Below are 72,089 nucleotides of genomic sequence, written 5' to 3' on the forward strand. Positions count from 1 at the left end.
AACAAGACAGGAACCCTGTTGTTTTCTCCTGCATGATAAGGAAAATATCTGATTTAAAATATAACCACTGACTGACCTGTAAAAAAACTATATACGTACACACACATGCACACATACACACAGACATATACTGTATATATGCAAGATAGATATTACCTTTAAACATATTAGGAAGAGAATAATTGTCATATTAATTTTTCTAACAATCAGGACGTTAAACAAAATAGCAAGCATGTCCATTTTTCTATTTCCAAAATTCCTCAAATAGCCACAAAAACATAAATCGAGTTACTCTAAAACAAATAAGGGAGTATCTACCAAAATGTTAGTCCTAATTTGTTAAGAAATTACCCTTAGGCCGGGCGCGGTGGCTCAAGCCTGTAATCCCAGCACTTTGGGAGGCCGAGACGGGCAGATCACGAGGTCAGGAGATCGAGACCATCCTGGCTAATACGGTGAAACCCCGTCTCTACTAAAAAAATACAAAAAACTAGCCGGGCGACGAGGCGGGCGCCTGTAGTCCCAGCTACTGGGGAGGCTGAGACAGGAGAATGGCGTGAACCCGGGAGGCGGAGCTTGCAGTGAGCTGAGAGCTGGCCACTGCACTCCAGCCTGGGCGGCAGAGCAAAACTCCGTCTCAAAAAAAAAAAAAAAAAAAAGAAATTACCCTTAAAACAGATACTCATAAAGGACATAACATAAAGTGGGAAATAGAGACACAAAAGTCCTTTGATTTGTAATTACTCACAGGCTTGGGATAACGTTTCCAGCATACTGTACAAGTTCACAGAGATCTGCCACTTTCCTTCCTTTAGCAAACTCATCTGTCAGGCAGACCTCCAAGTAGTGCAGTTCATCAGAAATGGTCATATCTTTTAATTATGATTAAGGACTAAAAATAAAGATAAGTCAACCTAAGCAAAACTTTGAAACTTGTTGAAGTCATTATTAACTACTGGGCAGGTATCTTAAGTTTTAGTCCTTTAAGAGAGTGTTCAAGTGAAGACAGAATTTTAGCTAGACTTTTCTTACTTTAAGTATTTTAAAGCATGTGTGGTGAAACAAAGCAGTAAATACAATGGTTACCTGTCAGACTGTGAATGGGTTTTGAAATGGCAAATGGTTAAATTCCTGTCCATTTGAGGCTGCTGCGTAACAACATCTAAGCATTAAAGAACCAACTGCGTCATAGCCTGAATATCCTCACGAAGGGTCTGAAAATTGACATGCACCGACAACACACTTAAAGACATTGAAACATAGGAAAGGAGTACTCTCAAAGTGTTTTTCTCACTTAGCACATCTGCGTGGAGAAGGAGTGCCATGTGACTCAGATAACGAAGAATAAGATAACTCCAGACAAACTTCATAAAGAACAAACAAAATCAGCCTTATCAAGAAAAAGGTATGGTCCAAATGTTTGGTCCTCAACATTCAAAAGATACAAAGTTGATAGTAGCTCTTTGGTGATAACAGAGAAGTCCAGAGTTCACCAAGCACATTAGAAGCATGTTTCAGAGCATCCCTAAGCTTGTTTTTGTCCTACAGAAATACCAAGAGAAGAGATGAGAATGCTCAATTTAAATAAACATTTATCTTGGTTATACAAACTCTTTACATCAAGGACTTGTTACACAGTTTTAAAAGTATACAGCACTTACATGATTTTAACCACATAAAAAAAATCAACTTTAGATCATTTCACCTTGCCGTATCTACTAAAAAGAAAAAGATGCATGACTCTTAGTAAGATTTACATAGCTAGGACTGCAAGCTTCTTAATACAAGGCTCATCTTTTCAACCTATAGAGACTAGTAAACTAGCTCCTTTCATCACATTTTACCTGCAATCAAGAGAACTGGCATACTGATTCAGGTGAAGCAAGATACTATCCTGACATGGCTTTGTCATGGGTTAAAGACTCTTCTGAGCTGTCTGAAATGACTATCCATGTAAATTTGCTTTCCTCTTGCATTTTTCAAACCTTCACAATGCCCGTATGTTCCACTTACCTCTGAAGTACAAGCAATTCAGTGAGACAGAGGAAACACTATCCATACATAGGAAGAGAAAGAAGCAAGCAATAGCAAACCCATCTTCTCCATTCCAAGACATTTATTTTTCATTCCCAATTTGTTGGGAATGAAACCAATAAAAGACACCAGAGCATACTTTTATGCTTTAGAAAACATAGTAAGACATTTTACAAAGGTAAGACAGCATCATCTTCATCACAGTAATTTATAGCTTAAAGTACCAACAAATTTGGCTCAATTCCTTACATTTTAATCCACAGAATCTACAGTATCTACACAGATTATCACTTACTTTATCCTTTAGAATATGAAAATATGTAAATAAGTTTTAAGTATAATTTTTAAGCTAGCTTATCTATTCAGGAAAGAAAGTTTTGAAGATATTTAGAAAAAAGCTGAATAATTCAATTGCAAAGCATTTAAATCCATTCATTCAACAAATATTTACAGAGTACCTATTATATGCTAAGTACTCCTCAGGTCTGAGGTATAGAACCAAGGAGGCTAGTAATTCTGGTCAGACACTGGTGTGGTAATATTACAGTAATGCGTAAATAAAAGGAAGGGTCTCTTGTATTTATGAGCATGTATTCTAGTAGGGAAGACAGACAATCCCAAATCATAAATATACATGTGAGTAAAAAAAAAATAAATATACAGGGCTCTTTGTTGAAATTGCTCCACACAGTGCTTGAGGGACGTGAGACTGAAGATACACGCTGGTGGGCAGTGAAGATTAGATTTACCAGAAACAGTGGTACCACCTAACTCTAGAAAACACTGCACATGCTTCCTAAGAACACACAAACTGCAACTATGCTTCCCACATTTCCATTCTTACCAGGCATCTCTTCATTTGGAGTGACTGGACCTTCACAGCCTGTATGGCTTCATCCAAGAGCTTCTGCTCATCCTGAGGGGACTGCTGCATTGTAGGCTGAAAAAATAAAAAATGCCACTGACGTCTAAAGGACATTCTTGTAGCAAATATGTTATTTCTATAGTTCTAGCCATAGTCCTTCTCCAAGACTGTCACAAAAGGATCAATCCAGCTCTATACCTCAGACCCATTTACCAATTATTGACAGCTGCTGCACACAGAGTCATGCCCCATCACTGAAGTTAACAGAGTAAGACTGACAAAGGAGAACAGTATGTGTACAGAGAATTGCCTCTCCCTCAGAAACTGACTCAACATTCTTGTAGTAGGCTGGCATCAAAGAAACTTGCGGTGGTAGTTCATGGCTGTGTTCTGCTAACACACTCTGAATCCAGCCCAGACATAGCCATCTGACCAATCGAAATCTTGTGATAGGTATAGCCGAAACCAGTCTCTAAAGCCTCTCTTTTCCCCTAGACTACTTATCATCTGCATTTCAATCTATTCTTAGACAAACTAAGGAACTAGTTTATGAGATCACTGACCATTAATATGCACTATTTACTATGACATTTACATCCTCATTACTATAATTTATTCCCAAGTAAATGTCTTTTACTTTAGAGAGTCTTTGTGTGTTTGTTGTTTAGGTTTACACATGTGGTGTCGTAAATGGGACCTGAAAAGTTTGCTATGGGAAGGAACTGGTGATTCTCGGAGCACATAAGCAGTCCTCACTTTACACCGCTGAGTGCTCTGCTCCTGTAAGTCACCATTTCTGCCCTGGTGAATCTTCCCTCAGGTTAAGGATCTGTTACTTTGATACAGGATTTTTGACATTGTTGGGATCTGGTTTGAATAAGGCTACTTTAATAAAAGACCATCTATCCCTCCTAGGATAATAAAAGGGCTTTTGTCTATTCTGTTAAGTCTTTTCTGCTGTCAAGACAAATATCTTTCTGGATTGAGCACTCTTATTTTGTGCCAAACTTACCTTCTGTCTGTGAAGCATTTATTTTCTGGTTTGCACACCTAGTTTAATATTTTGCTTGATTTACATATTTTTGTGAACATTTTAATCCTGGTTTCCTGTGAATTGGTTTGACTTTTTCCCCTTGCTTGTTTCAAAAAGATGGCACTAGTAAAGTAGTTGCCACTATTGAAAACACTAGTCTAAACTCCTGGTATTTTCTTACAAGATTTATAGGATTTTCTTTGCTCTCTAGCTATGAATAAGAAACAGAATGTGATTCTCAATCATGAAGGCATGGTAGGTTTTCCTGAACTCCCGATGATTACATATTATGATGCATTCTTTGGCACTTTTTAAAATTAATAGGCAAAATTACATCAGAAAAAAATGTAGGTCTAAATGATTGTTATTTTTAAAACTCACAACTATAGAGTTAACATATGGAGTCCTCTAGGTTCTCTGTCTCTCTAATTTTTCCTGCCAGCTCTGTATCTGTTTACCTTTCTACTGGTGTTGAGATAAAACTCACTGCATATGGTATTCCAATCAAGATTTTTTTAAACTTTATTTCCATGTTTATTACATGTTTATAACTTGATGTTAAGTACATATTAGAATAGACTTAACATACAACTTGGGAGAAAAGCTGACATTCTCCACTGAGTGGGTTAAAAAGGAATGTAAAACTACAAAATACTTAAGTGTGAGTTTCAAATTAAGGCAAACAGAACAATGAATACCTTATCATTTTTCTAATGTTCCAAGATTAATTTCATTGTAAAAATTGTTTGATAACAATTTAAGAAGCGAAAATAAGGGATACTCACAAAAACCATTTTACTTTAATTATAGGGCACAAATAAGAGTCTTAACAGAGAAATCCTACCTCCAATTTAAAATATAAATACTTGATGATATAATGAATCAAGGAGGATTAATTAATGTGAATTGAAAATCTAATGACTTAAATCCATAAATGCTATTTGCTTTTGTCTGGAAGAGTTAGGCTGATTTAAGGGTGACACACAGCAGAGTTCTATTTGACATTCATGTTAACCATTTGGTGCTCAGAATGAAGATGGCCAAATACCAAGTGCTTAGTGACAGAAAGTCGGAATTAATCCGTTCCAAGTGACTAAGAGCCAATAGAATTAATCTCCATCTCCTGATTTATGGTCGTGAACAAATTGATAGCTTTTTTCACTGCACGTTTCAAAATGAAACTCTATTCTGCAGCTGGTGAAATTCACAGAACATAGAGAATACTGTCTGTAGTATAATTTCAATGTTTAAATGGTTTAAATACAAAATTATGGATGATTATCAAAACTATTATTGGTAATAGTTTATTCTGATTCCGTACACACCCCTTAGCACATTTTGTGAAGAAATGTGTGTTTTTTAAATTATTACCTATGTTTACTCAAATACATTAAAAATCATTTTAAAATTATTTTCTACCATGGATTGCAGAAGACTCTTACTAAAAGTGAATAATGCTTATTGTTCTCACTAAGTGTTTATAGAGAATCATCTGAAAAACATATTCTTTCTAATATCACTTAGAAAAAACATTTAATGAAGATAACTCACATCTAATTACATTATTCTAGTGATAAAACATTTCTTCATGTAGCTATTTGAAACAGATGATTTATGGGTTCTCAATTTTTAAATTTCTCATTTAATGTCATGTTAAAACGTTTCTAAATCAGTGTTCCAGTATCAGATGCTTAAATTAGAAAAAAAGGACAAAAGAGAAAATTCCGTATCAATTATTTAGCCTCCTCCCTTCCCTAGAAAACATTTCCCTTTAAATGCAAGGCACACTCCATTTCTTAGAACAGAGATCAGGAAAATTTTGTGTGATTGTTTGTAAAGGGCCAGATAATAAACATTTTGGTCTTTGTGAATCTCATTCGGTTTCTATTGCAGCTGTTTACCTTTGGCTGGTGTAGTGGGAAAGCAGCTGTAGACAGACTGCTCTTATAAAAAAAAAATCCAAATTTGACCTTCGGGCCAACTGCTGCCTCAGAAGAACAGATCTGCATATATAAAAGAATCATTTGAAAGAAACTGGTCTCTAGTCAGATGTGATGTCTGATCCAGATTCAGAATCTAGTAGCTAATCACTCTAGAACCTTTTGATGTCAAGCACTTTGAATTTAGCCAATTTTCTGCTTTTAGTTAAGATTCTTCTACTGAAACACATGTCATGCTTTTCATTGGAGATAATTTATCTTTATTTAAGAATGTGCTTAGGTATTATTTATTGAGGGGATTCTGTTTAAAATTAATAAATAGTGTCCATAGAATTTAATATCCAATTTAATTTTTAAAGACAATAAAAATATAATAGAATCAAAACATTTAAAGTAAGTACACTCAGTACCCACTCTGGTTATTCATTTAAGTCACACCAACTATAGAATATGAAATATAGGCCGGGCGTGGTGGCTCACGCCTGTAATCCCAGCACTTTGGGAGGCAGAGGTGGGCAGATCACGAGGTCAGGAGATTGAGACCATCCTGGCTAACACGGTGAAACCCCGTCTCTACTAAAAATACAAAAAATTAGCCAGGCGTGGTGGTGAGCGCCTGTAATCCCAGCTTCTCAGGAGGCAGAGGCAGGAGAATGGTGTGAACCCAGGAGGCAGAGCTTGCAGTGAGCCGAGATCACGCCACTGCACTCCTGCCTGGGTGAGAGCGAGACTCCATCTCAAAAAAAGAAATTTAAAAATGTAAAAAAGAATATGAAAAATAAATTTGGAAGTGTAATTACTTTAAAATACACTACTTCCACTTTTGTCAGTATTTTACATTTATGTATATATTCTAGAGTGGAAGCAGAAATTCTCTCTAAAAACATTATCTCCTAAAAATCTTGAGGTGCCTATTAGAGCCACAGGCAATCTCTGACATACAAAATTGCAGTACAGGCCTTTCAAATTTGGCATTTCACCGGTACAATACAATGGCCAAGATATATAATAACTGTAAAGTGCCTAGACATTCCAGTAAGAATCATTATTTTATTTAATGTGGAATGATTAATATATATTCTACAGGCACTGCTGTTACTAATTCTATAGGGTATGTCCTGATACAATTCAAATTGTACAATAACATAAACAACTTTGTTAAGGCCATGTTTTATTTGCTGATTAATGGACAAAAGGCAATGTAATTTATTTTCAACTATTTTCTTGAAAGTCGGTGCTCATAAAAATCATGAAATGTTGGAAGGACTGTTAGATTACTGAAACTTTAAATATATCTTACACAATCTTGTTTGTACAAAAATACAAGTTAAATATAAACATAAAGCAATCATGAAAATTTTATGCAAATCTGTTTTATGTGAAAGTTATATATAAAAGTTGTATATGTCAGTTATATATAAAAGTTTCTCAGTTCTGTTATTTGTGAAAAGATCAATACCAGATTTAATGACTGTCTACTGGCATAGGGCCCTAAAAAACTTACTTTAGCACTAATCTTTTAAATGGTTAAGGGCATTTCCTAATTTGAGATCACCTAAACAGTGGGAAAAAAAATGAAAGGGCAGTATGTCCATAAACCAACAAATAATTTGGCTGGAATATATCATAAAACACAAACCCCACACATCTGTACAATAAACATGTATTACACACACACACATGCAACACACACCCAGTCATAAAACAAAGCCCAATGAGATGCTGCTTCCAGTTCAGTATTCACCTGTGCATTTTTTTTACGTCATCAGTTGAGTAGCCTTTTGTCACCTTGCCATTCTTGAAGACAGTATGGAGATCATGACCATATTCCTCAAGGTCTCCTTTTCTTTCCTCCAGTGTAGCAAAATTCTCTGCTGGCATCCTATGTAAAGATAATTGTCCCTTTGGGACTTTTGTTGGAATTCCACTCGCAGGAGCCTCAGGCTGTATCTGTCTGGCCAAGTTCACCTAGATGGTGGAGACAACCAGGCCTGCCTTGGGAACCCAGGAACCTTAGCCTCAGTCTCTTCATATTTAGAAAAGGACTTTTCATATTTTGAAAAAACTGAACACAAGGAGATAGCAGCCCTTAGTGATGAATGAGGGCTGGAGCAGGTTTGGGGTGCAGCAGCTGTGTGCCAGGTGGGCTTGGGCAGGAACCTCTCAGACTTAGTTTCCTCATCCCTGAGTAACAACAAAAACAGTAACAATAAAAGTGTTGACATTTACGAGGTGTCCAAAAGATTATAGAATATTATGTGTAGAAATCAGCTGCACCATCCCTGATAAAGTCAGAACCCAAGAAATTCTAGCTCCTACTTCTTCCATCATCATCTCTAGGAAGTAAGGTTATGAGAGATTTACTGAGCAACACTTTTTCCTCATTTCTCTTAGCAACATCACTAGTAACTTTTAAACACCAGCAAGCCAAACGTCCGATGCAAATGAAATCCTGCCCTTAAAGAACCATGGCTGGGCAGCATGGGCCCAGGTGTGGGCCCCATGTTGGTCAGCGGAGGGCAGGAGGCTGAATGGCACTGGGCACTCTGCCCAGTGGGAAATTGAGCCCTCTCCTCCCAGAGACTCAGGCCAGAAGAAGGCACTGAGGTGGCCTTTCAGGAAGCAGAAGGCTAGAACACCTTGCAGAGGACCTTGACTTAGCCTTCAGGGCACCTGAGAGGGCTGGGCCAGTGCCAGCTTCCCTCACTTCCCCCTCTCCACAGGAGAACCCGGCAGCAGGTGACAGTTGGGTCTGAGGCTGCCAGTCACTCACCAGGGGCTGTGGGTACCTTCAATATGGCCTTTTTTGAAGAAGTGGCTCAAGCAGATCCTTGGAACATCTCACTCCAGGCCCAGGTGTGGAGGGGAGTCACGGGCTCGCCTGTGCTTGGGACCTCCTCTGTGATGTGCTTTCTTCCACCTCCCCATGGACAGGCCCAGATGCCCTAACGATCAGCCCAGTATGGAGCCTACAGGAGTGTGAACAGAACCATTTGGCACCCAGGAAGGAAGCGAGTGCCTGGTGAGCACAGGGCCAGGCCCTAGGCCCCTGTCCAGAAATGTGCTCCTTGCAGCCCAGTCTCGAGGTGGAGGTGTCCTGTGTGCACACGCAGTCCCTGGTGTGTTCTCCCTGGGGGTCATCCAGCTGCACATCTAGGACAAGGTGGCCATTACTCTGGACACTGTGGCAGGCAGGGGATGGGGAGATGGGGTAGCCCGCGAAGCTCAGTGCCCTGCCTTGGGCCCCTTCTGCTCCGAGGCCTCCCTACTCTGGGTTCTCTGCACCCTGAGACACTGCCCTGAAGTCAGACAGAAGCAAATGAGCTCCTCTGCCAAGGCTGCCCTCTCCCATGCTGACTGATGACTCCCTAGAGGGGGACTCAGGCACCCGGGGCTGGGGACAATTTCTTTGGGTGGATGCCCGGGAGTTCAGGCTGGCCGGTGCATCCCATTCCTCCATGTGCATGAGACAAGGCAGGGCAGAAATGACACAGGCACCACCTTTTCTTCTGCATTCCTGCAAAGTGGTTTCTGCAGGTCCCGCTGATACGGTTAAGTAGCTTCACTAGGGAAGGGCTTTGGAAGCGGCACTGGTAGGTTTGGGGTTGCAGTGAGAGGAACTACAAGGTGTCCAAAAGGTACAAGGTGTCCTACAAGGTTCCAGGGTACACCATGGAACTACAAGGAGAGGGTGGTCTCTTAGCAGATGGCTGGATGTCTGCCTACAGACCCAGAACCGATGACATATCAGGGGGTCATGGCTGGCTGGCAGGGACTCACTGATTCAGGTGAAAGCCCGGTGTGTATGCGGTGATGCAGCCTTGCAGGTCCTCAGCCATGATCACAAACAAGCAGGTGAGGTTTCCGTGCCTCCTGCAATCTTCAGAAGGTGGGTTTTGGCTGCTTATGGTGAGCACTTTCAAGCACTGCAAGGGATGCAGAAATGGCCCAGTGCGAATGCACCAGGAGTCCTGGAGTGTGGCCCTCCAACCCACCAAAGAGCCTCTTTCTTGCTCCCTCTGGCAGTCCTACGTTCCAGTCACAGTTCTGGGACTGCAGGGGACACCGTGGCTGCTCCTGGCTCTGTGGATGGATGGATGTACTTAGGTGGTGTGCCACCAAGGGGCTCCATCTTCAAGCCCTTCTGAGGGCCCCAAGGCACTGGTCAGCAGAAGGTAAAGACATCCAGGGCCAACTGTCCTTCTCCCCAAATGTGGTCCTGGACTTGGTACCTCCCCACACCACGCCAGTGGGAAGCCCTGGTCCTCAGCCCCTTCGTCAGTCCCTGGCCTCCATGCTCCCTGCTCTTCTGTCCAATTCCCAGCCCCAGTGCCTCGTTCACCTCCCACGTCACCCCCAGTGAAAATGCTCAGGAAGGACAAAAAGCTACCCTCAGCCCTGTTGGAGGCATCAGATGGATCCAGGTTTGTGGTCTTGTGCAGGTCTCCACCCTGGTCCACTTGGATGTGGGCCTCACACAGAGTACAGGGCTCTGTCGGGAAGTGGGGGGTTCCCAGAGCCCTGCACTCTGGAACAACCCACCTAGCACAGAGCAGAGTTTTCAGGTGTGTTATCATGTGTGCTTCAATTTTCAGCTTTAGGCTTTTATTTTCAAATTCTACCATTAACACTGAAGCCCTGCTTTACATACACACACACACACACACACACACACACACACACACACACACACACACATCTGCCTGCAGGTGAGCCGGGATGTTGTTTGCAAAGATCCTTTTCTCAAATGCCTTCGGAGGACACCCAGGCCTTGGGAAGCCCACAAGGCTACCTCCTCTGTGTGGGCCTGTGTCTCAGGTGGGCAGGGCCGTCAGAGCTTCAGGGCCTCCACACCCTCGCCCTGCTCTCCTGGGGCAGCCCCCCATGCAGCGGTGGCCTGAAGACTTCCCAGGGTCCCCAGCTTGAGCACTGCCCCTGCATGTGTTTTGTGGGAATTGGAATGGCAGTTATTTAGAGGGAGGAGAGAGGATCTGTGATCAATTGTGTGTGCCGTTGAACTACAGACCTTTTCCACAATTGCTCTTAACAAGCAGAGAGAACCTGGGATCCTGAGTGGCTTCTTCCTGAAAAACCTGACTCCGGTAAGGGCAGAGTTTACAACCAATCCAGTGTCACCAAACCCGCTGACGGTGCTGGATCAGGCTGACTTCTGCACTCAGGAGCTGCAGGGCTTTTTGGTTTTCTTAGGTGACTTGTCATGTGTCCTTACAGAATTCCATCGGGCTGATTTCCAGCCTGGCTTGGTACTCCCTGATATTTTTAGCATCAGGACTGTTTTTTAACCCATGGGCCATGAATTTGGAAGGTGCAGGTGTGATGGCCTGAGAGGCAGAGCTGTGCTCCAATCCTGCCCCCACATGCTCATCTGTGACACAGAGACCCCAGCAGGGCAGGGACCTCCAGGAGCCCTCCCCTGAGCAGGCCACCCAACTTCCAGACCAACCACCACCTTGCACAGCACTGAGCTCTCCTGCAGCTCCTGGACACTGTGCGGAACTGAGAAGTGCTCCAGTGTGTTGTCTTCTGGGTGCAGCAAGAAGCAGGTGTAATGACACGGGACTCTGTGGCCCATGAACGCCTGGTGGACCTCCTGCTTCATCTCCTGGGGGAAGACTTCTGCCAGTGATAAGGCCCCTAGTATCCTTGAGGAAGAGGCCATATGGCAGGGAGAAAGGACGTGCTCCCTTGTCCCCCACGCAGAATACCCAGATCCCAAGAATCAATGCCCAACATACTCAGTTTCCCACTTTTTGGCTTGTATTTCAGGTCCTGGAGGTTCACACCATGCCCACCTGCTCATGTGTGTGTGCTGGACGGAGCCTGGCCCAGCTGGCTATTCTTGAGGCCAAGTGTAACCCCTGAGCAGAGTAGGGGGACATGGAACAACGAAGGGAGGGAAAAGAACAGCCTTGTCTCTTCCCTAGCCCAGTACTCATGGCCCCAGGCAAAATGGCTTTCATCTTCCATTAGAGGAGCTCCAAGTCCCAACCCTGGAGACACAGAGGATATGAGAGGTCTTTGTCTGGTTCCCCTTTGAGTTAAAAGCATGCAAGACCTCTGGGCTGGCTCTGCCCTTGGAGACCACCCAACACCACCTCCCCTCTGGCAGATGGTGAAGTCATGGCCCAGAGGAAGGTGACGTCCCTGAAGGCAAAGAGCAAGAGTCTGGGGAGTCCTGGGACCCCTATCCCACCAGCCAGCCACTCCCACTCCTTTCCCCAAACAGGCTTGGCAGGTCCAGATGGTAGCTGTCCTCTAGCAGTGGGGCAGTGACCTAAGTCTGGACCCCATTCCCAGGTCCATCACACTGGCTGAATGATCCTGGGCAAGGCACAGGACTCTCGGTTTCCTGCCTTTGACATGGGGTCAGAAGGATCATGGGTAAGACTTGGTATTTTAGCCTCATTCTCCCCAGCAGACTCAGGCCTGGTCTCCAGCATTCCTTCCTCCACCTCACTTGTGAGAGAAGGGCTCTATCCTGAATGCCAGGGTCTTCACAGAAAAGCCCATGTTCCGAATGACAATGACTTCCTGTCCTGGGGTCTTATCTCCCAACTTGACCTCATCCAGTCTACCTTTTCTGAGTGACTTGGCTGCCCCAGCCTCCTTCTTTGAGTTCTCTGGGCAGTCCCTGTTCAAAAGCATGACTCACGGTGGCTCTGGGGGTGACAAGGATACAGCTGAGTCAGATGGGCTTAGTTGGTGAAGGAAGGCAGTCCACCTCTCTCCCCCTCGGGGGGCATGTGCTTTATGGAACAGTGTCTGCATGCCCTCCTGAGTCTCTGCCCCAGAGTCCCACCCCACCCTCGACACCCCTGCAGTCCACTGCCTCCTCCCTCCCACATCCTGAGCCCTCCCTTCCCATCTGCTTCTCCTCCGCGCACCACAGCATGGCTGCCACCTCAGCACACTGCCCAAAGCACTCTCCCCAGGGTCACCAATACCAGTGTTAGGGCACAGGCCAAGGATCTTCTCCAGCCCTGATGTATGTGCCTTCTCAGCAGCACCCCATGCCACTGCACACTCCCTCCTCCTGTTCCCTGACTAATGCAACACCCCTGTCCCTCCCTCTCTGGTTCCATCTCCTTACACCAGTCCTGAGCTGGGGATGTGCCTGGGCCCAGCCTCTGCTCGTTCTCATCTTATGCTCTCCATGGCTTCTAATATCCTCCTGCCTTGAAGCTCCCATGGCCAATCCTGACCCTGATCAGGCTTTTCAGATGAAGGAGACAGCTGCCTCCCAGGCATCACATGTGGCTGGCATTTACGCATCACTGAAGACTCATCTTGTGGGGATGGGATTTACCTTCCTCCATAAACTGGCCGCTGCTCTGTGTGGGTTCCCCTTCCCTGTTGAATCACTCACCCTAAATCTCCCAAACGACCCATGAGCCCCAACCTCTGTGGCCACAGCCCTGGGATGGGCATTTCTCCTGTTTTAAGAGTGCCAACTGGAACCCCTCTAATAAGCCCACTACTCTCTAGGTCAAGCTTATTAAGCCAGCACTCTCAGGCACCAACCTAAAGCCAGCCTTAGTTCCTACCTGCTTCCCACCTAGGTTTAGATGCACCAAAGCACAGAAACCTGAGGACCCTGCCCCTGCCCTCCCACCTCTGTACTTCTGTTCAGGTTTCCCCTTACGTCCCATTCTTTAAGGCACACACACTCATCCTTCTAGGCCTAGGGGAAATACTCCCTCTTCTCAAAAGTCCATCCGTATGACCACTGATGGCAGAATTACGCCTCATCCCCCAACTTACAGGCCGTGAGGGGAGCTGGGAGTAGGTGACAAAGCCTTCCAATCTTACCTAGGCACGAGGGGAAAAATGGCAGCCCCTCCATGCCCTTGGGACTGGGACCTCCTCTCAGAAACCCTCCAGCAAACACAGGCCTGCCTGAATGCCCACTGGGCTAATGGGGACCTGGGCCCCAGGCTGTGCCCGTCAGTCAGGCAGGCCTGCTTGGCTTGACTGGGAGCTTAAAGTTCCTAGCTCTGAGCAGGGTCTGGGCTTCCTTCCAGACAGAACAGCTCACCTAGCTCCACCCATCCCAGCCAGCCCCACCTCCTCTTCCCTACCCAGCTCTCAGCAGTGGGGTTAGGGTGCTCTTCCCAGAACTGTGTGGGCCCAAACCAGGCCCACTGGAAGCATGGAGCAGGAGCCTCGGACAAGGGATTCGCCAGTACAGAAAGGCACACCAGGGACTTGGAGAGAAGCCACTCTCCCTCCGCTGTATCCCATGACATAGAAGAACTAGGACCTCCAGGAGCTCAGATATGGTCCCCTCCCCTTCTCCTCACTCCTTAAAAGGGTATTTGAGGGCCAGAAAGGATCAGAGCCTGGCCCAAGGTCACCGGGCAGAAGAAACCCCAGATTCCCCTCCACAGCCACACCCTCTCACTGCTGCACTGCCTGAAACCCTGGCCACTGCGGACCTTCAATAACTGCATCTGCTGTCACCCCTCCATGAAACTCCCAAGAACCAGGAGGATGCACAAGAACTTCCTCTCCCTTCCGGCGACCCGACAGCCCCAGGCAGGGTAACCTCAAGCTCTTGGTAAGTGAGCAGCCCTGGCCAACAGTGAAAACCTGCCTGACTCTAATGACTGAGCAGACAGGAGGAGGAGCGGCAGCGACAGAGCAGACAGGAGGAGGAGGAGCAGCGACAGAGCAGACGGGAGGAAGGGGGCAGAGACAGAGCAGACGGGAGGAGGAGGGGCAGTGACAGGGCAGACGGGAGGAGGAGGGGCAGAGACAGGGCAGACACCAGGAGGGGCAGTGACAGAGCAGACACCAGGAGGAGGGGCAGAGATCGGTTGGCTTTCAAGAAGCAGCAAGAGGAAGGGCAGATAGGAGGAGGAACTTCCCCTACCGGGTCCCCGAGAAAGGCTGTGCTGACTGGCACACCCCAGGAACAAAGGGAGAAACAGGAAGGGCCCCTGCCCATTGTGCAGCAGCGGTTTTGAGCACTGAGATCCCGGAAGTAGGGAGGCAGAGACCTGGCCCTGGAGAAGCAGCCTGTGCTCCTTGGCCTGTCTAAAATGGGAGGCACAGAGGAGGGAAGGGAAGACAAGGCCAGGTGGCCACAGGCTCCATCCTCCCTCCCCAGCCCTGGGATCCCACCACCTGCAGAGGGCATCCATCCCCTGATCAGATTTCAGAGGCCTCCTTTTGCCCATGAGGGTCTGTCCCGCCTGTCCTCCTTCCTCTGGAGAACGCTGAAGGTCTCCTCATCTCTGGGTGAAGGCCTGGGGACCTCCTCAGTGAGAGAGTAGCCAGCTTGTTCAGGAGGCCTCCACTGCTCACCTGGTACGACGCTCTCCTGGGCCCTGGAGTCTCAGGATGGCCATAATAGCAAAGTAGCCAGCTCTGTGGCCCAGGACTGGTACCACCTGTGTTCCCCACTACTGTCGCTGCTGCTACCCTTGCCCTAATGCAGCTGGTGGGCCCTGGGCTGGAGCTCGAGCTGGCTTTGTGCTTCAGTGGGATCCCACCTGCCAGGACAGCCCCAGGAAGGGTGCACTCCCCTTGCCTTGCATCTGGCTCCAGGTTGGCTAGAAGGATGGCTGTGGGCCAGGAGGCCGCAGTGGCTCCAGGATACCAGGAAGGACAGCTATCTGCATTTGGGCCCACCTCCCTATACCCCCAGAAAGGGGCCACTGCTGGCAAGGCCACTGGGGGACAGGAGAACCCAGCATTTGTGGTACCTGGACCCCTCAAGATTGAGGCCTAGGAGACTGATTGACAGGGGCAGGTCCCAGTAGTGGGGTCCTCTGCTCAGCTTCCACTCTAGAGGGTCGGGCAGAACTGCTTTGGCAACAGTTGATGCAGACCTGGGCTCAGGCCCCGAGGGCCTGCCCCAGTCTGCCAGTCACAGGCACTGAGCATCTCCTCTGCCTTTTGGGCCTAGTGGCTGGCTGGGACCTCTGGTTCCTGCTGCCTCCTGCAGGTGCCCTGACAGTCACCTCTTTCCTGAGAGTCACTGGTGTTGGTGAGAGGGAGGGGGATGGAAACTTCCATCCCTGTCTCCCAGAGGACAACTGCACTGGTCCCCCAGGCCGCTGAGCTCCAACTGAGAAGCTGGTGGCTCCAAGTTCCCATCCTCGCAGCCCCTTCCCTGCCAGGAGGGAACCAAGTCTCTCCCGGGGGACCACAGCTGGCAGCAAGAGACCAAGGGCAGCTCAGCTGGGGAGAGGGAGCATGCCCAGCTTGCCAGGGTACCTCGCCTGTGCCTCTGCTGTGCTGCCAAGCCCCCATCAGGACAGCTCTGGCATGCATCCTAACCAGGTGAAGCGGGAGCCAGGCTCTCCCTCCATCCCTGCCCCTCCAGGCCCAGGGACCCAGGCAGACCCTGTGCCTCTCCATAGCCCCCACCAAGGGTTCTAGGCCTCATACAATGACCAGATGAGAAGAAGGGCCAGGCCTAGGCAGAACCCCTCTCCTACCCCTTCCCCAGACTGAAAAAGAAATAGGTCATTTCAAGTGTCATAATTTTGTATAAATATGTGTAAGAAATTAATTGAAAACCCATATGAATTAATAAGTTAATCAGATACAATCAGATACAACATCAACTTACAAAGTTAAATTGTACTATTACATAAAATCAGTTATTCTAAACATTAAATGAAGACAAAATTTCCATTGGTAAAAGCATCAGAAAGGAAGAAATACTCGGAAATAAATGCAACAAAATAAATGCAATGACTTTATGGTGAAAACTTATTCTAAAATGCTAAAAGTACTCAAAGAACTGAATATGTTGAGTGACATCAATATTCAAGAATAACAATACTTACTATTAACACCAAAATACTAAAAGCTGGTTCTATAGATTCAATGCAAATTTGCTAGTTTTGTCAATAAAAATTGTAAAGCTCTTCCTAAAATGCATGTGGATATGCAACCAAAATAAAATAAATGCAATTTTTTAAAAAAGAATAGCAAAATTTAATGACTTGCCCTGCCAATATCTTTTTGTTTTTGTTTTTCAGCGACAGGGTCTTGCTCTGTCACCTTGACTGGAGTTCAGTGGCACAGTCACAGCTCACTGCATCCTGGAACTCCTGGGCTCAAGCGATCTTCCCACCTCAGCCTCAGGAGTAGCTGGGACTACAAGTGCATGCCACTCATCCTGCTAACGTTTTTTCTTGTAGAGATGGCATCTTGGTGTGTTGCCGAGGCTAGTCTCAAACTCCTGGGATCAAGCAATTATCATGCTTCGGCCTGGCAAAATGCTTGGATTACAAGTGTGAGCCACCATGCCCACACAACCAATATCAATCTTTATTGCAGTGTTACAGTCTGGTACTAACATGAGTATAGATTCATGTAGGCGAATAGAACAGAAGGGCAACTAATAAACATTAATTTATGGTAAATTGATTGTGTCACCGATGCCAAGAAATTGTAATAGGAAAATAAATGTAATTTCAAAAAATTTTGCTGGGAAAACTAAATATTCACTTTGCAATAGGATAAGGTGGACCCCTAACTCAAACCGCAGCTGCCCAAAATTACTCAAAAAGGATAATATATCAAAATGTAAGAGGTAAAACGCAAAATTCTTTGGAGAAATCATACAGTTAATATTTGTATTCTTGGTTTACATAAATATGTCTAAGATATTACACCAAAGACACACTTTTTTAAAAATGATGAATTACACTTTATTGGAAACTTTTGTTCTTAGAACATCAAAAAGAGGATGAAAAGCTATGCTGCTTAATGGGAGAAAATATTTTAAATTGTATATGTGATTTGGGTATTTTAGAGTTTATAAAGAATATTTTTAATATATATATAATCTCATTTATATATGGAATCTTAAAAACTAAACTCAGAGAAGCTAGTGTGTAGAATATAAAAAAAAAACTCTTATCAGTCAACAATGAAACAACCATTGACCAACTAAAAATGGAGAAAATATTTGGATAGACGTTTTCCATAGAAGATACACAATTTGCCAATTTGCTCTATTTCATGAATTGCTGAAAAAATACAAATCATACCACAATTAATACTAATTGACACCCGCTAGACAGGCTATAGGAAAGATACAATGACAAATGTTAGAAAAGAAGTGGAGAATATGGAACTCACATGTGCTGGAAATAGGAATATAAAATATTGTGCCACTTTGAAAACAAAACAATACGAAATAAAAATGTGGCTATCCCGCAAAATGTTGCACATGAAATCATAGGACACAGAAATTCTAACCCAAAATTAGTATGCAAAACGAATGAGATTCCTATAATCATACGAAGACTCTTATATGAATGCTCATAACGTGGTAATGTCCATGCAATAGAATGCTACTTGCCATCCAAGAGGAATGATGTAATGATGCAAGCTACAACAGAAATGAAACCCAAAAACATTAGGCTAAGTGAAAGAAACCAGACCCAAAAGACCACATAATTCATGATCCTGGCTATTAGAAGCTCTGATAATAGGCTCATCTATAGAGACATAAAATTGATTGTTGTCTAGATCTGACATGGCAAAGGTGAATGCAAATAGGATGCATTTTCCTCTTAAAAGATACACATATTCTAAACTTAGGTGGTAATTAAGCTCGCATGGCTGTATAAGTATACTAAATAGCTTGGAGTTGTACTTAAAATATGTGATTATATTATATAAAATACACCTCAGTAAAGCGTTTTTAAAAATCAACACTAAGGTTGTTTTAGACTTTCAGAAACCCAAGTCACAGATTGTAAAAATGAAGTCTATTTCTTGTCCACTTCAAAGCATGATAAAGAAAAGGGAGGCAGCAAGCCAACACGCAAAGGTTTGGTCACCGATGCAGGGGTATTAATGGGCAGGAACCATGTGATTCGTTTAACCAGGTCAGAGAAGCAAAGGAAATGATAGTCATTTATTGAAGACCACTCTGACTCGCAGATTGTTAGCAATGTGAAAGCTGTACTCATAGGGTTGGGCATATTTCTTATCAAACACAGCTCAAAAGAGCCATCTCACAGAAAGGTTATCAAGGACCCTTCTCTCCGCAGGTGCCTGGAGTTTTACAGTTGTCTACCGCCAGTCCTAAAACTGCATCGTAGTCATTCATTCGAAACCCAATGTAACACTCAAATCCAACACCAAACCCCACATTTCATTACTATCACATTCAATAATTTGCCTTTTTTCTTTCTTCATTTTTTGGCCAGCCCTCTGCATTCCCTCTGTTTGTAGCCCTACCTGGCGCCGCTGATTCTGGAGCAAAATTGTCCACCTCAGGAGCTCGGGCTGCTGGTCCGTGTTCCGCACCGGGCGCCCTCCTTGTCCAGCGCAGGAACTGTGGGGCTGGCTTGGCCCTCGCAGGGCACAGAAGGCCCCTGACAGTCCCAGAAGCGCCCCAGGCGCTCGGATCTGCACGGAAACTGCGCCTGGCAGAAAAGGAGCAGGGGACGCCCATCCCATCCCTCCGCTCTGCACCGTGCGCCAAGAAAACCCAATTCCAATTCCGAAATAAAAGGATGTAGAGGTGTGCCACTAGCTCCCTCCCTTCCTGCTGCAGGCCCTAAAGGGGTGGCCCCGCTATCCCCAAGGCTCGAGGAGCTTCCCCGCCCAGGAGTCCCGAGACTCCCCCGAACTGCGTTTGCCAAGCGCCAGGTGAGGCAGGCAGGAGCCTGGAGCGGGCGAAGCCGGTTTCATTTCCTTCCTCAGGGACCGAGGAAGGTCTGGCGCCGGGAGAATACTCCGCCCCGGATAGGGGCGACCTCAGGAGCTCCAAGCATCTGTCTCCCAGAAGCCCTACAGAAGGGCCCTGCAAGACCTGACCTGCTGAGGCCCCTTCCTTCCACCCTTTATCCTTCGGGGTACCTGTTATTCCCCCGCGAGCCCCATTAGGGTATTTCTGGGCACCCTGCATTGGCCTCCGGCCTTAGAGCACCCTCGAGTTTTCCCAGCCCAGAACGTGGGGACTCCACAATTATTCCCCTCCAAAGATTCCTCCCATACCTGTCTCCTGGCATCAGCGACGCTGACACATCGCGGAGACCGCCCAGGATGCCCCCTTCCGGGCCTCAACCACCTCGGAGTCTCCACAATGACTTCCCCAGGTCGAGGGCTGTACTGAGACCCCGCATAGCGACCCCAACACACAGGATGACCCTCCAGCACTCCCTCAGACATCCCGCCCACCCTACAGGGGAGACCAGGCCCCACCCTCCACTCAGGCCATGGCTTCCCCCAACCAGCCCTACAAAGATGCTTTCCCAGAGACCCCGTACAGGGAGCCTATGTCACACAGGGGCAACCCTATGAATCCCTCCCCAGACATCCTCGGGCCTTCTCCACAGGGAGACCGCACAAGCGGAGAACTCCCCTGGAGAAGATCCTCAGACACCATCCTCACCGCCACCACCACAACCAGAAAGACCCAAGGGAGAATCGTGGCCACCAAACCCATGTCCACACACGCACTCCTCCAGGCCGCCATCTCCAGGACCCCCCACTCATGGCCACCTCACCCCATGGTGACCTCAAAATGCTCTCCCTGCATTGCAGGGAAAAGAAAGGGAGAGTCCAGCCAAACTTCCCGCAGGAGAATCCATTTTCCTTTTATTTGTTATGCATTGGAGCTCAAGCGCAGAGCAAGAAGGGTTTTATAGAAAATTTCAAGTTCTTATGTATAGGGTTGCATGGAAATTTAAACATTTAATGATAGGGATAGTAGATAATAAACCCATCCTAAATACATTATCACTAGGTTTCAGCAATTCTTATTTTGCCATTTATTTTCAACTATCAACTCCAAATATCCTAGTAGTATTTTAAATCATATGATTAATTTTGGAAGAATTAAAGTAAGTATATCTAACAGGTGAAGATAAGAAAGAAAATATCATTATCACATCTAATACAATTTCTAACAGATCAATTTGTGTATTCGCCAAAGAGTAGACTCTACAACTACTGAAGGCTTTGCATGAAGTGTTTTCACAAGTTTAGTCTAATATTTCATCTTTAAACACAAAATGTTAATACAAGAAAATATTAAATTACATATAAAGGGCCATAGATTATGGTTGGAAGAGGAAGTCGCAAATTAATAGTGGAATATTCCAAACCACTGCACTGTGAAAGTAAACGCAAGAAAGAAAATAGGGATTCCTATTGTTCCCGATAAAAGGAAAGGAAAGGTAACTCCCAGAGAGCCACTCCCTCACTTTGCCATATTCAAATGTCTAGAACAAAGCACAGGGCTGGCAGTACCTAAGGAACGATGGAGGATTCAGGGTGTAACAAAAGACAGCAGGGATCATGGGGCATCTTAGATTTCTGCCCCCAACATCTACCCTTGCGCTAAAACTTGATCTAACATCTAACATTGGTGGGGATCTGGTGTTCTCGTAAGAAAAAAAATTAGCCCCAGAAAGTGTTTCCCTTGTAGTCTCTGAGGCACTTGATCCTCAGCACTTTCTATTTTGGAAGCCAGAAAATTCTTTCTTGATTGAAAAGGGGGGCAGTCCTGTGCACCACAGGATTCCCATTGTGGACTGCATGTCAGTGGGTGCCACCAGTTATTACAACCAATGTCTGGGCAAGCTTCCTCAGGATGCAGAAGCTACTCCCATGAGAACCGCTGCTCCTCTCCATATGTGAACAGACTGACAGATGCAGGCAGCACCAGCAATCTCTTGAACCACTGCAGTGCACTGGAAAATGTGAGTCATGGTGTTTCCCTGTGTTAGAATTATTGAGGGGCTTTTGTTTTGTTGACAAGTGCTGAGACCATACAATGCACCAGGGAAAGATTAGCTGGGAAAATGGCCTTCTGATAACATTTGGAACCCAGATGTTCCTCCTTTGTTGTTTTCCTGGAACTGGGTAAATTCAGTTTTCACTTCTGTAGCTCCCCTAACAATCCCAAGGCCTGGTCTTCTGCTGCTTCCCTAGGTGGTGTGACCATTATCAGTCTGGGGGAAGATGAGCTGATTTCATCTCTTCCTTTATAACCATGACATGGGGGCCTCATTTCACACACACAGATTCCCTCCAAAGACCAGATGAGCAGGCCTGAGCTACCCTGGTGCTTGCAGTAATGACAGCCTTGCCCCGATGCCACTCTCTCGTCCCACCATTGTTGACTTTTGGGCCATCATGTATTCAGTGCCACAGTGGACAGAGAACCAAACCCAGGTACTCTCACAAATCTGGAGCCAATTCTAAAGTTTTTCGAGCTCCAGCTCAGCTCAGACCACTGGCACCTGCTTGATACTGTGGGAGACTGTGGACACCACTGGCACCTGCTTAAGACTGTGGGCGACTGTAGGCTCTGAGCTCGGATGTGCTGTGTCCATGTGACACTCTTCCTCCCCAAGAGTTGTTCAGGAAGGTGGTGCCCTAGGAATGCCATCTGGAACCAGTGGAAGAGGAAGGGCAGGAAGCACCTGGCACCCACTGTTCACACCACCATGACCCATCCACAGTGTGGTAACTGGGAGATGTTTCCTCTTGGTGAAAATCCTAAACACTAACAATAACAACAAAAAGGAAAAGGAAAAAAGAAAATCCTAATTTTTGTTCCAGCAGGACAAGTATTTTCTTGTCTTTATAGTTGATAAGTTCAGGATCTTATAAGGCTAATTTCTCTCTTTAAGATAAGATGGCATTAGAGCACCGAATACCAATGAAATTCATGCTGATAGCCCTTTTCACAGCAGCGGCATCTTGATGAAGTCTTTGTATTCACACGGCCGTGACATAGCCTAGGAAAGTCATTCAAAGAGAAAACAGGTACAATTTTAAAAAGGGTTCCGACATTTTTTAAAAGGCATTGCTGATGAGAAGCCACACATACAGATTTCTTTAGATGGTTCCTTTGCAGCTACTTTGGCTGAAATTTACACTGCCAGGTTCTGAGGATGCTACTCCCTGACCATTCACTAAGGTGATCTGCTTTAAGGGCTATGAATAGATTGCCAGAGCCAAGAGGAATTTATTGTATTAAGTTACTTTAAAATTGGGCTCATTGCTTGATGACACTGTCACATAAAAATAAAATAGGACTCCCAAAGATTTCAAGAGTATTGTGACAAGCACCTAACAACAATATCAACTGTTACCTGTGCACCTGTCCCTTCGACATAATAAACATGCACTTGTGCCTAAAATCAATTTACTCAGCAATTGAAATTCTACCCAATCCTGATTAGTTACCAAATACTCAAAGCACATTTTAATGAGGCAGGTGTGCTCTGGGCTGTCTTGGAACATCCAAAAAGTCTCATGAGTGGAACACCAAAAAGTGCTACTTTACTTGTACATTGTGGTAGAAAAATGTGTTATTCTAAATTACCACCAAGATACCAGAGACAGTGGCAATTTTAAATGTGTCAGTTTCAGTGGTAATTTTCCTGTATACTCACCAAGGGTCATAAGCCATAAATCACACGTTGCCCCATGAAAGTTACCATTTTCATTAAAAACCCATGTCCTTCTGACCCAGTATTTGAAACACTGGCACCTTATACAGTCTAAGTACAAGTCTCTCAGCCACTTCTGCTTTGTCTAATAAACTCATGGGACTGCACTGTGCTATATACAGTAGATGATAGATAACATGAATTTGCAAACTGCATAAGTAAAAGACAGTCAAGAGCGATAAGTGTACTGTGTATGTAGACATAATTAGGAATACAATTGCATTTATTCACATATTGTTATGTGAATGCATAGAGGTTAAAAATAAAACTCATTAAGAACAGACTAATTTTAATTAACAATATGGTCACAGCAGAAAGGATATCAATAAATTCTTAAGAATATGGATCCTTGACAGGGCATGGTGGCTCATGTCTGTAATTCCAGCACATTGGGAGACAGATGCGGGTGGATCACCTGAGGTCGGGAGTTAGAGACCAGCCTGGCCAACATGGGGAAACCCTGTCTCTACTAAAAACACAAAACGAGCTGGTGGTGGCACATGCCTGTAATACCAGCTACTCAGCAGGCTGAGGCAGGAGAATCGCTTGAACCCGGGAGGCAGAGGCTGCAGTGAGCTGAGATCACACCATTGCACTCCAGCTTGGGCAACAAGAGTGAAACTCTGTCTCAATAAATAAATTAAATAAATAAATAAATAAATAAATAAATAAATAAATAAAAGAATATGGATCCTTGTATAAACCATAAAAGAAAAGAAACATGTTGCCAAAGAAATAAGTTTTTTGGTCTGTTAATTTTAAGGCTTTCATTTTCGTAATCGCTACTTAATACGATTTTGTCACAGATGCTGGCTTCTGTGGCCGACGGTAAACTCCACTAAGTGACTTCAAATCCTTACCTTCAGTCTCTGGGCTTTATCTTTGTGAAGAAAATGAAATAGAAAATACACGTCATGGTCATTTGCCAAGGCACGCAGGTCAAAGTAATATTTTACATAAACACTGGCAGACACATGAATGTTAAACTCAAGTAGCTCCAAAAAACACTTCTCCATCTTGCTCCTGGGGTAGAAGAAACACAATTAAACCAACATAGGACAGTTCTAGTCAAGTGGATTATCTTTAAAAATATCCTGAACTACCAGGATACTCTAAATTCTGTTTTGAAACAAATAAAGGCTGCCTGGTTGGGTTCCCACACTAATGTTCAAGCCAAGATACAGCTGCTTGGGGTCTCTTCTACCTCCTAGCACCCCAAGTTTGGGATGAGGGAAAGGTGGAAGCCTCTTCTGCATTCATGCTGCTGACTCAGGGCTCATACTTCAGAGTTCCCTTTGGGCAGCTGCACAACTCAAACTCCATGCTCACTCACAAGCCCCGCAATAGCAATCCCATGAGAGGAATGACAGGTGCCATTTATTAGCTCTGAAGGATCTCCAGGCATTTTTACCAGGATGACAACAGGAAGTGGCTTCCTGAAGAGAAGCACCAACAAGAGGACTGGGTGCATCACCATGGCCACAAATGGACCCATGGAGAACCAGCCTATTATCTCAGAGGAGGAAAATGTCTAAGGCTACAAGAAGGATTCATCCCAAATAAATACATAAGCAAGCTACATTCCATGGCAACAAGAATCCCCTTCCCTCTGCTGCAGCTCACAAGGCTATGTCAAGGGGGCATAATGCAAGATTCTGCTCACCTTAGTACTATGAAGAGGTGAAACTGCCACTATGACGGGGCAAGGATAATCTTTAATCTTCAAAGTTTGAAAGGCAGAAAAATCAAGGAGAGACATTTTGGCTAGACTAAACCCATTTTATGATTTCTAGTAGGGCCCTGGCCTTATACACGCAGTGTTGCTCCTGAGTTGGGAATGCAACCCTGAAGTGCTCAGCATCTGTCACCCCTGGACAGAATGGGATGTGGGGAGTTGAATGCAGTGGGAGAGGAAAGGGCCGGGAGCCGTCCTCTGCCATATGGTCATCCAGCCATCCTCACCAAGGCTAAATTAATAGGTATACAGAGTAAATCTGGCTGCTTTCAGAGTAACCCGCGTGATGAGTTAATTGTTTAAAAATGATCAGTATCTGAACAATACATTTGGTTTCTTGGTTTGAAAGCTTTGATATTTTACCCACAGGCTAAGTCAACAAATGCTTGATGTTCTCCTGCAAGGGGGACAGTTAGACCATGAGCCAAGATGTGGTGATCTCATTTGCTGAACTTAAAACCCAGCTGAACCTACTTCCAAAATTAATTTCCTGTTCACATGTCCATAAGTCTATAGAAATGTAAATTAAATAATATTTGAATAGACAGCTGATCAGGACCTGACTTACTACAGGAATTAATAGCACTTCATAATCCCTTTTTATTTTCTCCACTAGTACATTGTAACTGTGTAGAAATACAGTACTTCACAGAATTAACATGTCTCTTAATAGAGGTTTACTCACTGAAGAAAAGCATTCGGTACATAGAATATGCATCTTCGGGGCTCTGTGGTTTTTTATAATGGCCAGATGATTGAAGAGCATAACCTTTACAGACACAGCAAATTTTCTGAATAGTGGCTACTCAGTTTAACTTACTCTTTAGAAAGGAAAGATATTCTAGGAAGACATAGATGTTGGAAAATTTTAAGAAAAATCTGATAGATACCAACTGGTAACTATTAAATTTACACTCAAAATGGGACCATTGCAAACAGTCAACAGCAGGGGGCAGAGACAAATGTCTATTAAACCTTTGACATACGCTTTTCAACTTCCCAAGATCATAAACAGAAGCAGCCTGTTCAGAGCATAGCTCCTGGTGTTTCTCCGTTCACACAGCAACAGCACTGTTTGGAACTGGTCTTCTTGGAGCTGGGCTCTGCCCCACTGCTCCTGGAGCTCACTTCTGTGGAAACCTGCACAGATCCCTGCATGCACTCTGATCTTGTGACTAGAACTCAGAGCCCCAGCCAGCTGAGCTGTCGGTTTTGAGAACAATTCAACTGTTAGTGATTACAAATTTGAAATCACCTTCGCAAAAATTGTAACTGAGAAAATAATGAAAGTGAAAGCCAGCTGATCTAGGTGACTTCACCTTGCTTCTAACCTCCAAGCTGTCCTTGTTCATTCCTAGCCAGAGGCCAAACTAACTTCAGGAGAAAGATAGTTTATAGTTTAGCTTGGAAACAAAGAGGGTAACAGCCCTTTCCCAAAACAAACCTGCTTCCTGCCTGGGGACTGGACTGCCTTTCCAGGACTAACAAATTAGCCACAAGATTGGAAATTATGGTTGAGGAGTCATGCGGCTGAAGCCTGCAAGAGTCTGAACCTCCCCATATTGCTCCCGGGAATCACATCACCATTGTTAAACCTAAGATCAGTGCTTGAGATATTTTGCAGACCCTGCACTGGGATCAGGTGGCACCACCTCAATCAATAAACTTCGCTTATCTGGTTTGTGGCCCCCACCCAGGAGCCAACTCGTGCAGGAGGACAGCTTCAACTCTCTCTGATTCCATCTCTGATCTGACAAATCAGCAATCCCCTCTTTCTGACCCCCTACCCACCAAATTATTCTTTAACAAAACATCCCTGAGTTTCTGGGAGACTAATTTGAGTAATAGTAGAATGCTGGACTCCCATACAGCTGCCTCAGTGTAAATTAAACTATTTATTGCAATTCCCCTGTCTTAATAAATCAGCTCTGTCTAGGCAGCAGGCAAGGAGAACTCAGGCAGTCACAAATCTTGTTTTCTTCAAGGGACCAGTTTACAAAAGGATGACTATGATCAAGGCCACTTTAGCATTTGGAACTTCCAAAGTACTTCCGTTTGTTTCAAATTCATTTGCTGTCACATTCTTTGCTAAAATGGTTACCAGAAATATCACCATGGTTACTTGGTCTACGCTATTAGCAAAGTGGTGGCAAAAATGGTTTTTTGTTTTTCTTTTTGAGACAAAGTCTGGCTCCTTCACCCAGGGCTGGAGTGCAGTGATGTGATCACAGTTCACTACAGCCTCAACTTCCCGGGCTCAGGCAATTCTCCCACCTCAGACTCCCAAGTAGCTGGGACTACTACAGGAGCCTGCCACCATGCCCGGCTAATTTTCTAAAAAACATTTGGTACAGACAGAGTTCACTGTGTTACCCAGCAGGACTTCAACTCCTGAGCTCAAGCGATCCACTCACCTCAGCTTCGCAAAGTTCTGGGATTACAGGCATGAGCCGCTGAGCTCAGCTGCAAAGTGGTCATTTTTGAATGTAGATATACTCTGAGGTATACCTACAATAGACACTATATCTTCAATTGTAGACATACACTGAGGTGATTGTGAATGACAGTCTTATCTGCAGTCATAAGTAAAAGTCACAACACGAACTCGTGCCAATGCCTGGCATGATCTTGATCTGCTGCTGCTGCTCAATGTAAACAAAACTGCTCCCTTGTCTTGCACAGATGCAGCCTGCACAACTGTCCTCACTGTCTAGTGGGCATCCAGGAAGGCTCTGCTGGAAATGCCTCCCTGCTCACCCTGCCTGCCAGCTCCAGGGCCCTTCCCTTCACAGCAGTCATGAGGTCATATTGGAAGGGAGCCCTGGTGAAGCTGTGTTTCAGTGTCATGTTGGTGCATCTGGGAGGAACCTCATGACTCTGTAAGGCTCCTCACATGCTCATGGGCAACTCCAGGCCCAAAGAGTGCTGCTGCAGATGTCTGAGTACCCTATGGAGCCTTGTGAGTGTGGTGGGCATGGGGTGATGCCCCAGAATGCTTCTCACGCTGCGTTGGTGAACGCTGGAGCTTCTAACTCATCAGACCAATTTTGAAACACATGCAACACTCTCAGTGGGGAGGGGCCAGGGCACAGGAATCTGTGGCTATTTGACTTTGTATCTCAAAGATCCTATAAAAACACATCTTCAGATAAAAGGGGGAAGAAAGGACCAGCAAAAGCAAATACACAACGGGTGACTGAAGCCATAACTTCCCCATAGCCCAGAGGCCTTATGACCTTAACAATGGCCAATTATTTCAAAGGCCAAATGTTTTACCCTTAAAAGGGGACTGAAACTGGCAGACAGCTGCTCAAAAGCTATAAAGACATTTACTCTACCTTATCATTCTGATAGTATACTTGTAAGAGGTTTGCCAAAAAACAACCAGAAAACTACTTTTCAGTTTATCAAGCAGGTTATTACAACAATAACACATCAAGGCCTACCCATTAATGCTGGAAAATACAAACTTGTTACACTAAAGCTGGATAGAGAGAAGTCTGTGGTCTTATACCTATTTCCTTTACCTGCACAATCAAACCTATAAAGATATTTCTTACAGTGTTAACTTGGAGAAAAAATGAGGCATGGAAAATGGTTACAAAGATCGCCAAAATCTGACAAACTCACATGTTTTCAACTGCAACGTCCTTGGGATTCTGGCTGTCATCCACACTCCATAGACCATGATTTCTCCAAACCTTGGAGGCAAGAAGCATGGCTCCGAGGACAATCTTTTTCCAATTAGTAGGACAAAGATCAATGTTAGCACTAGTTAAAAGTCGTTCGATGTACACCTGCAAAATAGAATGCTGGTCTTTGATTTCAGTTCAGTGTAAGTGTGGTGATAAGAATATTTAAGAATGAAAGATTTCTTCTGGTTTTGACCAGAAAGTAAGTGCTTTTTATTTTTATGTTCTGCAGAGACTTTGCTCAGACAAAGCAAGAGGCCAAATCACAGTCATAGTCAGATACCTCTGCAGCCTACTCTGCCCATAGACATTTCCAGCCCAACTTTGGTCACAGGGATGACTGAACATCCCTGTGGGCATGAAGACAGGCACCATCAGCACCTTCACACTCATGAAAGGCAGCACAAACTCAGGCCCAGTGCAGATTAAGGTTGTTCAGGAAACACTCCAGTGCCGTCCGTGTGCAGGATCACACCTGGCTGGCAGGTAGATAGGAATTTTACAGGTGTGCCATGTTGAATATGTTAACACCCAAGTGATACTGAGGACACTGCTGTCTTCTCCTTTCACAATAACTAACCCATTCTTGGGACACCAGCTGAGGAACTGTGGTCAAGAGCACTTCCCAATGCCTGCTGTGCAGATAGCATGACAGGTCTCTGTGGCTGAGAAATAACCTCCATATTCAGTGCTTGATAAGGAACGCATGTATATGAAAGGAGAGTCCTGCTTACAGCCCCTATTTTCCACATCTCTGCAATCACTTCATGAAAACTCATTTCTTGTCCTACAGTATCTGCATTCAGTCAATTCAGTAGACTTGAAGGCAGAGACACCTGTCGGCCTCTGTATCCCTGGAGTTCCTCTAAACCTGTCAAGCAGTTTGTAAGATAATCTCAGGAAGTATTTTGTGTCTATCCAATCTCTATCCTATAAAGAACTGGGTGAGGGACCAGCTGAGTGAAGGTGACAGAGGTGAGCTGGGAGGCGTTCCTATCCCAGGGGGTGCTCTGCAGAAGAGTATGTCTCTATGCTACTTGATGTCTTTGTATCAAGACCAAAGGAAAACAGTTCATTTTAAGAGAGTTCATTTATTGTCTGAGGGTTATCAGATTGGTGGCTCAGATCTGGCAATGTTCTCCGAACTCAACTGTGTTTTCAAAATCAAATGGCTCTTGAACATGATACGTTCTTATGAGAGATTCTGCTCCCTTTCCCCCTAACTCTGCACTATCGAGTATCCTAGGAATGACCTTCCCTCCCAGGGTTCAACTCCACAGCACTCATTAGAGAGCACTTAAACAGCATTGGCGAGTCCTCAATTTCCTGTCACCTTTACTAGTAAGCTGGACCTGCTGACACCAATACCACTTGTCCTCCTAGGTCAGTGAGGAAGTTCCTTTTTTAACACCAACTCTTCTATCAGCACGGTGGATCCCATCCCACTATTGCAGAACACTGTTCCCCAAATCACCTCTTCTTGAAGACTTTCTCCCTCTCTGGCAGAGATTTCCCCCAATACAAATATGTTTCCTGTTCCCATCCTGCTCCCCGCAGCTCCCCAGAAGTATCCTCTCATTTGCTCACAGCATCAGGCCCTGTTGCCAGCTTCTCACCTCCCGTCTCTCCTTAACCCACCTCACCCATCCCCATCACTCTCCTGAGACTCCTCTTACCAAGGTCCTCAGAGTCTTGACACCTACAAACCAGAGCCCTTCACCCCAAGGCTCCACTCCCCAAGTTGGCCCTCATCTTGTCCAGGGAATTGTCATTGGCCTAGCTCCTGGGGACTAATACTTACATGTGAGTTACCCTGCTCCAATCTGTGTGCAAACACTCTGTGCCCACCTTCACTGGTAGGCTGCCTGCTTCAGATTCTGAGCCGCCATGGGTCACGGCTCACCTGTATCACTCTAGTTGTTTCTTGGTCCTATTCTCTGCCCCAACCTTCCTTCTAACTGTGGTCTACTCTCCCCAAGCCATCATCATAACTTCTTAAATTAAGAACACTGCACTCCGCTGCTCAAGATCTACCATGAGTCCCCTCATCAAACTGGAATAAAACCAGAACTTCTTCCCATGGCCTGCAAGCCAAAGGGCTCTGTGAGCCATGGCACTGCCTGTGCGGCCTCCCCTCTTCCGTTCTTTCCTTCATTCCTCCCACCTCGCAGGTCTCCTGCTGTTTGTTCCTTGAACACACATGAAACATGTTCCTATCTCAGTCTTTGCTTTCATCCCACTGCCTGTCATGCCAGCACTCCTTATCGTCCTCGCTTTATAGTCAGGTCACTGTTCAAATGTGACCCTCTACAGAGGCTCTTCCTGATCATTCTATCTGAATTAGTGAGCCCCTCCCATCCCTCTCTCTTTATCCTACTTTATTGTTTTGCTATTTGCTATTACCTGAAAAAAATGATTTCCTCATTACAACATAAGTTCATAAAGACAAGGACCGTTTTCAACCTGTCGTCTTCTCTACTCCAGCACTTAGAAGAGTGGCACAGTGTTGGCATCCAGGGGGTGTTTATGGAACAGACAACTTCTTGGCAGCATTTAGCACTGTGACCACAGCCTTTCCTATCTTGAACCCTTGGTTCTTCTTTTATTATCCTCTCCTGCTCTTCCTCCTCCCCCTCTAGCCACTTTACTGGGGGCTTGTCCCTTACAGGCTGGTAGTCCTTACAGAGCTATGTTCTGTCCTCCTCCTTTTCTTTTCCTTTTTAGAGATGGGGACTTGCCATGCTGCCCAGGTTGGACACAAACTCCTGATCTCAAGTGATTCTCTTGCCTCAGCCTCCCAAGTAGATGGGCCTATAGGTGTGTCCCACCATGCCCGGCTTCTCCACTTTCATTCTAAACACTTTCTCTGCCATTTGAGCAGCCATACTATTTTTTTTTTTTTTTTTTTTTTGAGATAGAGTTTCATTCTTGTTGTCCAGGCTGGAGTGCAGTGGTGTGATCTTGGCTCACTGCAATCTCTGCCTCCTGGGTTCAAGTGATTCTCCTCTCTCAGCCACCCAAATGGCTGGGATTATAGGTGTCCACCACCATGCCCACCTAATTTTTTAGTAGAGAGAGGGTTTCACCATGTTGGTCAGGCTGGTCTCGAACTCCTGATCTCAGGTGATCCACCTGCCTTAGCATCCCAGAGTGCTGGGATTATAGGTGTGAGCCACCACACCTGGCCTTGACCAGCTACTCTTACTCCTCATTTCTTATTTCCAGCTCAGATCAGTCCTATAGATCCAAATAATGACTGCACACGGCCACTCTCCTATCTCACAGGCACACCAAATTTAGCCTGTCTACAGTGAACTCCCCCTTCTTTCAATCCAGCTTTCCCTCCTGCATCAGCTCTCTCTCTCTCCAGCTGGAAATTCCACTCCTGCTTCCCACCAGCATGTGCTGAGCATCCCAAAGGGCCTGCAGCTCCGTGAAAAGGCCTGCATCTGATCCACTGCCCACGGAAGCGTTTCAATTCAGGTGCCCAGCAAAAGCCTTCTCTTCTAAGCCCTAGCCAGATGCTAAAGGAGAGGGTATTGCTCTAAGTATCTTTTCTCTCCTTGCTGCGTGGTTGACATTCCTCTACAGGTTAGTGTGGGGAGGGGTAAACCAATCCCAGCCATCTGAAGAGAACTTCATATTCAGAATGGGTCTCACCAGAAGAATTCTGTAAGAATGATGTAGAGGTGAGGACACCGCTATGGCTTAGCAGCTCACTAGCAAAGCCCGTGTCCAAGCATTAACTGGTAGCACATTCCTGGGCAATTTTCTGAGCAGGCACAAGAGGTCAGCAGGAACAAGGAAGCATTCAGAGCAGCAGCTCCCAGTCACTGCATGCAACAGAAGTGCCCGGGGAATATGGCCTGGGACTCAGCTTAGACCTACACTGCAATCTGTTGAAGGAGAAACCAGAAATCTCTCCTGCTGCCTTTAATAGCAATTATTCTGTGATAAGAAAAACAATGTCATCATTTTAAACCATAATGATGATTAAATTCAAATACGTGTATTTACTTTGCTTGCACAGGTTTCTCTTAAAAGATCTGATGATAATTTCAGGACTCTACTTTTGGTTAGAAACATGGCCATACCCTGAGTAGGAGACCAGTTGTTAAAGATGCTTTATAGATAAGAAATATCTTACCAAAGCTACGATTGCACATGGAGCTGTTAGTTTTGTGACTTGAAAAAGAGTACAGAAATATATGAAAATACAGTTGCGTTTGGGATCATCCTCGAAGGATTTCCCTGGAGAATTTCCTTGCTGAAAGAAGAAAAAAAGACAATATAAATATCCACTCAAGAAAACTTTTTAAATACTCTTAAGATGGCAGTGTTCCCATTTGTGACAACGTGTCCCTTAAAATAATTTTGATGGGATAAAATGTCTTTTAGTTTTCAAAAATATAAACAGTGGGATCCTAAAATATTTTTGGTTTCCTGTAAACAGAGATGCTAAGGTGGTCCTGTGGCTATCATATGTCTAAAGAAGGAAGTTTTAAAATTTTTATAGCATTTAAACTGATTTAAATTTAAATTGTTTTCTAATTCTATTCACAGAGATTGTGCATATTTGTCAGGACTATTTACAAATATTTATATTGTTTGCTGCTATAGAAAATTATCTTTCAAAATGATGCATTTTGTTATCTGGATGGTATATTTACTCCCCTTAGCGTACTAATTAAACAAAGCTGCAAGTCAGCTCTTACTCCAGCATGCCCACTTGAAACACTCCTTATATAAGATGATTAGACACAACAGAGGCAAGACTTCGAGGTGGGTGATTTTGACTTCAGCATGAACTAAACACAACTCTATGAAACAAAAATAGAACCTCAAAGAAAGTGTCACTTACTGAAAGTGGATGTATTGGCTCATCAAAAATAGCCAGAGATCTATTTGCCTATCTATAAAATAAGAATGTGCATTTAAGAAATTAATTCAGGAATTGTCAACATCTTAGTAAAGTACCTGTTAGGAGTAGGGCATGGAGGGTGGAGGGAGATACATCTTGTTTGGTTGGTAAAATTTGTTCACCAAAACAGTTTTTGCAAATTTTTCTCCTGGATCCTGGCCTTCAGAGGGTTTCTTGAACTCTTTTTTCTGCAGCACACAATGTCCTGAACTGTGAAGTGTTTTCTACATTGATGATCCAGGTTTGCCTTTAAATATTGGCCCCCACTAACAGGCAATGGTAATAAACTACATCTGTTGTCACCCCCCTACCCTCATGCTGGAAAACAAGAACATTTTATAAAGCAGTAGTGGTTGGCAATAAAGTTTTTAGAGCTTTTATTAAATGTGAATGAGATTCAGATTTCCCAACTATTTCATTATACTTTTATCATATTTGTTTAAGTAGTTTGAGTTGCAAACTTAATTGCCTTTTTATTTTAAAAGAGGCCAGTCTTTAATGAACTTTAAAAATCTAACACATTGTGTGCTCACTTAGGAAACCAGCGGTTCTTCAAATGTGGTTTGTGGACCCTGAGATTCCCTAGGAGGCCCATGATGTCAAAACTTTTTTTTTTTTTTTTGAGACAAGGTTTTTCTCTTTCACCCAGGATGGAGCACAGTGGTACAAATATGGCTCACTGCAGGCTTGACTCCCTGGGCTCAAGTGATCCTCCTGCCTCAGCCTCCAAAGTAGCTGGCATGAAATGTGCACACCACCATGCTCAGCTAACTTTTAATTCTTTTTTGATACAGATGGGGTCTTGTCACATTACTCAGGCTAGTCTCAAACTCCTGGTACCAAGTAATTGTCCCACATTGGCCTCCCAAAGTGCTGGGGTTACAGGTGTCAACCACCACCCATGGCCCAAAATGTTCTTATAAGAATACTAATTAAACATGAGAAGCTGCTTGAAAATAAAATATAAAAATAATTTATTACTTTCTAAAAGTAGTAAGACATTGCTTGCTTTCTCACTGTTCAACACTTGTAATAATTGCATAAAAGCAAAAGTGGGTAAAACTGCTGGTTTCTCAGTATGAATAAGGGCCGTGGTACCGAATTATACTAGTATTCATTCTGCTCTTCACCACCCTTGCAGTTTTTATTAAAGTAGCCAGCTTCGCTTAAGAATGTCCTTGATGAATCAGTAAAAATTAATGGTGTTATTAAATCTTGACCACTCTTTTTAGTAATCTAAGTAGAAAGTTCACATAAAGCACTTCTGCATGCTGAAGTATGGTTAGGTTAAAGAAAAGCACTTGTGATTTAACTGTGAGCTGAACAAGCCAGTTTTTCACAGAGCACCATTTCCATTGAAAGTATGACTGACTGTCATTCTGAAAAAGAAGCCAAGTGAGTCTGTCATTTCAAGGAAAATAACAAGTACTTGTCATCCATAATAAATCTAATGCTTTCAAGCTAAAAATCAGGACTTGGACGACTCATACCTACTACTGTGAGCTTGGCAGCATCTCAATCTGTGAAGACATTTTTATAATCGTGGTGATACTAATGAAAGTGAGTTTTTACACTATAAATAAACATGAATTAATATTTTCCAAATAGCCAATGCATAATATAAAAGCCAGTAAGGGGAAAGATCCATTCAGTGTACAAGAAAGATCAGTGAGTATTAGTGGAATGAATTCATTCATATGTACAATCCCACTATAGCTATTTTAATAAATCAGTGCTTGTGGAGCTTTGGTGTGGTTAAAAATACCCACAATTACCTGAAAGCTCTAAAAATACACCTTTTTTTTTGTACTATATATTTGCATGAGGCTAAGTCATCTTTTTATTGCTTCTTTATGATAATAAAGTGATGAGCTGGAGTAACAAGGCATTTTTTCAAAGAGCTCACCTGTGCTTTATGTTGTAATATATTGCCAAAGTCACACTGTGGAGGGAAAAATAAATATTTTTAACTACTGATTTTATCACTTGTTTGGCCTGAAGATATGTTTTTAAAAGGGGGAGGAAGGAACCTTCTCAGTGGCCCTGAAATCCTCTCGTTCAAAGCAGTACTATATGAGCACTTTTCTTTTAGCTCTCTGGCTTTATAGCGAAAATAGGAGAACCAAACTGCTAGGCAATACGCTGTTAGAAGACGTTTCTGCTGATGGCTAGTATATATACATAATTACATATTTTCCCTGTCATTTGCTCTTCTACCCATAGAACCTGTAATCTTGTGCAAGTCACTTATATCCATGGGTACATATGCTTATATTTAGACCATACAGTAATGTTTTGCTTTTTAAGTGGCTAGACCCTGCATTTCAACTGATTTAGTTCACCACCACCTACTCACCCATTTGCCATTATTTCCCTAAAAGCACATCATCAGTGTACTTTATACCAATTAAAGTAATTTAAAATCACCCATGCATAATTATCAGCAGGAAATTTATTAGTAAACATAATGCACACAAAAATCAATGACACTTGTAACTATCCTGAAATAAGCAGCACTAAACACATAGTGTAACACCGCATAACACAATATTCATGACAGGTGTTTCCACATTAGTTTAAACAAAATATTAGTGAACAAATACAACTCTTCAGATGCATGTTACTGTGGTCCTAAGTCATCCTCGATGTTGTGTGTCAGCAAACAGGGGCTTCTCTTTTTTTTTTTTTTTCAATCATTTAAATTATATTATTTATTTACTCTTTTTTTTTTTTTTTTTTTTTTTTTTATACTTTAAGTTCTAGGGTACATGTGCATAACGTGCAGGTTTGTTACATATGTATACTTATGCCATGTTGGTGTGCTGCACCCATCAACTCGTCAGCACCCATCAATTCATCATTTATATCATGTATAACTCCCCAATGCAATCCCTCCCTCCTCCCCCCTCCCCCCTCCCCATGATAGGCCCCAGTGCGTGATGTTCCCCTTCCCGAGTCCAAGTGATCTCATTGTTCAGTTCCCACCTATGAGTGAGAACATGCGGTGTTTGGTTTTCTCTTCTTGTGATAGTTTGCTAAGAATGATGGTTTCCAGCTGCATCCATGTCCCTACAAAGGACGCAAACTCATCCTTTTTTATGGCTGCATAGTATTCCATGGTGTATATGTGCCACATTTTCTTAATCCAGTCTGTCACAGATGGACATTTGGGTTGATTCCAAGTCTTTGCTATTGTGAATAGTGCCGCAATAAACATACGTGTGCATGTGTCTTTATAGCAGCATGATTTATAATCCTTTGGGTATATACCCAGTAGTGGGATGGCTGGGTCATATGGTACATCTAGTTCTAGATCCTTGAGGAATTGCCATACTGTTTTCCATAATGGTTGAACTAGTTTACAATCCCACCAACAGTGTAAAAGTGTTCCTATTTCTCCACATCCTCTCCAACACCTGTTGTTTCCTGACTTCTTAATGATTGCCATTCTAACTGGTGTGAGATGGTATCTCATTGTGGTTTTGATTTGCATTTCTCTGATGGCGAGTGACGATGAGCATTTTTTCATGTGTCTGTTGGCTGTATGAATATCTTCTTTTGAGAAATGTCTGTTCATATCCTTTCCCCACTTTTTGATGGGGTTGTTTGTTTTTTTCTCGTATATTTGTTTGAGTTCTTTGTAGATTCTGGATATTAGCCCTTTGTCAGATGAGTAGGTTGCAAAAATTTTCTCCCATTCTGTAGGTTGCCTATTCACTCTGATGGTAGTTTCTTTTGCTGTGCAAAAGCTCTTTAGTTTAATTAGATCCCATTTGTCAATTTTTGCTTTTGCTGCCGTTGCTTTTGGTGTTTTAGACATGAAGTCCTTGCCCATGCCTATGTCCTGAATGGTACTACCTAGATTTTCTTCTAGGGTTTTTATGGTATTAGGTCTAACATTTAAGTCTCTAATCCATCTTGAATTAATCTTCGTATAAGGGGTAAGGAAAGGATCCAATTTCAGCTTTCTACTTATGGCTAGCCAATTTTCCCAGCACCATTTATTAAATAGGGAATCCTTTCCCCATTTCTTGTTTCTCTCAGGTTTGTCAAAGATCAGATGGCTGTAGATGTGTGGTATTATTTCTGAGGACTCTGTTCTGTTCCATTGGTCTATAGCTCTGTTTTGGTACCAGTACCATGCTGTTTTGGTTACTGTAGCCTTGTAGTATAGTTTGAAGTCAGGTAGCGTGACGCCTCCAGCTTTGTCCTTTTGACTTAGGATTGTCTTGGCAATGCGGGCTCTTTTTCGGTTCCATATGAACTTTAAAGCAGTTTTTTCCAATTCTGTGAAGAAACTCATTGGTAGCTTGATGGGGATGGCATTGAATCTATAAATAACCTTGGGGAGTATGGCCATTTTCACGATATTGATTCTTCCTATCCATGAGCATGGTATGTTCTTCCATTTGTTTGTGTCCTCTTTTATTTCACTGAGCAGTGGTTTGTAGTTCTCCTTGAAGAGGTCCTTTACATCCCTTGTAAGCTGGATTCCTAGGTATTTTATTCTCTTTGAAGCAATTGTGAATGGAAGTTCATTCCTGATTTGGCTCTCTGCTTGTTTGTTACTGGTGTATAAGAATGCTTGTGATTTTTGCACATTAATTTTGTATCCTGAGACTTTGCTGAAGTTGCTTATCAGCTTAAGGAGATTTTGGGCTGAGACAATGGGGTTTTCTAAATATACAATCATGTCATCTGCAAACAGGGACAATTTGACTTCTTCTTTTCCTAACTGGATACCCTTGATTTCTTTCTCTTGCCTGATTGCCCTAGCCAGAACTTCCAACACTGTGTTGAATAGGAGTGGTGAGAGAGGGCATCCCTGTCTTGTGCCAGTTTTCAAAGGGAATTTTTCCAGTTTTTGCCCATTCAGTATGATATTAGCTGTGGGTTTGTCATAAATGGCTCTTATTATTTTGAGATACGTTCCATCAATACCGAATTTATTGAGAGTTTTTAGCATGAAGGGCTGTTGAATTTTGTCAAAAGCCTTTTCTGCATCTATTGAGACAATCATGTGGTTCTTGTCTTTGGTTCTGTTTATATGCTGGATTACGTTTATTGATTTGCGAATGTTGAACCAGCCTTGCATCCCAGGGATGAAGCCCACTTGATCATGGTGGATAAGCTTTTTGATGTGCTGCTGAATCCAGTTTGCCAGTATTTTATTGAGAATTTTTGCATCGATGTTCATCAGGAATATTGGTCTAAAATTCTCTTTTTTTGTTGTGTCTCTGCCAGGCTTTGGTATCAGGATGATGTTGGCCTCATAAAATGAGTTAGGGAGGATTCCCTCTTTTTCTATTGATTGGAATAGTTTCAGAAGGAATGGTACCAGCTCCTCCTTATACCTCTGGTAGAATTCAGCTGTGAATCCATCTGGTCCTGGACTTTTTTTGGTGGGTAGGCTATTGATTGTTGCCTCAATTTCAGAGCCTGCTATTGGTCTATTCAGGGATTCAACTTCTTCCTGGTTTAGTCTTGGGAGAGTGTAAGTGTCCAGGAAATTATCCATTTCTTCTAGATTTTCTAGTTGATTTGCGTAGAGGTGTTTATAGTATTTTCTGATGGTAGTTTGTATTTCTGTGGGGTCGGTGGTGATATCCCCTTTATCATTTTTTATTGCGTCTATTTGATTCCTCTCTCTTTTATTCTTTATTAGTCTTCCTAGCGGTCTGTCAATTTTGTTGATCTTTTCAAAAAACCAACTCCTGGATTCATTGATTTTTTGGAGGGTTTTTTGTGTCTCTATCTCCTTCAGTTCGGCTCTGATCTTAGTTATTTCTTGCCTTCTGCTAGCTTTTGAATGTGTTTGCTCTTGCCTCTCTAGTTCTTTTAATTGTGATGTTAGAGTGTCAATTTTAGATCTTTCCAGCTTTCTCTTGTGGGCATTTAGTGCTATAAATTTCCCTCTACACACTGCTTTAAATGTGTCCCAGAGATTCTGGTATGTTGTATCTTTGTTCTCATTGGTTTCAAAGAACATTTTTATTTCCGCTTTCATTTCGTTATGTACCCAGTAGTCATTCAGGAGCAGGTTGTTCAGTTTCCATGTAGTTGAGCGGTTTTGATTGAGTTTCTTAGTCCTGAGTTGTAGTTTGATTGCACTGTGGTCTGAGAGACAGTTTGTTATAATTTCTGTTCTTTTACATTTGCTGAGGAGTGCTTTACTTCCAATTATGTGGTCAATTTTGGAATAAGTGCGATGTGGTGCTGAGAAGAATGTATATTCTGTTGATTTGGGGTGGAGAGTTCTATAGATGTCTATTAGGTCCGCTTGGTGCAGAGATGAGTTCAATTCCTGGATATCCTTGTTAACTTTCTGTCTCGTTGATCTGTCTAATGTTGACAGCGGAGTGTTGAAGTCTCGCATTATTATTGTATGGGAGTCTAAGTCTCTTTGTAAGTCTGTAAGGACTTGCTTTATGAATCTGGGTGCTCCTGTATTGGGTGCATATATATTTAGGAGAGTTAGCTCTTCCTGTTGAATTGATCCCTTTACCATTATGTAATGGCCTTCTTTGTCTCTTTTGATCTTGGATGGTTTAAAGTCTGTTTTATCAGTGACAAGGATTGCAACCCCTGCTTTTTTTTGTTCTCCATTTGCTTGGTAGATCTTCCTCCATCCCTTTATTTTGAGCCTATGTATGTCTCTGCATGTGAGATGGGTCTCCTGAATACAGCAGACTGATGGGTCTTGACTCTTTATCCAGTTTGCCAGTCTGTGTCTTTTAATTGGAGCATTTAGTCCATTAACATTTAAGGTTAATATTGTTATGTGTGAACTTGATCCTGCCATTATGATATTAACTGGTTATTTTGCTCGTTAGTTGATGCAGTTTCTTCCTAGCCTCGATGGTCTTTACATTTTGGCATGTTTTTGCAATGGCTGGTACCGGTTGTTCCTTTCCATGTTTAGTGCTTCCTTCAGGGTCTCTTGTAAGGCAGGCCTGGTGGTGACAAAATCTCTAAGCATTTGCTTATCTGTAAAGGATTTTATTTCTCCTTCACTTATGAAACTTAGTTTGGCTGGATATGAAATTCTGGGTTTAAAATTCTTTTCTTTAAGAACGTTGAATATTGGCCCCCACTCTCTTCTGGCTTGTAGAGTTTCTGCCGAGAGATCTGCTGTTAGTCTGATGGGCTTCCCTTTGTGGGTAACCCAACCTTTCTCTCTGGCTGCCCTTAAGATTTTTTCCTTCATTTCAACTTTGGTGAATCTGGCAATTATGTGTCTTGGAGTTGCTCTTCTGGAGGAGTATCTTTGTGGCGTTCTCTGTATTTCCTGAATTTGAATGTTGGCCTGCCCTACTAGGTTGGGGAAGTTCTCCTGGATGATTTCCTGAAGAGTGTTTTCCAACTTGGTTCCATTTTCCCCCTCACTTTCAGGCACCCCAATCAGGCGTAGATTTGGTCTTTTTACGTAATCCCATACTTCTTGCAGGCTTGCTCATTTCTTTTTCTTCTTTTTTCTTTTGGTTTCTCTTCTCGCTTCATTTCATTCATTTGATCTTCAATCGCTGATACTCTTTCTTCCAGTTGATCGAGTCGGTTACTGAAGCTTGTGCATTTGTCACGTATTTCTCGTGTCATGGTTTTCATCTCTGTCATTTCGTTTATGATCTTCTCTGCATTAATTAGTCTAGCTGTCAATTCTTCCACTCTTTTTTCAAGATTTTTAGTTTCTTTGCGCTGGGTACATAATTCCTCCTTTAGCTCTGATAAGTTTGATGGACTGAAGCCTTCTTCTCTCCTCTCGTCCAAGTCATTCTCTGACCAGCTTTGATCCGTTGCTGGCGATGGGCTGCGCTCCTTTGCAGGGGGAGATGCGCTCTTATTTTTTGAATTTCCAGCTTTTCTGCCCTGCTTCTTCCCCATCTTTGTGGTTTTATCTGTCTCTGGTCTTTGATGGTGGTGACGTACTGATGGGGTTTTGGTATAGGTGTCCTTCCTGTTTGATAGTTTTCCTTCTGACAGTCAGAAGGACTGTCTGTTGGTCTGTTGGAGATTGCTTGAGGTCCACTCCAGACCCTGTTTGCCTGGGTATCAGCAGCAGAGGTTGCCGAAGATAGAATATTGCTGAACAGCGAGTGTACCTGTGTGATTCTTCCTTTGGAAGTTTCCTCTCAGGGGTGTACTCCACTCTGTGAGGTGTGGGGTGTCAGACTGCCCCTAGTGGGGGATTTCTCCCAGCTAGGCTACTCAGGGGTCAGGGACACACCTGAGCAGGCAGTCTCTCCGTTCTCAGATCTCAACCTCCGCGTTGGGAGATCCACGGCTCTCCCCAAAGCTGTCAGACAGAGTCGTTCGCGTCTGCACCGGCTCCCGCTACTTCCCCTGTTGGTCTTCAGCTGTGCGCTGTCCCCAGAGGTGGAGACTACAGAGACAGGCAGGCTTCCTTGAGCTGCTGTGAGCTCCACCCAGTTCGAGCTTCCCAGAGGCTTTGTTTACCTACTTAAGCCTCAGGAATGGCGGGCGCCCCTCCCCCAGCCTCGCTGCTGCCTTGCCGATAGATCGCGGCAGACTGCTGTGTTAGCAGTGAGGGAGGCTTCGTGGGCGTGGGACCCTCCCGGCCAGGTGTGGGATATATTCTGGTGTGCCTGTATGCTTACAGTGCAGTATTGGGGTGGGAGTTACCCGATTTTCCAGGTGTTGTGTGTCTCAGTTCCCCTGGCTAGGAAAACGGATCCCCTTCCCCCTTGCGCTTCCAGGTGAGGCGATGCCTCGCCCTGCTTCAGCTCTCGCTGGTCAGGCTGCAGCAGCTGAGCAGCACCGATTGTCCGGCACTCCCTAGTGAGATGACCCCAGTACCTCAGTTGAAAATGCAGAAATCACCGGTCTTCTGTGTCGCTCGCGCTGGGAGTTGGAGACTGGAGCTGTTCCTATTCGGCCATCTTGCTCCGCCCTCCAGGGGCTTCTCTTGAGTAAGTTCTGTGCTTCCATTTGCCCTCAGCATTTACAGCATTTAAAATGAGGCTCAGAATAATTTGAGAAGGCAAACTTGAGTTGTAAAAAGTAGGCCTTACAACATTATTAGCATCTAAGATGGATATTTCTATAGTGCCTCAAAAAGTTTCATCTCCAAATTGATTTTAAAATCACAGAATTTGAAGTTACATGCTGAAAAGACCACTGAACCTTACATGACACTCCATGAACCACCCATTTTACAAATAAGAGAATCAAGGCTTCAAACTGATTTGCCCAAGGTACCCACATAGTGCTTTTGTGAACTGCAGGTGTTTACAAAATCCTATGGTATGGTTTAAATTTAAGCGTATGCACACATACATAGAAATGACCTGCACAGACGAAAGGCTCTATGGGTAGAAAGAAGAGGAAATGACAGGGAAAATGTGTAATTTATACCATCACTCCTCCATGCAAAGGAAGTAGTGGTCCCCATGTTTGCTGCACGCTGGATCACTCAAGGAGCTGTAAAAACAGCCTCACCACCAGCTGGAGATATTGTGATTTAGTTGACATTGGACATGATTCAGGCATCAGGGTTGTTGGTAAAGTTCCCCAGGTGATTCCAATGTGCAACAAAGTTTGGGAATGACTGAGTTAGGGTTAAGGTCAGAATCATCTGGGATGCTTTTATTCATATAATGATGCCTCACATACTTAAGCATTTTTCTAAAAGGCTTGTGAGTGGCCAGAGATGGAGGGAATGTGGAGCTGGGAAGATGCATGTGTTTGCAGACATATATTTTGAAGAAACATGTATACATGATTCTAATATGGCCCAATCATCCCTTTGAGAACAATGGACTAGTAACCATGAAAAACATTTTTCAAAATCTTTCCAAAAAGCCAATTTGCTGTATTAATTTGCTCAGTAAACCTTTATTTCATCAAAAGTAAATATACCAAATGATCCCTTCTAAAATTTGAGAGCAAATTAAAACTAACTGTACTTCAAAAATAGACTTCTAGGCCAGGCGTGGTAGCTCATGCCTGTAATCATAGGACTTTGGGAGGCTGAGTTGGGTGGATTGCTTGAGCTCAGGAGTTTGAAACCAGCCTGATCAACACAGCAAAACCCTGTCTCTAAAAAGAAAAGAAAATTCTGTTTTAAAAACACTTGTAGGAATTAGGCTATGCTGGAAGAAAAAGCAGAACCTCTACTTGTTTGAGCAAGGTGAAGCTTAAAAACTCCTTTTGAATGGCATACTGAAACATCAGAATCTTTTGAAATCAGAAAAAACCAGGGACTCTAGCCAAAACAGAGTGGGTTTTTACTTAAGGCTGAATACAAACATTAAGTGATGACTCCATAGAGGCCAAAGTTCAGGACTTTAGACATTGGTGGAGTCCAGTTCCTGCTGAAACACAATTTGATCTCAATAATTGTTATACATGAGAGAGGTAAGTGATATTATTATGAGCATAACTTTACCATTTATAATTAAAGTAGTAGTTACTGACAAATTAGCTTAAAAAGGTAGTACACTGGAAACAAAATTAAGCTTGTAAGCTAATCATGGTTATTGACTGGAAAGTTGCTAGGGATAAGGACATTAATATTCTAAGGGAGTACCTCTCAAACTGTTTTCCCAAAAATCAACACTCATAATCTAAGGAGATGTTAATAATGTTCCCTGGATATCTCCAGTGGAACTGGGCTTTGTTGTGGCTTTTTAAATAACCTTGAACCCATCGTTCTAGGGCGCTTTGAAAAGGCATGTCTGATTGTGGCCTATGAAGTGCTCATGCATGAAGGGAACATTTAAATGCAGATACACTACAGCACCACTGGAGGACAAGCTGTTCCTTCTTCCAAGAGTAGTTTCCAAAGTAGCACCCATGGTCTTAGGCCTCTAGTCCATAAAGAACTAATAATTTTCCCCAGAAATATCCAATAAAAGGCACCTCTCCTTCCCATTAGGTTCAACACTGTCATAACATAAATGCATCAAATGAATAGCTATGGTTTTTCTGGGGTTGCTTATTTGGTAACTGGCTTTCTCTTCTACCACACAGTGTCTAAGATTAAAAGAGAAACAGACAATTCATATTTAGGTCCTGGAAATCCATATATCATTGAAATCAGTTTCTTAAACTGCTTGCTGAAAAGGGCAACCAAACGGCTGAAATGATAGACGATGACCAGGATGCTTTTAGCATATGGGGTCTGTCACTCAGCCCTTGGCAACCTCATCGTACTCACCTTTCCAGTGTGTGTCTAAGATCAGGCTTGCTGACTGTGCTGTTATCTAGCAATATGGTGGAACATGAGCTGTATTTTCTATCAAGATGCCATGGAGGTATCTGAAGGAGAAGGAAGATAGAGGAAAATGTTTACAGCAGGCTGAACTTACAAAAGTGTGGGCTTTTTACCTTAGTAAAAATGTCAAACAATAAAGCATTAAGGTATTTCTTATACCCTGTGACCTGCCTGAGTGTGGTATCATGAGCAGCTCTATGGGAAACTCATTGGATGATGTTTGAGGACTGGGTTATGAAATTCTGCCCTTGCTATGATACCAGTCATCAAACCTGGTAAGCCTCTATTATGAATTCCCTTTATAAATAATGGGAAAAGTTTAAAATAAGATTTCCTGGTTTTTTTTTTTAATTACACAGTAAAAAGCAGCTGAGATTTTCTATTTCTTTTATTCATTAACTACAATAAAATGTTATAATTTTTTTTTTTTTTTTGAGACGGAGTCTCACTCTGTCGCCCAGGCTGGAGTGCAGTGGCCGGATCTCAGCTCACTGCAAGCTCTGCCTCCCGGGTTTATGCCATTCTCCTGCCTCAGCCTCCCGTGTAGCTGGGACTACAGGCGCCCGCCACCTCGCCCGGCTAGTTTTTTGTATTTTTTTTTAGTAGAGACGGGGTTTCACCGTGTTAGCCAGGATGGTCTTGATTTCCTGACCTCGTGATCCGCCCGTCTCGGCCTCCCAAAGTGCTGGGATTACAGGCTTGAGCCACCGCGCCCGGCCACAAAATGTTATAAATTAGATAATACTGGCACAGGAGCATTTTTATTGCAGTAAATAAAGACCTCATACTACATTCACTAAATTACTAATCCTAAGTATACTCATTCAAGAGACAGTGTGATGGAACCAGTGTTTTAGAGTCAGAGACTCTGTGTGCCAGGGAGGCTCAGAGACCAAACAAGTCAGGCGCCATAGGTTTCTCTGGGCCTGTTTCCTTGGTGGAAGATAGAAAAAGTGCTGCTTTAAGACTCTGTCACATCTAAAAATCAGATGATTGAAACAACTTCATGTTTACATAAGACTGCTGTTACATTACTCAAATGAGAACTTCCAAGAATACTTTGCATTCATTTCAAAAGTTGATTGATTTTATTCTATAAGTTATTTGACATACATCATGGCACTGTCCTGCCTCATTCATGCTGCTCTCTGCCCAGAATACCTATTTCTTTCCCCCTTGTCCCATCAGGCTTCACCTTCTCTGCATTCTGGGATCCCTCTGCCAGCAGCCACACCACAAAATATTTCTGATTTTGTGTACTCGTCGGTCTAATGCACTGTGTGTTACATGACAGCAATTGTCCGCAGAGCATCCTCCTGTTGAGAAAGTAAGCCTCTCCAGGGTAGGGAGAGCCCTTCCTTTCGTACCTGCAGCTGCTGAGCACAGAATGTGGGAGAAATTAAGGAGTTCAATAAGTGCTTGGCAAATTATTTAAATCAGTTACAATTTGGAAGGTAAATCTTCCTACAGTTACAAATCAATGAAAATTTATCTGCAGTGCTATCAGAGAGATGACAGTGAATCTTTTGAGCCTTCTAGAAAATAAACTATCTCTAAAACACTTTAAAAGTATCTATTCATTTATCAAGGGTGCAATAGTCAATATGGAAACTGCCTCATCTATGTTAGGAAAATGCATTTCCTGGCCAGGCACAATGGCTCACTCCTGTAATCCTAGGACTGTGGGAGGCTGAAGCGTGTCCGGAGTTCAAAACTAGCCTGGCCAAGATGGTGAAAACCCGTCTCTACTAAAAATACAAAAATTAGCTAGGTGTGGTAGTGGGTGTGCCTATAATCCCAGCTACCCAGGAGGTTGAGGCAGAGAATTGCTTGAACCCGGGAGGCAGGGTAGCAGTGAGCCTAGATCATGCCACTGCACTCCGGCCTGGGCAACAGAGAAAGACTCCATCTAAAAAGTAAAAAAATTAAAAAATAAAGCTCTTTCTTAATAATAATGCCAGTAACCAAATCCCAGTCACCAAATAGTTGAAAAGATCAACAGCATTATTTAAAACCACAAAATACCTATTATTTTAACTTAAACAAAACCTCAGATGAGCCTTCTTCCCTCCTGTTGGGATATGCTTGTCTGCATCATGTTATCACCCTCTTCCATCAGGGTCTCCCACACATACGTGAAAGACAGGGTAGGGAGAAGATCTAGTGGTTGTTTATAAAAGTACACAGCATTTTAAAACTGTCTGTAGCCAGTAATCAGAAATATCCATATAGTCTAACACCATTTTGCTTGTTTCAGATGCTTTTTACTGTAAATTCACTTATTTCTTAACAAAAATTCCAGATGTTTTTGAGGAATATTACTATTTGAAGGACCAAATTCTCCTTCAAGGTAGAAATGTTTTAACTCTAGCTAAACTCTTATGTCTCTTAAGCTATTCTATTAATGTGTATACTTTACATTAACAGTGTATGTGTGTCAATGAATATACTTTGATTGTCTCAAAAAACAAATATAACATGAAAAATGAAAATGGACTCATTCAGATACTTCTATTCAAAGTGAAAGAAGGTATCCCTTAAAGTCACTACTATTAGGGGAAATACAGCATAATACTACAGGATAACAAAACTCGATTCTGAGAAAAAATCCATTTATGAGAATAAAAAGAACAGGAAAATAATACACCAAAACACAAACTAATTGGTAGAGTTTTAGGTGATATCTGTTCTCATTTTCTTCCATTTAACATTCCTTATAATGAACGTATATTGGACTGTGGATTTTTTTGAGAGGAAGTCTGGCTCTGTTTCCCTGGCTGGAGTGCAGTGGCCTGATTTCAGCTCACTGCAACCTCTGCCTCCCACGTTCAAGCAATTCTCCTGCCTCGGCCTCCCGTGTAGCTGGAACTATAGCCATGTGCCACCATGCCAGGCTAATTTTTGTATTTTTAGTAGAGACGTGGTTTCACCAGATTGGCCAGGCTGCTCTCAAACTCCTGGCCTCAAGTGATCCCCCAAAGTACTGGGATTACAGGTATGAGCCACCGACATGGTGACTCGCAAGATCACTTTTTTCTCCCCACTGTTTTACAAGACATGTTTCAGATATTTTTAAAGTAATTAATGACTTTTAGCTAACTTAAAAATTTCTAACACTTTGTGCACTAACAAAAACAGCTCCATCGATGTTGCACAGCAATGGGACCACATGGCATGTATGCAGTTTGGATAGAATTCTTACACAAGGCCTGAGTGGAAAAGTGTAATATGCTTATTGTAGGTATAAATAGAAATTGTCTGAATTAATGTCATAATTATGTCAAATTTAAACTTAGAGTTACACTTATATATAGGTTCTAAATTTGGATTAAATATGACGCATTGACCAGAAACTTATTTTCTCTTCTTTCTGAAATCTCATTAGCATTAGTCATAAAATAAACATTATACACAGGACCAGGAGACAGGATTGATGGCAGATGATTCTGAGTCAATGCTGCAAGGTGAAAAGCAGACAGAGGAGTGGCAACTGACATGGAAGCACAACTTTGGAGCTGACAGGGAGTGACTTGAACAGAAACAAGCAATATTGTTTGTTTTGAAGAACACAACCCAGGCTCCAAACTCAAAGGCACATGGTACCTGGGAAGGTAGGGTGAAACATACAACAGAAGCCAGCAAGGTCAACTGTAAATCTGTGCCTAGAGCCCCAAGTCCACCTCTCCTCTCATAAGGAATTTGGATGTGTATTATCTGGATATATTATACCTGAGGGTATCTGGGCTCAGAGCTTTTATTCCTAGGACTAAAACCTGGGAAATGGGAACAAATTGCACACACAAAGTGAAACTGCACCTTTCTTCCCAAACCTGCTTCTGGAAAGCCAGCAGCCAGGCTTGCACTGCTGAGGCAGAAAATTGGGAGACCCTTCTTGGAAGAAAACTGAAACATCATACCCTCACATAATACACTGATGTCCCCCATATGAAAAGCTGGCTCGACTTCCAAATCGCCACAGTGAGACCCCTCAGGGAACAAAGGTCCTGCTTCCAATTAGAGAAAGCCAAAGACCACCACACATTTGAGGGAAGCCTCCAATGAGAGATCAAAACAATAGGAGAAAGGAATTCCTGGGACCAGTAAAAATTCAAGAGCAAAACTGTTTTAAAAAATCTTAAAATGTCGTTAAGGAGTTAAAAAAAATCAATAGAACAGTTAGTGCAGAAAGTCGAAGAATCTCTAAGAAGCAGAATAAAAGACAAATTGGAAAATAGGAGGGGAAGAAATTAAAGATCAATGCAGAAATACTGGTCTAGGAGGCCCAACATCTGAATTATAAGAACACTAAAATAATAATAATCATAAAACAGAGAAAATAGGAAAATTCTCTAAAAGAGATAGTCTGCAGACTTAGTGGCCACAATAAAATGTCCCCTCCAAGCTTTATTATACAATTTCAGAATCCCAGAGATAGAGAAGGTCCAAAAAAGCTTGAAAAATGTAAGAATTGGTTACGTATGATGTATCACACAATGGTAACAGTTTCAAGAACAGTATAATGAAAACACAATAGAAAATTGTCTTCTAAGCAATGAAATTTAGTTTTCACTCTGGAATTTTATACTCTATAACAAAGAAGGGGTTTTGAGAGAGGCTAGATCTCTATACATATGTGTCCATGAGCCTTTCCTCGGAAACTGTGCTCCAGCACCACTGGGGAGTAACACAAGACAGAGGGCAAGGCACAGTCTAGGACTCAGGGATCCAACATGAGTGGTGGCAGAAGAGTTTGAAGAGGGCTCCCAGGCAAACAGGCCCAGGACAGCCTAGGGAAACATAGACTATCCTGGAGGAGGATAACCAAAGGCCAAGGAAAGTTGCTTCAAGAAAAAACATGGAAGACATGTTTTAGTAGGTAAAATATTATTTTTTGATAGGCATGTAACAAATGTTACAACACTTGGGGAAGAAGAGCTGTTAAAAAAAAAGGCAAAGGAATATATTTGGAAAATTAATTCCACTCACAAACTAATGAAGGATGTGAAAACAAGGAGGCCAGCTGGGGTCTAATGGTCGCATTTGGCTTTATGAGCTATCACGAGCTAGGAAAAAGGGGGTTATCTGGGAGAAGTGCAGAAGTGCTTAAATTTAAGAGAAAGAATGAAGCATGTACAAAGATGAGGCACAGTCAGAATACTCTATGACTCAGCAGTGAATAATATGTGCTTAGTCATAATCATGTAAATACCAATTAATTATTTAATAAAAAATATGTTAGAGGTGGGAGAAAGAAACAGGGAGGTAAATAAGGTTACAGTGGAGTGAGGAAGTTACGCTTTCACCTGCTATGACAAGAAGTCAGCAGAAAGTGTTGAAGAAAATGGACTTAGCTATTTTTTATTTGATTTGATTTAAAAAGATTAATTTTTTTTTTGAGACGGAGTCTCACTCTGTCACCCAGGCTGGAGTGCAGTGGCACAATCTCAGCTCACTGAAACCTCCGCATCCTGGGTTCAAGCAATCCTTTTGCCTCAGCCTCCCAAGTAGCTGGGATTACAGGCGTGCACCACCACATTTGGTTAATTTTTGTATTGTTAGTAGAGGCGGGATTTCACCATCTTGGCCAGGCTGGTTTTGAACTCCTGACCTCGTGATCCACCAGCCTTGGCCTGCCAAAGTGCTGGGATTATAGGCGTGCGCCACCATGTCCAGCCAAAAGATTAAATATTTAAGGCAGATCTTTATATCACAACCAAATTATGTAACTTAAAAGTCAGACACTCTTAAAAATGGGCACAGTAATCCAAAGACTTTCCTGTATAAATCTGATGCTTAGGAAAATAGAAGAGATTCAGAAAATCCACCAAAAAAGGATCATGCTAACAACATTGGCTCCCTGTTAAATTTTTTTTTTTTTTTTTTTTTTTTTTTTTTTTTTTTTTGAGACGGAGTCTCGCTCTTTGCCCAGGCTGGAGTGCAGTGGCATGATCTCCACTCACTGCAAGCTCCATCTCCCAGGTTCACGCCATTCTCCTGCCTCAGCCTCCCGTGTAGCTGGGACTACAGGCGCCCACCACCACGCCTGGCTAATTTTTATGTTTTTTTAGTAGAGATGGGGTTTCACCATGTTAGCCAGGATGGTCTCGATCTCCTGACCTTGTGATCCACCCGTCTCGGCCTCCCAAAGTGCTGGGATTACAGGCATGAGCCACCATGCCCGGCCCCCTGTTAAATTTTTAAGGAATCTTGACAGACTTTTAATTCAAACAATTGATTTCTTAACTTTTCAAAAGCTTACTTACATGATATAGGTGAGAGGTTCTCTTTTCTTGCACTAAGAATGAAAAAATAATGAATCAATTCTGGTATAAATACCATAGAATAAACGTAGTTGCTAATCATCTGATTATCACTATAGAAAATGTGACAAAATTCCATTTTAAAAAATTCTTACCAATAAAATTTATAATTTAAATAATCTGGCATGATTTATCTCATAAAGTAAAATCTAAAAACATAGTTTTATTTTTGACCTAACAGATATTCTATTACATAAAACTGAAAAAGAATCCCCATGTACACAAGGAAAGGCAAAACAAATTAGGCAATGTGTGTGCCCTGCAAATCTCATGTTGAAATGTAGTCTCCAGTGTTGGAGTTGGGGAAGTGTTTGGATCACGGGGGCAGATATCTCATGAATGGCTTAGCACCATCCCCTTGGTGATGAGTGAGTTCCTGCTCTGAGTTCATGCATAATCTTCTTGGGTTTTTGTTGTTGTTGCTGTTGTTCTGAGACAGGGTCTCAATCTGATGCCCAGGCTGGAGTACAGCGGCGTGATTATGGTTCACTGCAACCTTGACCTCCTGGGCTCAAGTAATCTTCTCACCTTAGCTTTAAGAATAGGAGGGGCTGCAGGCATGCACCACAAAACCTGGCTAATTTTTAAATTTTCTGTAGAGACAGGGTCTCACTATGTTGGCCCAGGCTGGTCTCAGACTCCAGCCTCAAGTGATCTGCCTGCCTCAGCCTCCCAAGTACTGGGGTTACAGGCATGAGCCACTGCACCAGGCCTGATCTGCTTATTTAAAAGCATGCGGCACCTCTCACTCTCTCTTGCTCCTTCTCTCACCATGTGAAAAATGACTTCTTCACCTTCCACAGTGATTATTAGCTTCTTGAGGCCCTTGCCAGAAGCAGATGCTAGCACCACACTTTCTGTACAGCCTGTAGGACTGTGAGCCAATAAAGCCTCTTTTCTTTATAAATTATCCAGTCTCAAGTATTCCTTCATAGAAATGACAAAATACAGGACAGATGAGAAATTGAGCTAATAAAAAATTTACCTATTGTACATCTGAACCCCTAAGTAGTAGTGTTTTCTGATTCTACATTTACACATAGTTTACTTTCATTACCAGGATCCAATAGCTGACAGCTCTAAGAACTAGTTTCTGGCCAGGAGCCAATCTCCAGATGCACTAGAATCCCTGCAAGCATCCCAAATGAATTATCGGGCATCTACTAATATGTTACTGAAAAAAATAAATGGGTCTTTACACAACTGAAAAGTAGCCTATCTTAAACTCAAATGTTAAAATGAGTGTGCCAGCCTAACTGAACATGGCATCCTCAGCACACAAAACCATTTTGTTCTAACACAGGTCTGAAGAATAAAAGCTACAAGGGGGAATTCAGCCACGCTTTGTTCCCTACAATGCCTCCTCCTTTGAAGCTGAACTGGTCTCACTGACACACATTTCTAACTGCTGAAGAGACGGCGACATGGGGTAGCTTTTCTTCCACTTTCATACACTCCATGTGTGAGAAGACCATGACTCTGGAAGAAACTGAGAAATACAATAATCCTAACCAAAAGTTACCAGCTCAAGACAGGCAAAGTCCACACAAACTATGAAAATGCAGGGGAGAAACCCATTTTGTATTGTGCGGCATTCCTTCAGATGTTATTATAGAACCCCCACTTCTTGTATTCCTATTGTCAAAATTAACTGAAAAGCATGGTGTATGGCATTTTTGAAAATAAAGTAAGATTTAGAAGAATGCTACAAAAATAAGCAGTAGTACAGAAAACTCCTACAGTTCTAATTCTCTTCCTAAAACAAGCAGGATATGGATACTTTGCAGTACTTTCACACACTAAGGCTAACCTGGAAAAAAGCACAGGCCATGTTTACATTTCCATTACATTCGATTGAAAAAGTTCTGAGTAGCATGAACATGGATGTGACAGGCTCATGTGGTTAGAGCATTGGGCAAAAAGGAGACCAACAGCACAGATTCAATCTAGAACAACAAATTCTTTTGATTTGTTCAAGTGAAATCCAAGCTGTAGCCTAAATCCTATCACGCATCATCAAAATGTACTCTTTGGAACAAGGGAAAAATGGCAAAGACCTATGAAGAAAAAGGTGTATATCCATAACTACTACACTAAATCATGTGACCAATTAATTGCATTGATAAAAATGTTGTCAAAGGTGTAAACACAAAGTCTGCAAGTTTCCATGAATGGTGACAACTAAAGGAAATTATGTCACATATTAAAATAAGACAAGTAAATATATTAAACATTAAAAAATTTTAACTACTATCTGAGTTCCTCTAAATACTTTCTGTAATACACAAAACAGAAAGTTTGTAGTTTTTTTTCCTTGGAGGAAGAAACAATATTGTCTTACCACTCATTTGATATTTTCTCAGGAAGAGTGAGCTTTCCCTTGGATAGTCAGAAGCAAAATCTGTAGAGGAAGAAGAAGGAGCAATGTAATAATTTAGATGAGTAGAAAAGATTCTTTTTAAAGCTACACATCCATTTTAATTGCTTTTAACAGTCTTGAGAAATTTTTTTAGTAATAAATGTAAAGACAATAAAGGCCACAATGTCCCAATTCTACTGGAGAATGCAAAAATCACAGAAGTTCTCCACATATGTGGAATAAAACCAGGCTGTGTCTGGGACTTCTTTTTTAAAACTTGCACCTAAATAAACTGATGCAACTTGTAGATGAATCATATACATGTCCTCTTCCTCCTTCTTATCAAATATACCCACCCTCTCTATGCTGCTCTTACCAGCACATTTCAGGGAAAGTCTCAAGCAGCAAGTGATGCCGTGGTCAATTACTGTCAGACACCGGCTCAATGTGTCAAATATGTTAAAACAAAGAGCTATTTTGGGCAAAAAACACTTTTTTTAAAGAGACAGGGTCTCACTCTGTTGCCCGGGCTGGCGTGGTGCAATGGTGCGATGGAGCCAGCACATCCCACTGAAGCCTCACACTCCTGGGCTCAAGAGATCCTCTTGCAGCTGAGACTATTGGTGCAAGCCACCACATCTGGCTAATTTTTAACCACTTTTTTTGTAAAGACAGGGTGAAATGAGACATACATGGAAATGTGCTGTAAATCCTAAAGAATGATATAGCCTATTTTGGACTCTCATCCAACACTACCCGTCTACTACCTAGTGTGTAAAACCACTCAGAGGCTTACCTTACACTACCAAACAAGGAACAACATTCACAAGTACTTGTATGCTTTGTGTAGAAAGGTACAATTCATTCACATACTATCTTTGTTCATTCTTTCACATTTTTTGAATATTCCGAGAGTACAGTACTTTCCAGTTACAAAGGCACATTCATCACGAAGCTTAATTATTCTAACGTTTAAATAAATTAAGAGGCCAACCAAAGTTTAAAGAGAAGAGCTGCAAGACACTTCCTCTACAGAAATGAAATCTGTAGCATACATTTTCTATTTTGAAAACTTAGTTTTCCGCCAGCCTAGGGGGATGAAAAAGGGGCCAAAACTGGGCACTGGGGTAGGGAAGAGGAGAGAAACCACCAGATGCTGCAGGGAAAAAGAATGAGGGAGAGGGTGGGCAGGCACGAAGCAAGGCCAGTCCTCCTGCCTGGTCTCTGGGCCTAGGAAAGCTGGCTAGAGGCAGAAGGCAGGAGCCCAAGGCTGCGGATGCCTCTAGCGGGGACCCTGGGTCAGCGGCAGCCAGAGGCGCGCCTGAGGGCAAACAGTATCAGTTGCCTCCTTACCTTTGGGCATCTCCTGGTCGTCGATGTGCTGCAGGTCATGGCCCTCTTGGGCTCCGAAATCAGACTGGGCAGACTCCACAGCAGGGGAGTGTGGTGCTACTGCCACCTCTGCCTCCGTGATGTTACAGCTGCAGGGTGCTTCTGTCCACTGCACCCTGGGCTGGCTTTGCTTGGGACTGGCATTGGGGAGCAGCATGTTCCATCTGTGGCGTCTCCGCTCTTCTCTGCCTTGGCCTGCATCTTTGCTTGAAGATGCCTCATATATTTCAGCGCTGCAGGACAACTCCCCAGACCCCCCGTGCTGGCCCCACTTGGGGCTGGCATCGGGGAACAGCTTGTTCCATCTGCTGTGCCTCCCATCCTCTCTGCCTTGGCCTGCACCTCTGCTTGCCACTGCTTCATAGATGCCAGAGCCGCAGTACAGCTCCGCAGACCCCCTGGACAGACCCTGCCTGGGGCTGGGGTTGGTGCCCAAGCAACAGCTCAGCGTGTTCCCCATGGGGTAGCCCCGCTCCTCTCCAGCAGCTTGGGCCTTCCCTTGCTTCCAAGTCTGCAGAGCTCAGCACTTCCACCTCTTCCCAACAAAGGGACGCTGGCAGGGCCAGCCCCTGGCTATGGGGCTGCACCCCACTAGCAGCCCGCACCCCACCTCTGCCGCCTTCCCTGAGCCGACTTGTCTGCAAGGGTCCCTTGGGAACCTGCTTGGTTTATTTAGAATGGGTCTAGATGCAACAAACCTGAGAGCTGTGATTGCGAAGAGAGCACACAGGGAGCTCCTCCTCTTTCCACTGCTTCCCACCAACTGAAAGAGGTTGCCCTGCCAACCGCCAGAGCTCCCTCCTGGTTCCCAGGAACCAATCAGGCCCAGAGTCCCCTCCACGCGCCCCCGCCCCCATTGTGATGTGGGGGCCTAGGCCCCTGGCTCACTAGGCCCCGCCCTGCTGGCAGCCCCGCCCCCACCTTTCATTCATTGCTGGGTGCTGGGAGCTTTCAGGTTGCTCCACTGTGAGGAAGTTCCTAGAGATCATCACTTTACAATGAATTATACTAAAATTACTGTAACCAAATCTGCTTCATGCATTAACTGGCATCCAAAGAACACCCTTTCCCCTGTGGCCTGTGAGGTTTTTAGAAACTAGAAACACCCAGGTGCTTTCAGAAAAAGCATTGCCATGAACTAAGTCTACTCTGTGATGTCAACTTATATTTTCAATACATATATAGATTCAACACATCTATATTCAATATACATTTTTGGAAAATAACACATATTCAATCAAACAAGAGTAATAAGGGAAATTTCCTAAAATTTATGCTCTAAGTACATCGCATTTTTCTAATTATCACTTTGATAGAGCAACTTAAAATCTATGGTTTCAGCAAATGCAGAGGCTTATATAAAAGAAAACCAGGCCAGACGCGGTGGCTCATGCCTGTAATCCTAGCACTTTGGGAGGGCGAGGAGGGTAGATCATGAGGTCAGGAGATCGAGACCATCCTGACTAACACGGTGAAACCCTGTCCCTACTAAAAATACAAAAAATTAGCTGGGTGTGGTGGCACACGCCTGTAGTTCCAGCTACTCGGGAGCTGAGGCAGGAGAATCGCTTGAACCCAGGAGACGGAGGTTGCAGTGAGCCTGGACTGCATCACTGCACTCCAGCCTGGGCAACAGAGTGAGACGCCATCTCAAAGAAAAGAAAAGAAAGAAACCCACCACGTAATACAATATTTTAAATGTCATTATCATTGCTACTTTTTTTTTTTTTTTGACAGAGTCTCACTCTTGTTGCCCAGGTTGGAGTGCCATGGCACCATCTCGGCTCACCACAATCTCCATCTCCTGGGTTCAAATGATTCCCCTGCCTCAGCCTCCTGAGTAGCTGGGGTTACAGGCATGCGCCACCATGCCCGACTAATTTTATATTTTTAGTACAGACAGGTTTTCTCCATGTTTGTCAGGCTGCTCTCGAACTCCTGACCTCAGGTGATCCACCCGCTTTGGCCTCTCAAAGTGCTGGGATTAAAGGCGTGAGCCACTGCGCCTGGCCATTGCTCCTTTTAATTAGCAATTACTAAGTAAATGTACTGGGGACTGTTTTGTGACTATGGCAATTTATGTAATCTTTCTCGTCCTTGGTTTTTCTAAAAATATGAATAACACAAATTTTATAAACTTGCTCAAAAAATTAAATGGGGGAAATATAATACTCCTCCCTCCATATATTGAACACTTACAAAATTACAGGCAGTGTGTCTAGATTTATACACATGTACCATATGTAAGCCTCATAACAACCCCATCTTTTGTAGGTGGGAAAACTGAGGCTCAGAGAAGTTAAAAACACATTCAGGAGAGTATTGTAATGAGCGATGGAACTGGGATTCGATCCAGTTCTGTGTGACTCCAAAAGTGGTGGATCATCTTAACAAAGACCAAGTTATACCCGGCACATGTAGGTACTCAAAATATATGGATTGGCTTTTTCTATCCCCTCATGTGTGAATTTCAGTGGCTTTCACAACCTCAGAACAACCCCACACACCCTCCCAGGTTGCCTTTCAGTGGTTCCCTTCTTCTTGGAGATGATTAGGAATCTGCACATTTTGACTACTTCTTCAATCATCTCCTTATAAACATGTGTGGATAAAGTAATGAAATTTTCCAGGCCTTAGGTTACTAACTGAATTAATTGTCTAGCTTATTCATTGCAAATTTGTTTGTAATACAATTTATTACATGAAAAAAATCACAGGATCCACTGAATTTATGCAGAGACATCCCAAACTCAACTGCAGGAACATCTTACTGACTACACAGAAAGACCAGCCCGAACACACAAAGCAAGAGTCCCTCCAAAGGCCAGGTGTGGGGTGGTTCTTGCCTGTAATCCCAGCAATTGAAAGGCCAAAGTGGTGGATCGCTTAAGGCCAGGAGTTCGAGTCCAGGCTGGCCAACACAGTGAGACCCTCTAGAGAAAAGTGAGGATTGCCTGGGCTCTTTGTGTTCCTGAGGCTGTTTTCCAATCACTGTTTTTTTTTTGTTTGTTTGTTTTTCTTTTTTACTTAAAAGGTTGCAGAGTTCTCAAGAACAGACTCATTGTGGAAGGACCTGAGTCCCGTGTGTTCAGCTAGTTTAGACCATCTCCTTGTTCTCTTGGGTGACCTGGCAAATGGATGCTGCCTGCTGTGCAGGCTGCTGCAGTGCTTTGTCCAGGCTGACAATGGGAGGACTATTTTGAGCTTTTTTGCATCCCAGGGTACCCAGAGGGGCAGTGCAGCAGCCAAAATTTCCTGGGATGTGGGAAAAGCCTGTGTTCTGAATGATGGAAATCTCATTCTTCTCCTGGGAGCAAGCAGCATCCTGGTTCCAAATATTGGGGTTGCCATTCATTATTTGGGATATCAGATCCTTCTGGAATGTTTCAGAGAACTTCAGGCCATCACCCCCTAGCAGAGCCATGGACTGTTCCACCGAGGCAGCTCGCCTTGAGGGAGGATGTGGGGGTCATTATTCCACATGTGAGTGCCAAGTGTACCTGGAGGTTGCCCTTGCTGGTGCAGGCCCTGCGGCAGATGGCGCCGCTGAATGGCTTCTCCCCAGTGTGGGTGCCCTCCTGGATCTGCAGAGGACCCGAGGGGCGATGGGGGAGGGGGCAGCACCGGCGCGAAGCCCGGGCCCACCCCTCTCTTAAGTCCAGCGGTGTCCTGGACTCCCCCCGCAGCAGCGGGCCCTGCCCGGCCTAATGGCCTTGCAGTGACCTTGAGCTCCATCTGTGATCATGGTGGGCGCGGCGCTAGAGACCCAGCGAGGGTCTGTGGAGGGCCCTCCTCTTCGCTGAGGAACTGCAAGCTGAAAGGGGACCTTCCCTGCCAATCTGCGGAGGTGGCGGGGGCGGTGGTCAGGTCCCGGGCGCCAAGTGGCCAGGGGCGGGCGGGCTGTCCAGCCTATGGGTCCTGAGGCTATTCCCTGGGTTCCTCCAGGTTGCCCAGGCCAGGGACTTGGGGAGGAAGCGCTTGCCCAGCACCAGGGCAGGTTCTGTGCCCGGGTCTTCCGCAGCGACAGATTGGGCGCTGGCCCTTGCAGCGCTTTCCCAAGGAGACAGCTACAGGAGACATTGGCTGTGGCGCGATGCGGACCAGCGGGCGAGGAAGACGCTGCCAGGAGGGCTGAGGCAGAATAGGGCTTGGCGGGCTTGGCAAGCTTGGCGGCGAGCTCAAGAGGGGCCCTAGCCCCAGCGCTGAGGCGCAGACGCCAAAGAGGTTGCAAAGAGGCGCGACCCCGGACGCTGGAGGCAGGGGAGCGGGGTCGGTTCCGCGCTGGGGGCAGCCAAGGCTAGGAGTGGGGAGGAGCCGCTGGGGAGTCGGGGGCACTGGAGCGGGCGCAGGCTGGGACAGGAACCCGGAGCCCGAGCCCGTTGGGTAAGCAGGGGCCCTTGTGGAGAGCCGGAGCGCCCGAAGGACGCCGGTTCAATGGGGGCAGCTGGCTTGGCCAGGGCGGACGCGCTCAGGGCTGAGGGAGGGCGGCAGCGGCGGCGGTGCCTGATGGCCCGGGGGCTGCGGATCTGCTACATGAGCTGTCTCTGGGGACCCTGCCTGCGTGGGGCCAGGAACCGCTCCAGGTTCCCGGCACAACCACCCTGCCGCCTGCCTGCAGGCGCCCTGGAGGAACCCGGCCTAACCTGGTGCTCAGCGTGTCTCCAGCTCCTGCGGTGCTGGGCACTGGGACCGCCGGCGGGGCCCAGCGCAGGTCCCCCTGAAGTCTCTGCTTCTACAGGCTCCGCATCCTTCTCCGCCGGCGTCGCCTTGCCTTCCTGTGCGGGCTCCTTAGAGACCACACTCTTGGCCTGGTCGCTAGGCGAGCTGGTAGGGGAAGGTTCCGGATTCCTGGGCGTGTGGGGCCCTAGGCTGTGTGTAGTGAGATCAGCCGGGGCGGGGTTCCACGGCTCTTCTGCTCCAAGAAGTCCAGTGGCTGGAGCTCCGCACAGTTTCTCGCTCTAGTTCTCTGGCCGGCTGCTGCTCTCCACCTGCTGTCTGGGTCGTGGGGCTTCCCCCAGTGGCCTGCTGGGGAGTCCCCACAGGGGGCAGCAGCTCCTCCTCCATCTTGAGGAGTGGGGCTTGGCTTGCTTGCACCCAGACAGGCTGCCATTGGTGCCTCTCAGCCATCTACACACACACACATATGCACACACAACAGCTCACTCTGTGACATGTGCATGCATCACACACACATATGTTCAGACACAAGCTGGTTGTCTGAAAGATTAAACGGCTCAGAAAACTACCAAGAAAAAAGAGTAGCTAGGGGACATCTCTGACTTAACAGAAGGGAAGATAAGAAATCAGGTTGCTAGAATTGTTTACGTAACAAATATAAACCAAAAGATACATATTTTAATACATCCAATGTTATAGCAAAATTCTACCTTATGCTCCAGCATCTGTGCCGTCAGGCCATCATTCAGAGCATTGTGACTCTCGGTTTACGCTGAATTCCAATAGTACTGGAAATTTCTCATTCACGGCAAATTGGAAGCAGTGATCACAAGTCTCTATCTATATTAGTCACACTGTCAGAAGATTGACCTTCAGTAGAGACGGAACTATTTTATGTCAGAATATGGTATACTTCTGACATGATTTTAGTTCATAATGTTTAAGAAGCAAAGAAGAGCCAACAGTTACAATTCTTTAAACTTGATTACTTCAAAAAATATACTCATCCTAGAAAATTCCCTTGTATGGATTTCCTCAAAATGCTGAATATGTGAGACATTGCTTCATTTAATTCTCCTTCTTTCTCTATGTAATGTATTTTAGAATTCTACCTGTTAATTTATTACTGTTTTATGTTTTTCATATTACAAAGAGCTATCAGTAACCAGTATTAAAGAGTATTCCCCAAAAGGCTACACAGCCATCGCTAATCTTTTAAAGAACAATGATTCACTAACAGATGGTATTTTGACATTCCTGTTGCTCTATGATAATTACCTTAAAGATACATTTCTGGGCATCTCATTATCATTGTGGATAAATAGTTCCAATTTTTAGTTGAATTACTCCACCTCATCCAAAAGTGAAAGATAAATGAGGAAAATTATTTCATTTTAAGAAGCATACTGTCAATAATATTAATAAGAAAAGGAGTCAATCAAAGGTTAAAGAGGTTACTTGTACTTTTAAAGAGTCATTTGTGCTTTATGCAAGTTTGTTCATACAGAAAAATCAGAACAATATTTGTTAGGAAAGATGATGATAATGCCAGTACTCATGATGACACACAGTGATGGTGAGAAGCAACTGAAACCAGAAAAAGACTGGAAAAAGGGCGAGGGGACACCACTCCTTAGTTTACACTTGGCAATAGAAGCTTATTAGCTGAACGTTTATCCTTAACTCATCATCCTGAGACTTTTGTTTCTATAAATCAAAATATAATATATTGGTTCTGAACACCTGTTAAAACTATCACACTAAATAATCAACATAAGTTTTAAGAAAAATGGGATAAGTAAAAAATATGTGAAGGCAATTTAAAGAGAAATATGACAATCTTATTAAATGACATACTTATTTTATAAAGTGTTATAAAATATTCATCTTAACTTGTAGTATTTCTATACACTTTTACTTGACATATTTTGTTAAGTCAACATGTGAATCACAAAAAACATAAAATCTCTTTTCTCTTAATGATTTTCCATTGACATGATTTTATTATACTGTAGGATGAATGTTTATGCCTTTTCCCCAAAATTCATATGTTGAAACCTAACACCCAGTGTGATGGTATTTGGAGGTGGGTATTTGGTAGGTGATTAAGTAATGAAGGTGGAGTTATAACAGTTATCTAATGTTATATAACAAATTTCCTAAAATTCAATAACTTGGTTGAATAATTTTATTATCTATCATGGTTGCCATGGGTCAGAAATTTGAGGTCAATGTGGCTGTAGAATTATGGCTTGAGATCTCTCATGAGTTTTAAATCAGATATTAGTCAAGGGTGACGTCACTGAAAGACTTGACTGGGGTTGGAGGATCCCCTTGTAAGATGGCTGATGGCAGGAGGTCTGTCTGTGTTCCTTTCCACCTGGACCCCTCCACAGGTCTGCTTGAGTATCCTGCTTGAATTTCCCTCAGAGCTAGGGACCCAACCCTCCTACTCAATTTTTTGAAATAGTTTTAGTAGGAATCTTACTAGATCTTCTTTATACACCTGGTAAAATTTGGTTGTGAACTCATGTGGTCCTAGGCTTTTTCTAGTTGGTAGGCTTTTTATTACTGATCAATATCAGAACACATTATAAGTCTGTTAAGGAATTTAATTTATTCCTAAATCTTGAGAGGTTGTAGGCTTCCAGAAAATTTATCAAATTCTTCTATGTTTTCAAGTTTGTGTTTGCATAAAGGTTTTGTGTGTGTGTGTGCGCGCGCGTGTGTGTATGTTTTTTAAAACTCAGGATTTTTGTATTTCTGTGGGGTAGGTGGTAATATCACTTTTGTCATTTCTTATCATGTTTATTTAGATCTTCTCTTTTGAATTTTGGATTTTTTCATTGGTCCAACTGGCAGTCTATTAATCTTATTTATTCTTTCAAATTATTTCCCATTATTTTCAAAGATTTTCTAGATTTATTCCTTAATTTTCTTCCTCACCCTAAAGTCATTCAGGAGCAGGTTAATTTCTATGTAATTGTATGGTTGTTAGAGATTTTCTGTTTTTGTTTTTATTGCACTATGTTTTCAGAGTGTGTGTGGTAAACTTTTGGTTTTTAAAAATTTACTAAGGATTGCTTTATGGCTGGATGTCTGTTCAATTTTAGATTATGTGTCATGTGCAGATGAGAAGAAGGTATATTCGGTTGTTTTGGGGTGGATAGTTCTCTAGAAGTCTATTAGGATCATTAGGTAGGTGTTCAGGTCCCAAATATCTTTGTTAGCTTTCTGCCTCGATGATCTGTCTAATATTGTCAACAGGGTATTGAAGTCCCCCACTATTTTTGTGTGATTATCTAAGTCTCTTCATAAGGCTGTAAGATCTTGGTTTGAGAATCTGGGTGCTCCTGTGTTGGGTCCATATATACTAAGGATAGTTTTTTTCATTTTGTAATGTCCCTTTTTGTCTTTTTTGTTCTTTGTTGGTTTGAAGTCTGTTTTGACTGAAATTTGATTAGCAACCCGCTTTATTAGTTTTCCATTTGCTAGGTAGATTTTTTTCTCCATCCCTTTATTTCAAGCCTATGGGTATTATTGTATCTGAGATGGGTCTCTTGAAGATATAGTTGGATCTTGTTTCTTTACCCAACTTGCTACTCTGCCTTTTAATTCGGGGACATTTAGTTTGTTTATATTCAAGTCTGTTTTGTGAGGCTGAAAGTAACACCCAGCATTCTCAAGTTTAACATGGGAGGATTCACTTAGCCATGAGTTTGCTTATGTTTACAATTCAACCATTTTTCTTTTACAATCACTGTGTGCACAAATACAACTGTAAACATAAGTCATTTATGTGGAAAATAACTCCTGTTAACTGTGCAGTCTGAAGCCAGTTATTTGAGCTGCCCATAATTGAATTTTGTCATTGGTAATTTAGGAGCACAGTACCTACCCCCACTGGCTGCTGAGAGACTAAATGAGATGTGTCTACACTGCCTAGCAGATGGGGAGTCTCAAATGATAGCTCTAAGACAGTAAGAGGAAAGAGAGTGGGAGGGACCCTGGTTGTTGTCCACTCACTCAGACGTGTGGGCAGGCTGCCTCCCACGACTCCCTCTCCCTCTGTACATCCCTGGCTGCAAGTGGTCCCCAGTTGAGTCCCTTTGCTTGTCCCCTGGGACCTGACTGCAGAGACCGTTGTCCCTTGCCCCTTGCGAGCTCTAGGAGTTTGGCAGATCTAATGAAGACCTGGTTTTCAGTTCTGCCTGCTCTAAACCTTGATTTCCTCGCATGATGTAAACCTTGATTTGACCACAAGTTAAAACTGAGTCATCAAATCTGAAGCTGTGCTGTGACTGCCAGCCAGAGTTCTTAGAAGATTCCACAGCAGCGTGAAAGCTCTTCCAACCTGCCCCTGCTTCTTAAAGTGTCTGCTAGACACAGTGACTTCCTTTCAAAGTTCATGCCATATTCTGCTTTTCCCTGCACAGCCAGCCAGAAAAACCCAAATTAAAAGTCCCTCAGGAGAACGACAGTGTGGATAGATGGCTGTTTGGGGAACATGGTCAGTCTGCCGTATTCACAGAGTGGCACATTCAGCATGTCAGACACGTCACGTGCTGCTGGGTTCACTTGATGATGATTACGTGAGGAGCAGCATTCTGAAGGAAGGGTCTGCCCAGCCACCTGCATCTGATTCATTATTTATACACAATTAAAGGTCAGGGTTCAAATGAATTCTGGCATATGGGAAAAGTCATTACTCATGTACAGATCCGACTGAATATTTGTCATTTATCTGGTGACTTCACATACTACCTGTGCCTTGAGACTCAAATTATATTAAGCAGAAGAGATGCTTTAACTCTTTCATTTACTTTAATTGTTGATCTTATTCCACTTTTTCAGATTATCTGAACTCTTTTAAAAAGAGCCCTTGCTTCTTCTTCATGTATTAAAATAGGAAAGGAGGGAAATTTCCTTTTAGAGCTTATTGCATACTAAAGATGAATGCAAATGGTTCGACTATGATTCTTAATGACCCACTATTACCATAGTAGAAAACTCAATACATTAATGCAATACCTCTTTTCACATCATTACTCCTATTGGAACTTTTACCAGGATAATAGCTTGACGTTTAGCTATAGATTTAGGTAGTAAAAATGCATTCTGTCTCCCTGATACCTCTATTCACATAGCATATTGACTGTTTGCAGATCAACGCAATGACAGTCTTTTGGCCTTGTTTTTGAGGCCTCATCTGCTATCATAATGGAGAGAATAGGATTTCCTCTTCAGTAGGTAAATTCCAGTTAAAAGTCTCTTTTAAATTTAGATGTAATCCATGAACTAGAATGTCAATTATGTGTCTGGTGGAAATATTTGTTTGGATAGGTAGTTTTTTGAAAAGCCTATTGCTGCACCTTCAAAGATCTTAGACACAGACCCAGGAGACAGTGATTTTCTTGGCTTCTTTCTATTGAAACCAAGAAAGTTTTCATTGAAACTAGAAAAAAATAAGCAGACACAGCTGCCCTTTTAGTGACTGAGAGAATACTTGAGCTCAAGGTTGGACTAGAAAGGTCTGATCTGAACCCCCTCATGATGTAGGAGCAGAGAGCCCACAGTCTCCTTTGGCTTATCTTGAACTTGCTTGTCCACACACATGCAAATCATTCAGTGTGGTGTAGTCCAAATCCACTTCGTTAATTTGGAGCCATGACTTTCTAATGTGTGCTAATTTGGACACATGCATTTCACAACCCAAGAAAAGCAGGATTGCTATGAAAATTAACTGTATAAATAATTTTACAAGGGGGGGGGAGATGTTTACCTGCTAAGACAGTGGATTCAGCCATTTTGAAGTACACATTTTTATATACATAAATAGGATGCTAAATGGAAATATTTTATTCTGTTTACTAAAACAGGACTTCAAGAACGTTTTGGAAATTATCTAATTAGTAAATGTTCTTGTGGACATTTGAAGTCAATAAGACCTTGCTTCTTTAAATAGATCCTATTAATGAAACACTTCCTGCTAATTCAGATAGACCATTTCCTCCCAATTAGTCAAAATTTGTAAGCTAATGTATTTGCTTCTATTAGAAACAAAACTGGAAAATTTGCTTATTTATCAAATGCTTGAATTCTTCTTTAGAAAAAGGCACTATTGTAGGTGTTTGAGGGAGACAAAAGAGATGAAGACCCTGAAGTTACGTAGAATCTAGTGGCAGAGATTTGAAAGCATGTGCACTTCCAGGGATAGCCTCTCCTCGGCACCTCCCCACCTTGCTCTCCCGGTCCCCCCATATCATACATTGGGCAGCCTGGTTGATTTTCTCCCCAGTCATTAATTCTGCTTTCTAAGCATCACTGCCCCTCTCTGCAGGTGGGGCCTCAATGGAACCTTTCCACTAAGACTTTTATCATAGCCCTACATCTTCCTCTCTCTCCCCAGTCACACTGTCATCCTGGTCACTTCTCTGTCCACATGACAGGTGGCCTAGCCTATGTAGTCGCTGGACCTCGTCCACGGTGACATTCACCTGTGCTGCATTTCAGCCCTGCACTGTTGGCCACACCTTAGCATCCTCACAGAGGCTGCTCCTCAGCTGCTGCTGTATGCTCCGGTATCTCAGGGGACAGTTCTTCCAGCTCTGTGACCCCTGCGTGCCAACCCATTGACATGTGCGTTCCCTGATCTCTATAGATATCTCCAAGCCCATGAGCCTTTTTCTGTCTTCACATCCTTGTCCTCCCTAGATTTGGGGGGTGAAGGAGCGGGGAGGGAGTGGAGAGGTGAGTTCATTCATGCTAGGTCACACTTGCAGCATCTTCAAGGGATTATATATTTGTTCTTCTGCCAAAACTGCCCAGCAACATCCTGAGCCTAGACCAGCCCTGTCATCCATTGTCCTAAAGGAGCTGCAGGCGACCCAGGTGGAAAGCCTGTAGCCTGTCGCCACACTGCATAGCCCTACCCCATAGCTCCTCTGCAGCTTGGCAGCTGTATTAGTTGTCTGTGGTCCGCTTCCTCTTCGATTCTTCTGAGAGGATCCCTCACCTCCCCTACACCCTCCATCCTCCAGAACCCCTCACCCCTGAGCCCACTGAGGCCTCAGGAGTGTTTGCTCTAGCCTAGAACCACTTCTGAATCGACCATCTTCCCTTCCCATGGGTTCAGAAAAGGACGTTTCCCTCCTTCTGTTAGAGGAAGCTCCTCCATATCGATTCCAGATCTATCAGCCCCAGCCCCCCAGGGTGGTGCCTTTGACCATCTCCTTTTTCCCTTTATCCTGTTCTCTTCTGCCACACCTCTCCTCCCTCAGCCTCCACCCCATGCCCAAGTCCCCATCCCTCAGCCCTCCTGTCTCCCCTCTTCTTCTGCCCTCCCCTCTGGGTCAGGTGTCCTGAGAGTGGCCACCCTTCCTGGCCCTTACCGAACTTCAGAGGGCACCAAGCCATCTCTCCAACCCTCCTACCCCTCTTCTGCCCTGCAGCCTGCTGGTCCCTCGTTTTTGTTAGAACCACTCACTGGCCTTCCTACCACTCTCCCCGCCCCTCCTGCCTGGCCAGCCACACTTGAGCCCTTTCAGGCATTCTTCTGCCTCCACCTTCTCCTTGGCAGCGTAGCATGCCCCAGGGCTCCCATCCCAGCCTATGCCCTTTCCACTCTCTGTGTTCTCGCTGGTGAGCATTCTCTGTTTTGTTTTGTTGTTGCTGCTGTTGTTTTTTGAGTCAGAGCCTTGCTCTGTTGCCCAGGCTGGAGTTCACTGGTGCGATCTTGGCTCACTGCAACCTCCTTCTCTCAGGTTCCAATGATTCTTCCACCTCAACCTCCTTAGTGCTGGGACTGCAGACGCATGCCACCACGCCTGGGTAATGTTTTGTATTTTTGGCTGAGATGGGGTTTTATCATGTTGGCCTGGCTGGTATCAAACTCCTGACCTCAAGTGATCCACTCGCCTCGGGCTCCCAAAGTACTGGGATTGCAGGTGTGAGCCACCATGCCCAACCTCTCTCAGTTTTAACCACCACTGTGCCTCTTAAAGCAGTGTGTTCAGCTTGGCCCCTTCTCTGAACTGTAGATTTCTGTCTAAATACACTTGGCCTCCTTGTCTGTAGGTACCGCATCCACAGATTCAACCAGCTGCAGATTGAAAATGTTCAAAAAAAAAAAAAAAATTCAATGCAACAGTAAAAAATAATGCAAATAGGCTGGGCACCTCTCCACTACTGTTATATGCTCCAGAGTCTCAGGGCACAATTGTACAAGTTGCTTAAGGTCTTGCTTGATTGCCCAGGCTGGAGTGTAATGGTGTGATCATAGCTCACTGCAGCCTCGAACTCCTAGGCTCAAGTGATTCTCCTGCCTCAGCCTCCTGAGTAGCTGGAACCACAGGCTTGTACCACCACTCCTGGATTTATCTATTTATTGATTGACTGACTGGTTGATTGATTGATTAACTGAGACAGGGTCTCACTGTGTTGGCCAGGCTGGTCTCAAACTCCTGGCCTCAAGCAACCCTCACACCTTGACCTCCTAAAGTGTTGAAATTACAGGTGTGAACCACCATGCCTGGCCTATATCAGGGACTTGAAGATCTGCAGGTTTTGGTACCTGCTGGGGGTCCTGTAACCAAGACTATATCTGCCATCTCCATGTGGGTGTACCACAGACACCCCAAACTCAGCATGCTCCAAACCAAGCCTGCTGATGTTCTTTCAGCTCACACACCATCTGTTTCTTCTCTTTTTACCACATCATATAATTAACCAAACAATGCCAGTTCTCTGAGAGGCCCTAGATGCTTCACTAGCTCAGACTTTCACAGTAGCTTCCTGAAGGGGAACCCCCGCTTCACTCTGGGCTCCCTGAAATGTATCCGCCACACTAATGACATTGATCTTACTGCATAGTTGGATTGTTTCCACGTGTTTGACAGTAGAGATCACATATAGCTGCTTTTTTTTTTTTTTTTTCAAATTATTCCCTTAAGATAAATTTCCAGGAGTAAGATTACCAGTCTAAGGGTATACCATTAAATATTACTCTTATTTTTCAAAGGAGTTTTGCCTGTTTGCATCAACAGTAATATTTAAATGTACCAATTTTATCAGTATCGAGTATTAGCTTTCTAAATTTTTTTCTAATTTTAGTAGGTATAAAATGTGTTTTGCAGTTCTTTGGTTTACATATTAATTGGACATTTTTCCTAATATGTTTTATTAAACATTTTTTGCCCATTTATCTATAGGGACTTTTGAAATTATTCTTTTATTTGAATGAGCTCTTTTCTGTCAGTACTTTCTTTTGCCCTTTTTGTTTTTTAAGAGAAACTTTTTAAAACATTGAAATTACCAATATTTTAAATACCAAGGAGGTAATGTGATGTGATGGCCTACCAGATCTTCACCTTATGAAAAACAAGTTGAAAAGATGAGTTTAAAAGTGCTCAGGAGTGAGTGTGAGCCAGAAATGTCAACCCCAGCGCTGCATGTGCAGACACAGACTGTGCACAGCCTTCCCATGATCATCGTCCTGCCTCCCTTGTGTCCTGCCATGGGGTTCTCCCTTAGTTCCCTTCCTGCTTAATCAGGTAGTTCCTTCCTGGGAGCTCATGTGATGTACAAGGGATTGACATGAAGTAGAATTGGAACTTTCATCATGACACCAACTGCATTATTGAGTACTGATTGAGTTAGTAGAAATCATCATGAGAAATATCTTTTCATGTAATTTTGCATGCAATTTTGAATTGACAACAAAAAAAGTGAAGTCTCTTAATACATTTGCTAAACCCTGTCATAATGTCAGTAGACCCTTAGGAAACATTTTCTTCTCTGCTTATAAGACAGACACATGGATGTGGAACCAGTAAAAAGAACCAGTAAAAAGAGCAGCTTCCTTACAAACTCCTCAGTGATTATCACCAGTTTCATTTTGAAGCACGACGCATTGGACCTAGCCAGACCTGCCAATCTCCATCTTTCCCAAAGAAATATAATAGAGACACTGAAGATATATCGTGCAGAACTGACATCATTTAGAAATATACTTTTTTTAAGAATATATTTCTGTTTCATATCTGCATGTTTTACTTGCTAAGGTATTTAACAATATTGTACATTTTGTTTTTCAGTCTTCACAGAAAGTACTGTAGAGGTAACCATGTGGATAAGCTTCCTGGCCCGAGATTGGGTACAGATTCTACAGGATCAAATTGAACTGGCCAGAAGGAGGTTTAAAACAGGCTCAGGTATGACTAAGGTGCACAAAAATAATTGGAGAAGCACTTACGAATTCTTAGACTTTATGAAGTATAATACTTGGCTCTAGGTTATTTCAGTGTCTTGTCTTTTGAAGGAAAAACTGTGTATAATATGCAGTGATTTGATCTCTTAAAGTCTTATTCATATATGAAAAGATCTCTTTTCTTCTGTTTGCCTATTGATTTTTGTTTGGATCTGCATGACTTTATAAAAGTACAAGTTGCTTGAGGTTAAAAAAGAAGAAGAAGAAGAAGAAGAATCTCTTCTACCAGCAACACCACATCAAGTAAAAGGGATTTTAAGGTGGGGGTGTGTGCACGTGTGCATGCACAGATTGTGTGTGTGTGTTTAAAATTCTGGGCTGGAGCTTCTGGGATTATTCTTCCAGGAAAAGTCAGCACCAGTTGAATTGTGACCATTCAGATTTGGTCATTGAAGTCTCAGCTTCCCCAAAGTGACAGTGGGGGCCAATGTAGTAGTGAAGAATCCCTGTGTAGTTAGCTTTCTCCCATCAAGTAAGAATGATTATATCAAGGAGGCCACAAATCTCTAATTTCATCTAAATTAGTGTAGCCATTATGAAAAGCAGTATGGAGTTTCCTCAAAAATTAAAAAATAGTTGGGAGGTTGAGACAGAAGGACTGCTTGAGTCCAGCAATTCAAGACCAGCCTGGGCAACATCTCCAGATGTTTTGTGGAGATGGAGACCCTATCTACACACACACAAACACATACACCCCTTAAAAATTAGCCAGGCAAGATGGCACACACATGTTGTTCAACCTACTTGGGAGGCTAAGGTGGGAGGATCGCTTGAGCCTAGGAGTTAGAGGCTGCAGTGAGCTATGATTGGCCACTACACTACAGTCTGGGTGACAGCGAGACATTGTTTCTTAAAAAAAAAAAAAAAAACATAATGGGGAAATTCTGTAGAAGGCTGTTCTCAGAGACCCAGAAAGACCTTGCTGGCAGTGGATCACATGACTAAGAAACACAGTTTTAATGTTGTTCTGGTGCCTTCATTATGCTGCATATTTTAGACATAAACACACCCGATTTTCCTTCTGTCATCAGATGCTGAGAGCGTTTATTGTGAGTTCTGGTCTCTATGCCCTTTCCCTGTCCCACCAACAAAGAGGCACGCACCCAGTAGGGATATGCCGCCACATCCCTCTTCTCTTTCCCACAAGCAGACTGGCCAGGGAACACATCCTGTAACCATGTCACATTTCTATTAATAATTCATATCACAAATGCCCATTTTACCCATTTCTACAGGATGAGATCCAAGCCATAGCCTGCTCCCCACCCCTCCCCTCCTCGAGAAGCCTCCACTCACTTGGAAGACTGCACACTCCTGCCCCTTAGACATCAGAATATTTGATGTCGAACATTGTAACTTTTGACCGCTGGTTTAGATGATCTGCCCAGATACTTGTGATCGGCACCATTGGCCCTTCTCTTCTGTGTTCCTAGCAGAAGTGTCACATAGATATTGCACAACTTAAACCTTATTTATCATATCTAGCTCCATTCCTGGAACGAGGTAGAGACTCTGACTCCACAAAGTAATGGGCTACTGCTTAAGGAAGCCTGCACTGCCTCTAAAAAAAAAAAGTGCCCCACACAGATTTGAAAGGCCATTATGTGACTCCAAAATAGAAATTCATTGGGGGCTCTCATCACATGGAATAATCTTTATTCTATAACTCCAATGATTCCTTTCCTGGTATACATTTTTATCATTTTCATTAGATGATTTTTCTCACAGCTGAAATCATAATATATTAACTTTGTTAGATCTCAGAGTAAAGATGTCACTGCTGTTAAATGTTTATTGGACTTGCTCAATCTTTTCCAAACTTAACAACCTGATTGTCACCAGGGAAGAAAGATTGTGAGCTTGTTGTTGCAGATAGATGTTATAATTAAATTTGAATAATACAATAATGCTTTTCCTCCTTGACTCTCGGCCCCTATTCGTGCAGCTAGCATGTTCTAATTTATATATAATCTATATTTTTTGTTATATGTGTTTTTTTCTTACTAAAGCACATAATAGCATAGGCCTGTTTTTTCAAAGGGAAGATAGCTGAATTACAAATGGAAGATGAGTTTATACCCCAAACTGATCTTGTTATAACTAAATGGAAAGCAATTATACATGTAAAGAAAGTGGGTAAAATATAAAATAAACTA

At 43.4% G+C, this 72,089-nt stretch overlaps 1 protein-coding gene and 1 pseudogene across 1 annotated transcript; both read right to left on the reverse strand.

Annotated features, from left to right (window-relative positions):
- Nucleotides 1–1,169: 1,169 nt before the first annotated feature.
- Nucleotides 1,170–53,069, reverse strand: LOC104674309 (putative cyclin-Y-like protein 3). The gene is given in 13 exon segments (XM_030924441.1): nt 1,170–1,214; nt 2,879–2,974; nt 7,634–7,754; nt 9,374–9,492; nt 11,325–11,533; nt 13,654–13,702; nt 20,051–20,075; nt 24,142–24,360; nt 28,703–28,869; nt 32,912–33,031; nt 33,626–33,677; nt 44,862–44,962; nt 53,049–53,069. Coding segments are annotated over 13 exon segments (1,344 nt in total).
- Nucleotides 53,070–59,179: 6,110 nt separating this feature from the next.
- LOC115895182 lies at nt 59,180–60,053 on the reverse strand (annotated as a pseudogene).
- Nucleotides 60,054–72,089: the final 12,036 nt, after the last annotated feature.

This window comes from Rhinopithecus roxellana, chromosome 20, assembly GCF_007565055.1.
Source record: "Rhinopithecus roxellana isolate Shanxi Qingling chromosome 20, ASM756505v1, whole genome shotgun sequence".
Lineage (NCBI taxonomy): Eukaryota > Metazoa > Chordata > Mammalia > Primates > Cercopithecidae > Rhinopithecus > Rhinopithecus roxellana.